This window comes from Desmodus rotundus, chromosome 10 (assembly GCF_022682495.2).
Source record: "Desmodus rotundus isolate HL8 chromosome 10, HLdesRot8A.1, whole genome shotgun sequence".
Lineage (NCBI taxonomy): Eukaryota > Metazoa > Chordata > Mammalia > Chiroptera > Phyllostomidae > Desmodus > Desmodus rotundus.
In genome coordinates this window covers 112,500,643-112,572,349 of record NC_071396.1, presented here as the reverse complement: position 1 = coordinate 112,572,349, position 71,707 = coordinate 112,500,643, and positions in this window count along the sequence as shown.

The window sequence follows — 71,707 nt, the reverse complement described above, 5'->3', positions numbered from 1 at the left end:
GACGCTGTCCAAAAGGGCTGGAGGCAAGATAATTAAGTTTCCTTTGCTAATTCAGTTCCGTGTGGCATCTCCCAGCAATCTCTTCTAAGTGCCTCCTGCCTGGACGCACCACCTTCGGGCTGTGCAGCCGGAGCAACTGCCGCCCCGCACCCTCACGGAGGGCCCACCCGGCCCCTTCCGGAAGGGGCTGCCCAGGCATCTGAAATGTGTTCCGTTTCACACACGTCCTACAAGCTACACTGAGTACATTGTGAATTCGGGACCGGTTCCAATAGGGATGTGATTTATGGGGAAGATGCTAGAGAAAGTCTATAGCAAATAATAGGAAGGAAAATTAATAAATCACAGCTCTGTTTGCAGAAAGAAAGAAAATTCTTTGTAAGGTGAGCACCTTAAAATACAATTAGCTCGTTCGGGCTGTGGCAGCACGAAATACTATCTCCAGGGCCGCGGTGAGTGTTCTGTCACTTAGATTTAAGGTGACATCGAGGGGGCATGCAGTCCCGATGGGGCTCCTCGGCCAACCTGGGCAGCCAGCTCCCCTTGGAGCTCAGGCCCCTAGGCCGTGGGGTGCCCCTGCGTGGAAGGAGAGACAGACGGTGTGACTCTCTGAGCTCCGCTCTGGACGCTGCCACTGAAGAATGCTGATCATCAACGGAGGCACAGGGCTCACGCTGGTCTCCCCAGGGCCATTTTGGAAATCAGCGCATCCAAGGTATTAAAGACGTCTTTGGGGAAAACACCTTGCAGGTAAGTGTTCTAGACTGAAATTGCTTCATCAGATGCCCCTGTCCTCTCCTGGCCTCGCACGCCACTGCTGCCCCGGTCTCTCCCTGGAGGCCCCCTCCCTGTCCTGCACCTTCTGAGCGGACAGTGCACCGAGGCTGCAGCTCTGGGCACACCTGCAGCCTGACCACCACACCGGCATCTCCATCCGGAGTGTGTCCCGACGGGGGAGTCACACGCCAGCAGTCAAGGGGCCGCCGAGAAGCAACGCTACGTCATCCTGCGGCTTTCCACATCAGCCTGGACACCCCTTCTCCGGCTCCCCCTCAGCCCACGGGGCATCGCCCGGGCCTGGCTCTGCTGCTCTGTGTGCCTGCATCTCAGCCACTTTTGGGCCTCCCAGGGCCTTGCTTTCACAGACTGGTGAAGGAGGGATAACGAGGACCATGAAGTGCAGATTCACTATCGCAGCCCGCTGGTCGGCCTCGGCCGGGCACTGTGCCCGCGCTCCGTATCCGCACCCTGAAGGTCGGTGCAAACCCACTGTAGTTTCTGCCAAACAAAACATCATGGACACGCCCATGCCCCCCCATAATGATGAAAATTATAAATAACTGAAAGTCTGTGAGAAGAAAGAATGGTTAAAACTTATGGCCAACCCATGTTGCGGGGTCCTACGGGGTTAGTCAGTAAACAGAGAACACTACCTCGCGTGACGGAAGGTCGCGGTGTGCCGGGTTATAATTCAGCGTGTGTAGCACATATATGTACGTCATTCTATCTATTTTACATGTAGGTTTAAATTTCTGCAAAGAAAATGTATTTCTACAACGTGCACTTACTCGGTCCCTTCTGGGCGGCAGGCGCTGTGGCGAGCACAGTTCCTACACAGAAAACCGCACCTGTGACAGGTACGAAATAGTTCCTGCTGACGCTGTGGGGGCAGCCACTCACAGTCATTTTCCAAGGTCTCGTCTCTGCTTTCTTCTGTATTGTGAAGTGTGTGTTCATTGTATAATAAGAAACCAACAGGAAACTGAAACTCCGGGATCCCTCTCTCAAACGTGTTCCCTGTCCGTTCCTCTCCCTGCCTCTCCCTGGTTAACGACCTATCGATGGGAATCGTGGGTCACCCCGCCTTCTTCCCCCGACTCTGAAACCTGCCTCCAACTGGTCACCAAATTCTGTCACCTCTTCGAGGAAACATCTCTCGCTGTCAGATTACTCAGAGTCTCAGCTTTCTCCTCTGAAAAATGCCCACGTCTCTCCTTAAACCCATTCTGGCACATCGTTGCTGAGCCTCCTTCCGAAAGGAAGGGCCGTCTCTCTGCCCGGCCACCTCGGTCCTCTTCCTTGCAGAGGAAATGCAACCCCCGGGCGGCCAGCGGCTTGTGAGCCATGTCATGACCCACCCCTGTCAGTCACTCTCCAGCACCTCAGCCAGGGTGAGTCTCCTCTCGAGACCTCTGAGGGAGCCCACCCGTCTCCTCTTCTGTCCACAGCGGCACTCTGGCCACCACATCACCGGCTGTCTCTCCCAGGAAAACACCTTGTCCCAACCCCACCCCGTGGCCGCCTCACCACCGCAGTCCAGTCTTGTGCACACGGGGCAACCTCCTGCATGTCGCCGAATCCTCCTACCTCTCGGGATGCTGCCCTGCTTCGTCTCGGGCCACTCCAGAAATGTCATCACTAGTCCTCACTAACAGGGTGCCTCTCAGCTCCTCCCCATCTCCTCTGTACCCAGACAGGCTGCCCAGGTGGGCTTCAGGAGGAGACTCACTGTCCTCCAGTGGGATCCAGCAGATGGGGGCCCCAGGAGTGGGGTTGACATCGGGGTCCTCTGGGAAACAAGGCAGCTGCTCCCCTCCCCTGGGACCACAGCCGCGTAGGCGGGCCCTCTCCCCATCACTCTCAGCGCAGGTCCCAGAGTTCCTCCTTCCTGGGGCCTGGCATCCTGGAAGTGCCGACCACACCCGCTCCTGCCAGCCTGGCGTGAGCTGGCCTTGCTGCGCTCCACAGCACCCACTCCTGTGGGGGCCGTCCCTTGTGAACCCCCTCAAAGCGCCGCAGTTGGATGAGCCGTGAGTTTCTAGCAGGAGCCGTGACTGAGGAGTTCCAGCGTGTTCTGAGCGGGGTCCCCTCTGTCGGTGGGGGAGGAGCGGCGAGACGAGGGCGATGACTCCGGATGCGGAAGCCACACTGTGCTCACAGGTGCCCGAAGGCGGGTATGGCAGGTGTCATCCTCACTTTGCTTCAAAGATGCTGGGTTTCCAGGGTGTCATGTATATCGACACTCAAATATAAAGGCAAGAATGCCAGCCTTTGCTGGATCAATAGTAATTATTTTAGAATAGTCAGATACATCGATTGATCCGCATCCCTGACCCCTTCCACTCACATAGACGAGCTGGCGCGGCCCCTCGGTGCACTCACACTGCCCCTCCCCAGCGGGCGCTGGGGGTGCCCGTCCAGCTCTGTCGCTGGCACTGTGCCCCTGACCCCGAGGGGCAGCGGCGGGGCCCTGCTGTCCCTCAAAGCTATTCTGGCGGACACGTGGGGAGAAAGCCGGTACACGGATTGTTCCGTGGCCTGGAGGTTGCAGCCAGGGCGGGCAGCAGACCCTCCACTCCATTACCTTGTCCTGACAGGACCTGTCACCTCCTGCAAGAAACCAGGAAAGAGCGCTGTGTGGACACGTGGACGGGGGCACGGGGCCTCCGGGTGTGGCGTCGCCCTGGAAGACCAGAGACCGTGCAGCCTGAAGGAGGAAGCGGTTGCTCAGGCGGAGCTGAACGAGTTGAGCACCAGTTTCTTGTGCTGTGGGCGCAGCCAGGAGAGACATAACAAGTGTTTCTCTGCTGCTGCGCCACAGCGGAGAGACACAACGAAACCTCCTTTGCCCAAGGTCTCGAAAGATCAGATAAACTCTTGTTTCCCTAAAATGGCTTAGCTTGTAATCACTTAGAGGAAAACATCGAGCCTTTCAGGGCTACGAGATGATGGATTCTGAGACGGCACCGTTGGCACCTGGAGATCTGGGGGCAGCGCGGCTGTGGGGGCTGCTGCCCTGGAGACCCGCCCCTCGTGCGTTGAGGCAGCGACCAGAGCCACTGTCTCGGGGTGACAGGGGACATGCGGTGAAGCGGCTTATGGGGAACGCTGTGATAGTGTCTGCTTTACGTTTCGGGTTAGAAGAGATCGGTAAATGGGAACAAGTAACAAAATAAGGTTCCCTTCCCACTCGCCCTGCAGCGGAAAGAGGAGGCACCGTGGTGAATCGTACACGACCGTGCTCACAGCATTGCTGCCAACACAGCCTGGGCCGGAGGGAAGGTTCGGACCTCCTACTTCTGAAGGCTGTGGCCTGAGCTTTAATCACTAAGCACGTCCCAGTGACATAAATCCTTCAGGTCACACCTCCTTCCATCACACGTCTCGGGGGACAACAGTGTGAAGGACACGGAGAAATCAAGGAAACTGAAAGGAACCGCCCGAGAACCACACAAATACGCTCATGTGTGAGGTTTACGCTTTCAATTCCCCGAGGACGGGCCGCACCCAGGCGCCCCCAGCCCTCCTCACGCCAGAAAGGAAGCCCCGCAATCAGGGAGACGGACGCTCGCGCTTCCGAGGCGCTTTCCTCATTAGCTGAGTTCTGGCTCTTAAGTACAGTACGGCGCTCGGGCCGCGACTGTGCCCTGATTACAGGAGGTAATGAGGCCTTAAATTGGGGGAAATTTAAAGACTCTGGTATTTTATTGGTATAACTTTCCAAAACGATTGCTTAGGAAGCTATTAAATGGATCATTCATCAGAACCATAGAATATGGATACAACGGGATTAAAAATAGCCCTCATTCCTGAAATCACGGCCACCATTTTCTCGCCGGCTGGTGCCGCGCCACGTCCCTGCTCCGGGCACTCCGTCCCCAGACTGGCTGTCTTCCCCGGCCTGTGTCCTCTGTCCCCACCTCACCGTCCTTTTACAGGGAGTTGACGTACGGGGTCACCTGACTTGCTACCATATTGGTCTGATATCACAACCTCGTGTGGAAGTAGAGCTGACACACAAAACCGTGTTAATTAATGCAGCGCAGCGGTCACCAGGAGAAGCCCGGGGTGCCCCGTCCCAGGTTGCCACCATGGCCTGACCGTGCTTCCTGGGCCGTACCCGGCACCCCGTGACATCCTCATCCACGCGTTCCCCCTCTCCCTCCCTGGGGCCGCCACCAGCTCGAGTCTGTTTCTGTTTTGTTGTCTTTGTTGGGCTAATTTCACTCGGCAGGATGCCCGCTGGGTCCCCCATGCTGTCACAAATGGCAAGGTGCCGCTCTTTCTTCCGGCTGCCTGAGAGTCCCCTGTGTGTGTGCACCAGCTCCCCCTCGGCCAACCATCTGTGTGGGCGCCCAGGTCGCTTCCACGGCTTGGCTGTTGCGAGCAATGCAGCTGTGGACACAGGGGTGCTTATGTCTTTTCAAATTAATGGGAGTTATTTGTATTCTTTAGGTAAATACTCAGGAGTGAAACTGCTGGATCACAGAAAGGTTTTAATGTTTCGAGGAAATGCCACGTGGTTTCCTGTAGTGTTGGCACCAGCCTGCAGTCTTGCCAACAGCCAACAAAGGCGTTTGACATCACAGGTCATTGGGGCGCCCAGCTCACACCCGTCAGAGCGGCTGTCCCCCAAAAGACAGCGAACAACAAGTGAGTACAAGGCTTCACACATCTCGACTCAGGGCCTTTGCCTCTGGCGCCTGGTGAGCCCCTTTCTCAGGAGCCCAGCCTGGCCGGTGTGGCCGGCATTCAGTGCTGTCCACAGCGACACCACGCCCATGGGACCCGTGCCTTTCTCTGCCTCTGTGGACCGAGGTGGGCTTCACCCGCCAGCACATGCCCCCCGCACCCTGCGGGGAGCAGCTCCAGCACAGGGGCCTCAGCGTGTCTCTGTGGCCCAGGACTTCCCACCCCGCCCAACACGTGGGGACACCAAACTGTCCGTGGCGTCAGACTCTACCTGGCAGGCCAGTAACCAGACGCGGCAACGGTGCTGCCCTGGAACCACCTTCGGAGGGGGACACAGGCCGGGAGGCCCTGCCCCGGCTGCCATCCAGGCCGGCGGTCAGGCTCTGCGCAGGCTGTGTGGGTAGCGAGGAACCCACACAGCACAAGGTAGCGCCTGGGAGGAAAACTTCTGTTCCCAACGGAACGCAGGTGTAGCCCCGAGGACGGCGGGCATGGCCTCTGAACCCTGTACATGTGACCGGGGTGTAACAGCATGGCGGCGGGGCGGGGCGTTTTAGGGTGAGCACGGAAGGCAGTGGGGAGGGAAGTTGAGAGAGACCGGACGTGTTCTCCAGTAGGAAAGAGAGAAATACGATTAAGAAAAGGAGGAAGACAGCGCGGAGGGGCTTGGAGGAAGAGAAAACATGGGGAGTGGGGGTCCCTGCCCTGAGCTGGCCTGAGCAGGCTGAGGGTTGGGTGGGTGAGTCGAATGGACCTGCTGTTCACACTGACTTTGAGAAGACAAATCTTTTTAAAAAATCATGTAGATGAATCACACAGACGGAAATAGAAGCTTTGCACCATGAGCTCACCTGAAAAGGGAAAGTTTGGGGCCTCAGGATTACTTTTAGTAAATAATGATTAAAAGCGTGAAAAAATAAGGTAAAAAATCAGAAGACAGCGCCACACAGGAGGTCCCCGCCGAACCTGGCAGGAGGACCGCGGGCCCTAAGTCAGCTCCAAGGGTCTGGGTGGTGAATCTGTGGGCTGCGGGAGGGCCCCGATAACAGGCCCTCGTTTGTGGGGTCGGACTCACTTACTGTAGAGGCTGACCTTGGGGAGGAAATTACCTAATTTGCCTGCGGCCCCGGCACCCTGGGTCACCCCTGCTCCAGCTGCTCAACCAGGGAAGCACCCCTGTGGGCAGAGGGGTCAGCCAGGCGGTGGCTGGATGGGCATTTGCACCCCCCTGCAGCAGCTGCCCTGGGAGACGACCAGGAGGACCTGGGAGGGTCGCTTCTTGCAGACTCCACCTGGAGGCGACCTTCAGCTTCTGGCCCTTTAATGCTGTTCCCCAGGGCTCTGGCTCCTGTGGCCCAGAAGCCCCTCGGGCCCTGCCACTTGAAGGGATGCAGTAACACCCTGTTGGTATTATAATGACCAAAATCAACAATTTCTTATTCTCAGTGGCGCCTCCAATTTCTCTAGTGTTTGAGGGCTTCCTCGGTCTGCTCCTGTTGCTCTGAGATCCCGTAATGACTTCCTTCACAATGACCTGTTTTCGAAGAGTAAAACCCTCTTCAAACAAGCAGCCGTCAGTGTGATTTCCCTAGGAGGCCACTTGCGAATCTCCGCGCCCACACCCGGCGCTAGGGCTGAAATTCGGACGCTGCCGAAGTCTCACCGAGGATGTGCTGGAAACAGAGATCAAAAACAGGCCGGACTGTTTCTTTATGTGGTTACGTAACTGGCAATATTTTTTTTTTTTTTTTGAGAAGAGTGTCCCTGCAGCAGGAAGACAGAGAGGTGCCTCGGCAGCGAACAGAATGAATACTTGCTGTAAAAAAAAAACGTCAAAATGTGGATGTGCCTCCAATCATTTAAAAAATAGAAGGTGATAAGTTGAAAATATCAGGTAATTGGCAGACAGATAGAAAGTTAAACTGTGTCCTCAGTGAAGAAAATTAACCAGCAGCGGCCAGCAGGGACCCCGAGGTCGCGCGGATGCCAGAACCGCGCCTCACACAATCATTCAGACGGGCCACGGCGGGCGCTGCCCCCCCACCCCGGTCATTTCCAGCTCTCTCAGGAACTGCCCTGGACGACTGCCAACACGTGTTCATTCCTAAAAATTACATAGATTGTGATGTATTACCCATCACACGACAAAAACCCACTGCGAATTAAATCAGCCCTTTGTTTAAATTGCTCCTCGGCAATACGTATCAAATCATCATAAATGACATTGAAGTTATAATCTGCAGTCCCCGGCCTCGGCCACTGATAAGGCTCCACCGTGGGACGATCAATACTTACTATTCATTTTTGAAATTATCTTCACATTGATCCCTGAACAAGCGCCAGCGACACAGAAGCACGGTGCCTTTAATACAATAATTACATAAAGGGTTACAGCTCATCCTCCCAGCCAATAAAAGCTGTCAGCTGGCAGGGACAGTTACAATCCCATAATCCATCAAAACCCCCTTCCCTGACCTGTGGGCTTCTGGGCTTTCGGGCCCACGACAAACACGCCCGCGCAGAGCGGACGCGTGCGTGCCGGCCGAACAAAGGCTGCAGATGGATACCACTGATTACGGAAACCCCTCCGGCCGGCTGCGCTCCGTTTTGGTTTTGAATGGTAGGAACACGAAGAGATGCTCATCGACGTGCTGATAGTAATTCACAGAGACAGAACGCATCTAGCCACTTCCCTGCTTTTAGGTTTTGGTCTTTAATTTGTCAGGTTTGACTGTGTACCGGGTGATAAATAGTAATGAAGTCAGAACATAGAAATCATAGAGAGACAGGTACCCGAGGACAGGAAGGAGGGAGGACCTGGACTGGAGACGCAGACAGATCGATGGGCTTGGCAGGCAGGCTCAGCTCCCACACGCTCCCACGCGTGCACATGGAGACACACCCAGATGTGTGCACATGGAGACACACCCAGATGCACGCACTGACACACACACGGATGCACAGAGACACACACACAGACATACAGACACATGGTCAGGCACACACGGAGTTACGGTGAAAAGCTCTCAGGTCAAGCTTGAATGGATCTTGTACGCGTGTGAAAGAGATTCCGCGAGTTTTCTGGAACAGGTGCCCATGTTGCCATTCAGTACCACAAGGTCGTTCAGTGGCCTGCTTGCTATGCCGCTAAACTCAGCCTCGCTTAGGGAAGTAGACGGACAACAGGGAACTGAATACACCTTGAATTTCTGGTTAATTTTTAACTGTTTTTCATCGCGACTCCCACAGTGCGTTCGTGCTGCCAGAGGCCAGGGTGGGTGGCGGGGGCAGTGGGTTCTCCGCAGTGCAGCTGGGGTGGGTGGGTCCCTCTTGCCCGGAGATGGGGGCGTGCATTAGGGGCTCCCTGCAAGGTCCCACTGGGCACGGCCACCCTGGGAACAGCACACTCAGGCCACTCGGGGTCAAGTGAAGGGCGACGGCCGCCAGGACGGCCTGCGCAGGGTCGCAGGGGTCCCAGCCTCCACCATCCTCCACCAGCTGCTATGTCAGTCGGTCTGTTCCCTCCTTCCCCAGATGTTGCCAAGGTCATGTGGATTTCAGTTGCAACAAAAGTGACAAACAACAGGCTTTTAACAGAATTTTTGGAAAATTGGCTCATTATTTGAAATGGTCAACATCGAACCATGCAGGAGACGTGGCCGCCGGCCTGGAGTGGGTGTGTTTTCGGCTGGGTTGGCCACGGTGTTTAGCTAGGGTGACCCCCAGGCCCCCAGCCCGCTGAGTCTGTCGGCTGGGGGCCAAGCCACTCCCTGCAGGGCCGCACGTGGAGGGAGGAAGTCAAACCCTCAGCCACGCAGGAATGCCGGGGAAGTGACCACAATAATCAGGCTGGGGCAGTGGTCCAGCCTGGCCGGCCGGCCTCTGCACAGAGACAGGAGGGGGGCGGGGAGTGGAGGCTCGACAGTAGGAGGTCCCAGACGGGGGGTGGCGGGGGCTGCACCCTGAACCCTGAGCACCAGAACCTGTGTGGGGCCCTGGTGCCCCCTGCCCATGAAAAGCCGCATGTGGGCCAAAGACATTGGTGGGTGGGAAATACCAGTGAGGCAGGGGCTGTGCTTGCAAATGAGGTCCCAGGTAGAGGGGCTCAGGGACCCCTGATGTTGAAGCCACCGTGGGGCATCTGTCCAGCACTGGGGACCCAGACCCACCAGGGGGGCGCCGACCATCCTCCCATTCTCCATCCAGGACTCCCCACCAGCATCTTTGCCACGAAGCCGTTTTTGCTGCAAACATTTTTGCCAATGTGCAACTGACTGGCTGTGAGGCGCTTTTGCCATAAAAAAGATAAAAAATCACAAAAAATTAAAAGAGGGGCCTTCCAGAGGACATAATGAGGTGACAAAGGCTTTATCACAGAACACAGAATGTGCCAACACATTTAAAATGTAAAATATTAAAATGCTGAGAGAAAGCACTCAGCGTTTTCTCGGGTGGGTCGTCCCTGAGCACGCATCTGCGTCCGCCGGGAAGTGTGGGCTCGCCTCCACGCCCCCCTCGGAGCGTCTCTCGGCCCCCCAGGTGTAGCGGCGACCAGACCAGAAGCCAGCTCTCGGGTGAGCGGTCTCATCTGGAAGGGACGCCGAGCACTTTACAGCCCCGCCACGTCTCCTCGTCACTGCGCGGACGGACTGTCGTGGGCGCTCGCTGCGTTTTACGTGTGACATGGAAACGGGACCAATGGCCAGAACTTCATCCAAGGATGAGTGAAACCAAAAAACACAAAAAACCCCAACCTGTCAACCAGTTACTTTATCTTTTTGTAAAAAATGCCCTTATAACCCGCCAGACCACTTCCGAACCTCACGGGGCGGGAAGACCGGGCAGGAAGACAGGCGAGGGCTCTCTGCTGTCTCCCCGGAGACAGGCACCAATGCTGCTCCTGGGGGCTCCACCCTCACGTCACAGCCACCTCCCGAAGACCCCACCCTCCTGACAGCATCACACTGGGGGTGGCATTCCAGCAGGTAAATTTGGGGGGATGCCAATGATCAGTCCCTTGTGAGAACCTGAGATAGTTTCCCAGTTGCTTAGGATGCAAACCAACGTGCCCGACAAGGGAAGACCTTCGGCGAGCAGGCCCTTCCTGGCCCTGCAGGTCACCCTGAGGCACGTTCCACTTCAGCCAGAGATGCCAGACTCACCCCCACACCCAGCACCCCGTGTCCCCGGTGCCACCCCACTCCACACACGCAGGCCCCTCCGTCTGGGACCTCCCAGCCTCGGGCCTCCCCTCCCCGCTCCCCTCCTGCCGGCCCTGTCGGAAGGCCGCCAGCCCTGAGTGCTGCCCCTCCTGAAGGCCTCCTGTCCTCAGTCCCTGGCCCTCAGCAGCACTTACCACCATTCAAAGTAGACTCGTGGGTGACGATGATAGTAACGTCTTCCCGTTTCGGGCTGTCAGCTCCCACAGACTGAAGGAGCCTGGTGGCACTGACAGTGACACCCAGCGTCACCTCACAGACACCTGTCGAATGAATGAGTGCACAGCCAGCCCCAGGTCCCTTGTTTTATTGTCCTAAGGAACATAGCGTGACCTTGCCGTGCTGCTCAGTGGTGGTGAGTACGTTCGTGGTTGGGGCCACAGAGGCTGGGATAGGGTCAGGGGCTCTGGGCCTGGAAGCCGAGCTGCAGACGGTCACACAAGGAATCAGAGGGCAGTGTCTGCACCCTGAACCCTGGGCTATTCCGAGTCTCCCTGGGGCAGGGGTGGGGGTGATCCCCTGAAGGGAGCAGCCCAGAGTGGCTGGGAGGGCTTTGCAGAAGACGGGATTCTAGGTCACCCAAGGAGAACCTGGGTCCCTTAGGGGCTGTTCTTTGTTCTCAGCTGGAAGCTAGAAAAGGGACGGTGGCCACTGGGAGGGAACGTGGGGAAGGGGAGGAATTTCTTGGCTCAACAGAACTGGGACACTACGCATAGAGGCACCTGCCACTTTCTCTGATTTACACACCTGCCTCAATGCAACGTTAAAACCCACCCCTAGATGCCAACCGTTAGAGAAACCCCTCCCACCGGAGAAGCCATGGGAAGGCGGGGCAGCGCAGAGCTAGTCCACTGTTGTGTCTCTCGGAAAGGCCCCCCGAATATTAATTAAGCGTGTGTGAGACAGGGAAGGCAGGACTTTGAACAAACCGGACACAGAGCCCACCGGCATCCTCGCGGAGCCTGCGCACGGCCTGTTTCCCGAGGCCACGTTTCCGAGGTTCCTCCCCCACATCTTCTCCCACATTTCATGTCGCCCACACCTTGCTTCTCACGTGCATTCCTGGTTCTGCTCGTCGCTCTGGATCACAGCGCACACCCGCGGTGACCTGCGTCCACGTGCGGGAACACACGCAACCTTCAGGACACTCGGGATGCCTTATCTTGTATTTTTATTTAATTGCTTTCGACTTATAACAATGGGGATGTGGCGAGGTGTGCAGGAAGAGCGGCGGCCTGCGCAGCAGACGGTGTAGCTATTATCTCGCCTGCATGAAGGTCACCGACCTATGACAGGCGGAGGGGCAGGAACAGTACAAATCATGTGCAATTTAATCTTTACACAAATAGCGGAGAAGGACCACAATGCCCGAATAATGAAGCCTCTGCCCGAGAGAAAGAGGAGCCTGTCCCCGAGGACGGGCTTCATTTTCTCCCTGCGCCGTGCCGCTGCGCACGCCCCGAGAGGCGCTCGCGGCTGACACGCGCGTTAATAGAATCTTGGCTGGAAGAGTCGATGTTTCGGTGGCTGCCCCGCGCAGCTGTGACTCAGTTCTCCCGCACTCGCTCATCCCTGCCCCGTGCTGACGCCGGTGACCATTGTTCCCTGGAAAACCGCGGTGGGGACTGAAATTAACCGCTTGGCCCCCGGTTCCGAGAGAGAAGGTTGCAACGTTCCTCAGGCGCAGAGTCTGCCTGTCACATCTTCAACTTCTCGGACGTTCACAGAGAGGAGAGGCCAGTTCTGCGCCACCGTAATCTGAAATTCAAACGCAGCTCTGAAGAGTCACGGCCGGGTTTCAGAGGCAGAGAGGTGGCGCCTGGGAGTCACCGTTAAGGCAGGAGGCGACCACTGCGTTTGCAAACAGCCTGTGAAGGTCTGCTGTGACTCCGACGGCCCAGCTACGTCCCCAAGTTCCCCTCTGCTCTCCACCCATGGGCCTGTGCCCCCAGCGGGTGGGTGCTCCCCGGGCACCGCCCTTTCCGCGGGAGACACAGGAATCCATCAGGAAAGGCACGACTTTCCCTCACCTTTCCTCCTCAGGGTGCAGGGCCTGGGAGGAGGAAGCCACCCCACACCACACAGGCTTCCCCGGTGTCTCCGGGAGACCACGGACACCCGCCAAGCAGGAGAGCAGGGCAGGTGGGAAAAGCAGGGATGGGGGCCAGTGGCCAAATGAAGGAAGAGGCCCGAGCTCAGAGGACAGATGGCTCCTGTCCAGCTCCGCGCCCTTACAGGGAGGGGCACATTTTCTCGTAGGACAGCTCTGGACGTGCGAGAGTCAGATCTCGGGGAGAGCCTCTGCATGGGCGTCCCCGGCTCTCACCGTTGACACCCGCTGGTCAAGGGCCCGTCGGTCACAGCAGTGGAACCTCATCGATAGACACCGGGTGTCACGGGCCTTTCCCTCCTGGCAGTCCTCTGTCCAGGGTCCCTCCCAGGATGGCACTGGACACTCAGGCCTCGTGTCCCCTGGGGCTCCTCTCCGCTGCCCCCTCCGCAGGCCTCGGTGCTGAGGGCCTTGGCTGTGGAGGACAGGTCACCTGGGGTTCAGGCGCCCCTCCAGGGGAGCGCAGGCAACTGTCACCATGTGGAGGCGCGTCCCACCCAGGCGGCGTCCCTGACCCTGTGGGCCTCCACCACCTGCCTGTGGCGTGCCGGTCTGCACCCCTCCCTCGTCCACACTGCGCTTTTTGGGAATAGCTTACAACGTGTAAGGGGAATAGCTGGTAAAAAGTCTGATGCTAAAGACTTTTTGCTGCTAAAAGAGAAGGAAACCTGGCCAAATTTGGGGCAGAGCTGGAAGGGGGAAGATTTCAGTCCCTGACCTCAAGGAGATTCTAATTCACGGCTCCTTGAAGGCCCAGCCGGCTCGCCCGCACACAAGACCTACCCCCTTGTGCTCTCAAAGTCGCCTACACTATGGAACACAATTAATTGCTCATTCGGTTTTTCATTATTTTTCTAATTAGCTGCCTGTTTCGTTTGATTAATTTCACCTCCTGATTTAACTGTAAATTGTATTTATATTTTACATGTCTCTTCTCCCTGCAATTGAAGCTGGCGCCCACCCTCAATTAGCCACGTTGTACACTTCTAATGAATTTCAAATGTCGATTTATGATGAGCGACTAAGGCTCGGCACTAGGCGAACCTCTCATAATCCTGTTCTTGGTTTGTTTTCTGCAAGTGCTTCTAACATGTACGAAGGAGGGAAAGTCGTCCTCTCAAACATAAAGGCGGCGGGATTGGTCCCTCAGGTTTCTGCGCTGGCCTGACAGCCCCCACCCCGCTCGCACGCGGAATTTCCACTCATCAGGCTCATCCGTCTCTTCCAGCCTGGGTTCTGCAATGCGTCACCAAGAGATTCTTCTAATCTTTCGAGATGAAACTTCACATTTAATTGTGCTTGTTTTAGTACAAAACCTCTGTAGAAAAACACAGAGAGCGCTACATTCCAAGTAAAATCCCTGGGCCCTGGGACCTAGTTCAAGGTTCCCCGCTCTGCTGGCGGGGATGGGACCCCGCATGCCAGCTCGCGGCGGGCTGGCTTTTGTTTTGTTTTCGCTTTTCGCCTCCCGTGTTTGGCAGGACGTCTCTTATCTTTGCTCCCCTCACGTGAACGTCTCTTTTGTTTCCATAAATGCAATGGCTGTTAGGCCGAGCCAAGGACAGGGAGGGCGGCGGCGAATGCACGTCGGGACGCCGTGAACGGCTACCCAGTAACGTCCTTGGCATCCCAAGCAGAGATTTCCAAGGGCCAATAACTACGAATGCTCTAAAATCCATCATTCTGTACTCTGCATTCCCACACGGCATTCCTTCTCCTCGACACCTCTCAAGCCTCCAATCAACGCTCAGAGACATGGGCCTGCAGCTCCCAATGGCCTCACTGCACACGACAGCACTCACCGCCCCAAGTGCTCTCTCTGTGTAAAACATCACACTGGCTTGGTTAGGCACGCCCTGAGCTTGCCCGGCTGCTGCCCTGATAACGGGTTAGCCAGTTCGCAGTCCTTCAACCCTTGGGAGGACCTCCCACTTGACATTTAGGGGCCCGGTCTCGGGAAAGCAGCAGCATAACCACTGTGACCCCAGCTCACAGATGTTTTTAAAGCAAAGCGTATGCCCGTGTTCCAGCCAAGAGCTGGGTGTTTGTGCAGGAAGGAGGTGGAGAAGGGTGCTGGTCCGATAGTGGACTGAACCGGCCTCCAAGGCTCTGAGCTCTGGTCCAGCTGCCCACCCAGGGTCCCGGTCCCCGCCCACAGCACACACTCTGGCCCCGCCTCCGCCTCCGCGTCAGAACACCCAGAGTCCACGCTGTAAGCAAACAACTGGAAAGCTCAGCGCTGGGTCACATGTGTTTCGCATCCGCCCGCCCTGTTAGAACCATTCATCGCGCCCATAAATGAACATGTTGAGCTTGTCGTCAGCAAGCCGTGAGTGGAAGGGATGGAACTCGTATCGGAGCACGTACATACGAAGGGGAAGGACCAAAGCCCTGGCGCAGGACTTCTGCAATCGCTCGGGCGCTGACCGCATTTCTCGCTCACGGACACGCTGTTACTGGACCGGGTTGGTTGTGAAAGACAGGCACCGCATGTAAACCTGAGAGCCGCCACTGAAGACAGCTTCTGGACCAACTGTGACACAGATTCACCGGCAACTCCGATTTCTTGGTCCTCGTGGGTCAACCCTGCAGACCGCCTTCGGCAGCAGCCCTACCAGGAGCGGGAGGAGGAACGTTGGGGTGTTGGGTGTGTGGGTTTCAGGTGAATGGCCCCCCACTCTCGCCCTCCTCACATGTTCCCCTCCTCTTCTCCTCCTCTGGGGGCTTCTCCTGGGCCCATTCCAGGGAGCGTGGGCCCAGAGATGGGTGGCTAAGGTGGGGCCAGGCATCTCAGCCTGACCATCTCTGGACAGCAAGCCCAGTCCCCACCCAGCTCCTCCACCCAGGAGTGTTCGTTTCTATGACACTTTGTGCCACCTCCCTCCTCCCCCCACCCCTCTTCCTCTCTCTGTCTCCCGTGAGCAGAAGGGTTTTAAGAGGAGGAGATTATGTCTGTCTTACTCCCTGATTTTTTGACTCTCAAATCCTGTATGAAGAGCGTGGCATGCGGAAGCGAGATGCGGCTCCTTTATCTTCTTAAGGAGATCATTTTAATAAATTATCCTCAGCAAGTGTGTTGTTAACAGTCTCGGTGTTCTCGTGATGTCAGTCGAGCCTACTTATTTCTGAAGCCTGAGAACATCTGCAGGCCTTTGTCTGTGCATCACAAACGAGACGGTTTCAGTTCACAGAATAAGCCCTGGCACCTGCGCGCCCAGGCTTCGTCCTGACCCAATCAGATCGTCCTGTTTAAGGGAGGCTGGTCTTCGCCAGCGTTCATCCAGGTTTTAATGGAGGGGAGAGGATGTTCTGAAAAGTGAGTGCTAATCCTCTATCGGCTTTCATACAGACTCGTTTCGAAAAACTATTTGAATACGGAGTTAAATTTTGCGGTAGTTTTGGAGGTCCTCGCCCGTGTGTGATGTCATTTCCTGATTTCCCACCATCCCGCAGTGCTGCTCTGCGTGCAGACCTAGCGTGCACGGCAGCCACCTGGTCCCTGCTCCGCACTGGGCGAGGCAGCCACGTGGACAATAGCCCCGGTTGTTCCTCACTCGGTCCACGCCCCGCTGCCCCTTTACCCCTGAGGTCAGAGGCTGGAATTATAGACTGCGGATCCTTGAACTCTGCTAATGGGCTTTTCGATGGCAGGACCAGACATGGTGGCCCGAGACTGTCCCCGCATCGACAGTTCATTCTCACTTTCACGTGACTCCAGAGCCCGGTCCGGGGCCATTACCCGTCCTTGACGAGACACTCACTTCCGAGCCTGCTTCCTCCAGGAGTTCTTAACGACACACTGTGGCCACGGCAACAGACACGCTGCCCCCGGTAGCTGGCACACCACCTCAGCCAAGACCCTGTGAGATGGGGCCCGGCCCCCTGGCCCGTCTCCCGCCCGCTGGGCCGACCTGCACGGAGCACCCCCGTCGCCCCCGCGCTGACAGTCACAGAAAACAGGCGACGGCCTCTTGGTCTGAGCTCCTTTCACTCCGGCCTCGGAGACGCTCTTTCCATCACAAGTTGAAGGTCAAGTTGTTTCTTTTATTTTCCACTTAACATCACGTCATGAATATTTTATGTGTACTTAGTCCTCTTTTTAAAAAGATGTGCCTGTACATCGAACCGGTCTGTGGAAATAGCATTAATATTTCATTCAGGTGCTTCCATTTTTTTATTCCCACCCAAGGACATTTTTTCATTGCTCTCAGGGAGAGAGACCGGGAGACCGGGAGACCGGGAGGAACTCTGGTGGGAGAGAGAAACATCGACCGCTTGACTTCTCATATGCGCCCCGACGGGGGATCGGACTGGGGGCCCTGTGGTCCACAGGACACCACTCCACCAACGGAGCCACACCGGCCGTGACCAGGTTGTTCCACCTTGTTAAATTCAGGGCCCCGAGGACCCTGAGGTGGGAGTCACTGCAGACAAACTTGCACAGTGCTTTCCAGTGGGACTGCTGGGTAAAGAGTGGACGCACTTCTAAGGGGAGACAGACATTTAGTCACTGACGCCCGCTGCAGACCCTGCCTCCGTTCCTGATGCAGCGCCACTGAGGGCGGCTGTGTCTGCACGCCTTCGACAAGACTGCGTATTTCCTGTGCAATAGCTTCACTGGAAATGCAAGCCCTGAAAATTCACCTTGCTCACACTGGTTTCTTTTATTCCAGCAGAGGCTGAACACTTACACAACACCTGGGGCCCCTCTCGCACAGTGCCTGTGTGTCACCTGTGCCACCTCCAGGTGGGGCGGCATCACCCAGGGGCCTCACGGGCTCCCCTTTGGAGAATGTGCTGGAGTCAGACCCACCCAAGGGAGCCCCCTGTGGGTGACACAGGGGTCACACGCCCCCACAAGCTCCGTGTCCTCTCATCTCAGATGGTTCACATTTTAATGCTTCTTCTGGGGGCTTGACGATGCCCTTGGGACCAGACTCACCATCTGACATCGATTAATTGATCTGCTGAAAGCGTCCCATGTGTCTTTGTCCTTGCCCGCCACACTGGGCACGGGGTGTGCACCGGGAAGGGGGACGGAGCCCACCAGGCGAACCGCGGTCTCCCCCCGGGAACCGTCCCAGGCTCTGTTTTACTGTATCTTTCCAGCATGGCCTTACCCGACCTGCTGTGCTTATTTCTCAGATTACCTCGTCTCCCTGCGTCTCATGACCTACTCAGGGGGCAGCTGGGAGAAAAGCACAGGCCTTGAGCTCACCGGGGCTTGGTCTCCCCGTGTCCCTCCCCCCACCTGCTTGGAGAGTGGAGGCGTCACCCCTGGAAGGCCGTGTCCTGCCATGTGGGGGACCGCTGTCCCAGTCTCTGCCCTCCCTCCAGGCTCCTCTGTGCTCGGCAGTGGGTCTTCAGCCCTGTCCATGTTGGGGGTCACACAATGGCCTCCAGGTCCCGAGGTCGAGTCCTGCTCTTGTTTGTCCAAGTGCGTTGGCTGGAGCTCCTGTCTGGGCCCCCTGCTGGGCCCTTGGGCTGTGACCCCCGAGGGGCACTGCAGGGAGGAGAAATGCCTTTTTCCTGGGACTCTTCCAAGGTCTCGGGCAGGGCTCCTGCTACCAAAGGCAGATTACCGAGAGGCGAGCACAGCAGTTTGCTCGACGGCAGCTCTGCATGAGGCAGGCGTCCACGCGTGAAGCTCTAGGGCTGGTGGGGAGTGGGAATGGTGGGGAGATGCGAGAGGGGGCAGGTGCGTGTGCTCCGTGCCACCAAGTAGGGAAGCTTAGCACGGCCCTTCCCTCCCCATCCTGTCTCCGAAAGAAGGGCACATGCTCCTGCCCCAGGGCAGAGAGAGGGCACCTCTCACGGGAGGGCCTTCCGACCTGCCTCCAGAGGGTCACAGTGCCCCCCTGCGCCTGTGCCCTCTCACATCCCTCCAGCTTAGGGAGTCGACGTGTTGGGCTGCTGTGTCTCGTTCCGGCAGCCTGTGCTGGGCTCATCAAACCGTGCCCACATCTCCCAGGAATCGCCTGAGTCACAGTTCCTTCCTTCACTCTCTTCCCTGGCCACCACCAGGTCGCCCTCAGCAACCATGTTCTTACCCTCAGCAAGGCATCGATGGCCTGGGCGTCGGAGCTGGAAAGGCACCGCTGCTGCCTCGCGCCCCTGAAGCTCGCTGCACGCACCCCCACCCAGCACGCCCCCCTGCCTGCACGCGCAGTGTCCGTGGTCTCCCCAGCACGCCTGGACCCTCCCCACATCTGCGCACTCCGCCGGTCCAACCTGGGAGGCAGGCCACGGACTGTCTGTGCGAGCCCACCTGCACACGACCGTGGCGCTGACGGGCTGCACGCAAACAGCAAGTGTGCGCGGCCCAGCAGAGCTGCGGGCAGGTCTCTGAACGTGGACACCACATGGTCAAGGCCGGCATCCAGCCACAGCAGATGCACAGCATACGGGGGAGGGACATTGAGACGCACAGAATATCCCGGGTTCTGACACCTGGATGGCGCCGTGGAGCTGGATCAGCTCTGCAGACCCCTCCGTGGGCGCCAGGCAGCCCCGGGCACAGCGGGGCTCGTTTCCTGAGGGACACACATACGCTTGGCGTGTGCCATACACCACGCACACTCTCAGCAAAGGTGAGGCAGAGTCTCCACGTTCTTCGCACAGGCAGCGTGTATTTGGAAGCTGGGTTTGGGTTTGGGGGTCGTCAGAAATCCTCACCTGAGAATCTAGGCAAATGGGCCACCAGGGTGCTGGTGTGCGAGCCCATGCCGAGGTCAGGAAGTCACGCTGTCACGACAGATGTGGACCCCACCTGCCGGGGTGGGGTCCCTGGGGAGGGGAACCACGTTTCAGTTTTTTCTTTTTGCTGTGTTTATTCTGTGTTCACACAGCTGTAAAGCTGTTAGGCTGTAAATACGGATGATGTTGTTTATATCTTACTACATTAAACTGCTAACCTTTTTTTTTTTTGGCACACGGGGGCCCTGAGGACTTGGCTGAGACAGCAGGAGTGTCGCGGACCACAGAAGTGTGAGGACACCTGGAAACACTCGCGTCCCGTGGGTCTCACCCGGCGGTTTGCTCCCAGCAGACGCTGGCAGCGGACCGGAGGCGATTATGGGATGCGTTCGCCCATGAAACTTCAGCCGGCAGTTTGCACACTGTACGTCCTCAGCGGTTGTTGACACCTTTTATTTGTTTGTGATCTGTGAGCATTTTCTATGCACAGAAACATTAGTGAGCAGGACAGTAGGAGCCAGGCCCTTGCACGCAGTTGGGGAAAACCCTCCGAGACACCCGGGCAGCCGTTTGCTCACAGCCCCCGGGCCGCGCACATGCTAAGCGTGTGGAATCTGTAGCAAGTCATCTCAAGTACAAATAATAAAGGACCGTGTTCCTGGCTCCGAGTCGGCTTGTTTCTGATGAAGGTGCTGATAGGCAGCGAGCTTCCCCGGTGGGCTTCCCTGAGGTATAATGTCTGTGTTTGTAACAAAGAATGATTTAACCCAACATGCTTCACATGATCCCGTTCAGGGCCTCGGGCTGATAAGAAAAGCATTAATCATAAATATGAGAAACTAATACTTTAAGTCCTTCCTCTGAGGGTCCCATTAGCCGGCCGGCCCAGGACTAATTACATGCAGTCGAGGGCTCACTCACACAAATACGTGTGTTGTCGGTAACGGGAAAGCCGATCCCGCTCTCGAAGCTTCCATTTACACACGCAACGTTTATGTGGGATCAAGGAGAAACAGCCATGCCTGGCATAATTAAAAGGCGGATGGCCCTCTGCTCAGCTCCCTGCTCTCTTAATTACAGCCGGAAAATTCCCCAAGTGGAACATGTTTGAGAGATTGTACAGATAATCGCTTCTTGCAAACCACAGAAAGTTAGCTATGAAAATAATTAAAAGAATAACCTTAAAGTAGCATCATAACAAAATGAGTATTCACCTCTGCGAAGAGAAGGCCTGTACGCCCACCTCCTGCCCATGCATGTGGATGGTGAATACGGCACTACCCCCTGAGCAGAACCAGAAGGGCTCATTTGCACTGTGAAGCTAAGAAGACGGGAACAGCGATGGGAAAAGGTGGAAGGGAAAAACCATCTTTAAAAGCTGTGCTGACATGTTGGAACAGTTGGTAGCCCCCCCCACCCGCGGAAGGAAGCCTAATCACATCACACAGACGTCTGTGAAGCTTTAGCTAACTCCCCACGTGTGTGGGTGGGAAACAGGGGGTGAGGTAGGGGTCGGAGTGGTGGAGATGGTAGCCGTATCGCAAGCCACCCGGAGCTTTCCCACTGGGATAAAAGTCACACGAAGTAAAAGTCACCACGTTAGCCATTTTAAAGTGTCTGGATCGGCAGCACTCGGGACAGACCCAGCACTCTGCGCCCGTCACCACCATCTGCTCCCAGAGTGTCCTCGTGCCCCTGAGGGAGAGAGGCGGCCGCTGACCCACTCAGTCTTGTCCAGAACCGTTCTTATGGTGAATGTGACTTCATTACGAAGCGCCCGAACCCACGGGATGTCAAGCTCGGTCGCAAATCGGTGCTGCTCTGCTCCTTCACGTGATGATTCCGGAGCTGAAAGTCGCACGGAGTCAGTTTCCATGTTGTGCTGAGAGGGAGGTCACTACCACGAGGCATTACTGACCTTGGCTTTTCGTGGGCGCACACAGTTGGGATGAGATGATCTCTAACCGGCCACACAGCTTAACCACGTCTGAGAAGCAAACGGCAGCACACGAGGCTTACGTGGCGATGTTCCTGGGTGCTTAGCTGCTAAGGAGGGTTTACACTGAGCATGTAATTTCTTTGAAAAAAATTATAAGCAAAAGGATTGAATTAAACCTAATATCAGCACCAAAGCCTGCCACAGTCTCAGGCAGCATTTGGGGCGGACCTAGGGCCAAGGAGATGATCCTGAATTAGCAGAGCACACAAATCGGCTTTTCAGTTTCCGACAGATGACCTGCGTTGCCGGCTCGCGCCGCGGTGCTCGGTGACACGCAGGGAGTGCTCTCAGGCATCATATTTCTGGCGTGTCACGTATCCTCCAAGCACAGCATAATTGTTTTAACAAGATAAAGTGTGCCGTTTTTGCATGAATAATATTATCAGTATTACATCAAATCTCTTCATTTATTATCGCTAATGCTACTTAAAAGAGATGTTAATAGAGTAATTCATTCTCATCCCGTGACCTTGGTCAGGAGCCCGTGATGGTTCATATTCATTATGCTGAGCTAAGAGAGGGCTTCTGTTACAGCATCACTTAATTCATATGCTGGAAAAGGCTCCAGGGACGCGTCGTCCCGATGCATTGCAGCTCCGTCTGAACCCCTGTGTTTGAAGACCAGCGGGCACGGCAGACCACGGCCAGGTCCTCTGTGTGCTCGCGGCTCATCCAGGCGCGCGGATGAAAGAGCCGCATCCCGGTGACCTCATCCAGACACACCATCTACCTGTGCAGATCCGGCAGGCGCTTACATACTGTGCGTGCGTCGGGGTTCACATCGGACTTGAAGTCCCGGCCCACTGCCGTCCAGACACCCCAGTGGGCCGCTCCCCTAACCAGGCCTAGCCAGCAGCCGCCTGTTCAAAGTCGGACACCTGTGATCGTGGGCTGGACCTGGCCTTTGTCGGAACACAAGGGGTATGTGTGTGTGTTTACACGAGTGAGCTGTAGGGAAGCTATGTGGTAAAACGTGTACACTAAGAACAAAAGAGTTCCCTTTCCTTTTACAAAAGTAACTCCAAATAAACCCCTAAGTCAGGGTGTCCCCAAAGTGGGCCTGCACGCACCACGGTGTGCATCTTTGAAGCGACAATATGCTCTGCACCAATCGATCGGATTGCTTCAGTGTGACGACGTTACGCAAAAGCACTTGAAAATATTTTTAAAGGGCCGGAACCACTGTGGCGCACTGCGTGATTCCATTTCTATCCTCACGGATACTGGTGGAGGCACGCGGAAAGTACAAATCTCGATTCCAGCACTAGGAGGGGGAAGGGAGGTCTCTTCGTTTTGCAGAGAAGTGAACCGAATCCAACAAATTCAGTCTCATAACAAAGACACTTAAAGGAAAGGCAGTTAGCGAAGTTCTACAGAACACGCACAATAAACGCACTTGCAACTCTTGAGCTTAGTGTGAGACGTGTGGAGAGTACGGCTGTGAGGGGAGCATCCCCGCCAGCGCAGAACACAGCTCTCGAGGAGGGCAGGCCCGCCCTCGACCCCTTAGACGGGGCAGTGCGGGTGATGGCAGCTTTGACGGTTCGGGCGGTGTTGAGGGTGGGGCTCTGGGGGCTTGGGGGTGGCGTTGATGGCATTGGTGGGGACGGTATTGGGAATGTGGGTGAACCGGCGTTGTAGATAACGCTGTTGGTTTTGTGGACGGTGTGCGGTTGGTGGTGGTGGTCGTCACGGTGTTTTTCAGTGGGGGTACTGCTGGAGTTGCGAATGGTGTAGCCGCCAACAGGGGTGCTGATGGCGGCCGTGGCCATGGGATCGTGGCCGTGGTGATGAGGTCGGTGGTTGCAGGGTGACACAACCGAGCAAGGTGAGAAGAAAAGGGGCTGTTTGGATGGTGGAAGAGAAATGTAAACAAAGCTTCGTGGGGCCGGTGATCTCTAGCAGCACCCGCCTCTGATTCACGACTACCCGTGTCCTCCTGCGAGACGGAGCAGCCCTGGAAGGGGAGGAGTGGGCATCTGTCCCTGACCGTGTGTCTGCCAGCCTCGGGGGTCTCGTGGATGGGAGAAAAGTCCCAGTGCTCTGACTGGCTGAATGCTGTGACTTTCACGGGTACAGGTGTCTGAAGAACAACAGTGAGAAAGGAAATGCTGCGTATTATAAGCATGAAATTGAAGAACAAATTGTCAAAATGCTGGCAGAAAATTCACTGCAATAATGGCTACTTCTAGAACATTAGGAGACAATGTGTTAAGGTCAATACATAATCAAGTCTTTCTGACCCTTTAAAACATGCGATTTTCTACTGAAGACACAATACCATGGTGAAACCTTCCGTCCTAAAATGACCACGCCCAGCAGCCCCTCCTTCATCTCGGCCACAGGTACGACATTCGAAACGTCGTTATTTTACTCTCTGGAACAAAACGTCCCACACCCCAATATCAGCCCTGAGACATACGAAGGAAAAATTCCCGCTATTAACCACATGGGGTCTCGATGTTCTCAAAAAGTGAGGGAAACTCTATTCCACTGGAAAGGGCGGTGCCAGAGCTCTTGCCAAACAGAACCGTGTATATCCGAGTTGTTTACAGCGGCACCTCAAACATCGCGGCTGGTCCGGGAGTGCTCCTTTCTGTCCCCTTCCTGATACAACACAATCCAAGGAACATCAATAAGCAAACAAGTTTTCCACAGTTATTCATCAAAGTAAAAACAATAAATAAAGGTGGGCCTGAGACAGCATTTTTCAGCCTGCCTGGGTTTTCAACATTGTTACTTTTGCTTCAATTAAAAATTATATAAACATAAGAATGTGTCAGTTGTTTACAGAACACGCTGCAACAAGAAGAAACTCATCTGCTTTGAGAAGTGGAGTTAACGCAACAGTCACCTGTGCCGTCATTTTAATTTCTATACCCTCACTTTAAATGTCGTTGTTCTTCCTGGTTTATAAAATACACTGATATTTTCTACTAGATTATGTTTATTTTAAAAAGGCCAATATTGACGCTCTACACTGAATAGAGCCTGCACCCCGCCCCACCCCATCTAGCTGAGGGCTCAGATCCCACGTCCACCAGGCACTCGGGCGTTCCACGCCAGGGACGGCCCAGCCATGGCCATGGGGGTGCTGGACAGCCCACCCCCTCCCACCCCCTGACCGGTCACTCAGCTCGGCGCCCCGTGGGGGTGAGACGCTCCTTCTGTCCCTCTGTCTCAGATCTTCAGTTTAAGCGCAGCTCCCCACTCCCCTCCTCTGGTCCCTGCATTGCCCTTCTCACCTCTCATCAGTCCCTCTCAAGTTCCTCCCACCCTCCCTCCCCCTTTCGGGAGCATTGGGCGACTTCCCACAGGCGCAGGGGAGCCCATCAGCAAGGGGGAGGCAGCAGCCTGCACCCCTCCCCGGGGTGCGGAAGAAAGACACTGAGCGCCCACAGGCTCTGGAAGCACCCAAGGGCTCCACATCCACCTCAGCCCCCACCGGCTTGGACCCTGCCTGCTGCCTCCCAGAAGTCCTAGAACATTTCACAATCATGTTGAAAATTGTAGAGTCTTCTAGTTCCCTCTTGCTTCACTGCCTGGTAACTGATTTAAATATTCCCAGTGAGCACTGTAAGGAAACAGGAAAGAGGGTAGTAGGTGTCGATGGGGAGTGAGCGCCCCCAGCGGCTCACCTGTAAGAGAGGAGTGAAGGTCTCAGGTGGGAAGCGCGCCGGGTAGGTGGGTGCCAGTGCGAGCACACAGGGACACGGCATCGGGAGCCCGCGGGCTTTGATATCAGCGTTCTGCTTCTGCGGAGACTCCTGCACTCAACACTGCGACTCCCTTGGGCTGTTTTGGGTGTTGGACGCCCGTGGGCGCTGGGGAGGAGCCGCCGGCCAGCAGGAAGGTGTGCAGCCCCTGGCCCTGGGCGACTGGCAGGTGCCTGAGACCACCAGCAAGGGGTTGACCCCCCCCGCCCCCCCAAGACGCGATCTGGCGCTCGCTGGTCATTGCTATTTACTCCTTTTGCGTTTTTAAGTAGTGAGTGAGTCCCTCCTGGTCGAATGATTAGTGGCACAACCATGCACAGTGGTGCCTCCCCTCCTACCTGTGCAGAGCCTGCCTGCGGAGAAGGCGGGTGGAACTGGCCGGCCGTACAAATGACAGCAAGGCCATCACAGCACTTCACTTGGGAGGGTCCGCTCCCCCACGAAAAGCCCCGTTTTCAGCGGCTTGAACCTAAGCTGGGAAAACGCATGTTCGGGGGCAGCTGGGGTGGCGGATGCCCACCAGGGAGCACTGCGGTGAAGGCAAATTTGAGAATTTACTTGGCCGTCGTTAAGACTACCAAGCAGGTGAGGTTAGCACTGTGCCTTTCTCAACTACTTCTATGAGGTCAAGTAAAAGTGAAAAAAGTTCCACACTTCTCTTAGTAGCTACGGATCTCAGGTAAACTCTGAATTGTAGGCATAGTTTATGTTTGCTTATTGTTTGTCTTTGGTGGACTTTGTTTCAGATTCACCAAGGGAGAAGAGAGAAGTTTCCACGTGTTCTGGCTGATGGCTTCCTCTGTCGTTAACACCCTACGTTAGTTGGTGTGGCCTATCTGTGACAATAAGTAATCCAATGTTGAAGCATCATCTTTAACTGAAGTCTTTACCTTTTTTTTTTAGGTTTTCTTAGTTTTTTCCTAAGTCCTTTCCCCGCTCCCAGATCCCCCCCCAGGACACCGGGCTATGGTCCTCAGGGGTCCTCATGTCCTCCCAGGCTCCGGCTGTGACAGCTTCTCAGACTTCCTCTGTCTGGATGACAACTCCTGACAGTTTGGGGCAGGACTGGGCAGCGTACCCGTCTCTTGGTGTCTCTCTGAAGCTTCCTCTCGAGATCGGGGGTGAAGGGTTTTGTGGAGGGGAGACCACGTCAGTAAAGCAGCGTGTGTCCCCGCGCACCACCATCAACCCGACTCGTCATCGCAGGTGTTGACCTTGCTCACCTGGCTGAGGTGGAATCTACCGGATGTCTCTGTAAAGCAACTGCTGTCTCTTCTTCATCTGCTGCTCTGTTTAGAAAGAAGTCGCTGCGCGTGGCCCACACCCATGCAACCAGGCTGAATTCCCGCCGCCTCTGGACAGAGTGTGGCAGAGACTGTTTATATCTCTTCCAAACGGCATGGGCTGGACTTGGGAACAACACAACCGCAGAGTCACCCTATCAGTGATAAACAGAGCCTTCAGTTTTCTGAGTGCTTTGTAGTCACCCTTCCGTTCCTTTGCTTCTTTGCCTTATTTCTACATTTTGGGATCATTCGTTTGGACCACTCCCACCCTCACCTCTACCTCTGTCACGTCCACCACCACCACCTCCACTTCCACCTCCACTTCCACCATCACCTCCACCATCACCACCTCCACCACCATCACCACCACCACCACCTCCACCCTCACCTCCACCCTCACCTCCACCATCACCTTCACCACCACCTCCACCACCACCACCTCCACCATCACCACCATAACCACCTCCACCCTCACCGCCACCATCACCTCCATCACCTCTACCTCTGTCACCTCCACCACCACTTCCACCATCATCTCCACCCTCACCTCAACCCTTACCTCCACCTCTGTCACCTCCACCATCACCACCATCACCACCAACACCACCTCCACCATCACCTCCACCATCACCACCATCACCACCTCCCCCATCACCAACATCACCACCTCCACCATCACCACCAACACCACCTCCACCCTCACCTCCACCTCCACCTCCACCATCACCTCCACCCTCACCTCCACCCTCACCTCCACCACCACCTCCACCTCTGTCACCTCCACCATCACCACCTCCATCTCCACCACGGGTCCCAGCACCAGCTCTCGTGTTCACAGTTTGATTTTCATTCTCTCTTTCGTCTAACAGCTGAAGAGTCTTATTTTTGTAAGATCGGCATTGTAATTAAAATAACATTATTTCATGTTTCTAGGGGTTTCTAGTAGGGACATATTTATGTTGTCTTTGTTCAGCAAGTTGTTGAAAACGTAAAGAGACATCCTTTGTGGGGTGAAAATTGTACCAGCTTGTAAACGCCAGCCACCACCAGGCCGCCGCAGTGCCTCATGGGTAGTTGGTGTGTGATAGATGTCGGAGGACAAGCAGTTAATTTTGCAAATATGCCATGTATAAATGACCTCATTTAACTTCATTCAAACCGTTGCCCTAGTAATTGCATCAGATTGGAAAAATTATGTCTCTTTTAATGTGCTTGGTGTTTCATGTCAGAGCCTCCCCACATGTGACGGCTCCTACCACCCATTCTCTCCTTTATGTCCCACCGAGTACACCCACTCGGTGGAAGCGCTCTCCCCTCAAGCTTTCGTAAGGACTCGGTCACTCGTTCTTATTCTGCTTTGCTTGGAACGGACCCTGGTGGAACTCCTAGCACTCGTGGAAATCTTCCTGAGAAAAGGGCGTGCCAACATCTTATTTCAGGGTGTGAGGGGATCCAAACCACTCCACTTCAGGTTTGGGCTGGAAGGTCATTCGATCAGGTTGGTATGTTCTTACAGGAACTGAAAGAAAGATAAAGATTGTATACCAGCAAGAAAAGAAACAGGCAGACATCGAAGCTAAAAAAGGAAATTAAGATTAAACATGTCTGGGAGAAAGAGAAAGAGGGAAAGAGATGGAGAGACACAGAGATGGAGAAAGAGACACAGACAGACAGAGAGACAGAAAGAGACACAGGGACAGAGAGAAGAAACACTCCTTTTAACACGAATAGCCACATTCATTTTGGGGGCTCAGTATTTAAATCCATCTTTTGTTACGTGTTTTGAAAGACAAAGAATCCTTTTCAAACTGATTAATCAGATATTGATTAACATAAGCATTTAAAGTTTTAAAAGATTTTATTTATTTATTTTTAGAGAGAGAGGAAGGGAGGGAGGGAGAAAGAGAGGGAGAGAAACAGACATGTGTGGTTGCCTCTCATGCACCCCCTACTGGGGACCTGGCCCGCCACCCAGGCATGTGCCCTGACTGGGAATCGAACCAGTGACCCTTTAATTCACAGGCTGGTGCTCAATCCACTGAGTCACACCAGCCAGGGCCTTAACTTTTATATTATATATTAGGGTTCCTTAAAGTAGGTATCAGTTACATTTTTATTCATGTTCTCTTTTATTTGCAGATATTTAGTCTATATTTTGTCTTTGAGTTCAACTGCTAGATGTAAAATTACATGATATAACATGTTGATACTTTCCCTGGATATTTCACACACTGTGTGTGTGTCTAGTGCATATACTCTGCGTATATGTGGAACTTTCTTTCAAAGAAAATAAATTTTTATTTTGCTTAAACACTTGGCCTTATTATCTTAATTTTTTTTTAAAATTGCATTTACTGTTGGCCCAGAGTCAACATCAGACTATTGCATCATCCAGATAATTAGTCAAAGAATAATAAGTTAAAATAAACAGCACGTGACCATTAAAACACAGAAAACTAGGAGGTTTGCGGATCAGGCCGGTCAGCGCTGACCAGAAATCAATGCGCAGACAGCGAGGACAGCCCGGGGGGAGGACCTGGGCGGGGCGCTACCACCCAGGGCGTGTTCAGGGGCTGGATGGGAAGAGGGGGCTGTCACTGTGAAGGAAGCCCAGCCACCAGCACAGGACCCAGCCACCAGCACAGGAGCAGCCCCGGGTCACACCGGCCTCCGCTGTCCACACACCAAGGCTATAGTCATCCCTCTGAACCTGCACAAAGTCATTCTCTAAAGCATGTGTCAGTCACAGAAACCAAGCATCATCCAAACCGGGAAACTGTGGCGGGAGCCCCACATCCAAGACAACCCCAGATGCCAAGCGCTCCATCGCCTGGTCTCAACACAGAGTGCATGTTTGTGAGCACGGGCACACGTGGGGAGACCCCCGCGTGGACGTGCCAGGTGGCTACAGCCGTGCTCTTGGGGCACTTTGTTTTCCTGAGAAACTTCTCACGCGAATGTGCAGGGAAGAAGCTGGACCCAGAGGTTCTGGAGGCCCCAGGGCCCAGTGCTCTGCTGTGCCAGGGGAGGACATTCGTCCCTGTGCCCTTCCTCGGCCTCCTCTCCTGTCTTCCTCATACACATACTTCCACCAGAGAGCTAGCTGCACGTTTGCACGCTCATGTCACGCTCGGAACAGGTCGGGCCCTATCAATGTTTGTCAAAACGCAGGAGCTTAAAAAAACCACTGCCCAGAGCAGGAGAGAGACAATGACCAGCCTGCAGCGCAGATGAGCCCGGTGCCCGCGATCAATACACACCAGGCAGAGGGAAGCTGTCTGATCGGCTCTTTGCTGAGCACGCGTGCGGGGCCACGCGGGTCGCAGCTCCTCCGGGCGCCCAGCGGGAGCGCGGCCCTCCGCGCGCTCGCCCCCCAGCCAGCTGGAGGCCGGGCAGACTGATCGCCCCGACCCGCCGGCCGCAGCACACGCGCAACGATTTTCACATCAACTGCCTGATGTACGGCTCCGCCGCCCGCCAATCCCTCCCCGAGATCGATCTGCTCCTAAATGAGCCTTCCCTGCTTTGTACCATGAGCAATAATTAAAAAAGCTGCCCATTGATTTTAACTAATATTATGAAGGGTCTGGATGCGCACATGCTGAGGGAAGAGCGGGCTTGCCCATCTTTCACTGGACAACAAAGGATCCTCGTTCACGCAGGGGCGCAGGCCAAGAGGGATGTGTCTGCAACTGGACGTGTCAAAACTCACACCTGTTCTGTGTTATTATAAATCTCGTCCCCATACCAATGGAGCTTCCCCCTGAGTTTTCAGTAAAATGTGTAAGAACATTCCTAAGCCAGCTGCAGTGGGAGAAAATGGGGCAGGGGTGTTTCTTAAAGATGCTTCATGCTGCCATCCAGGCTTCCCGCTTTCAAAGTAAAGCTGCTTTCACATGAGGTAACTCATGGGAAAGCAAGTGAGTCACGACTGTCTGTCCAACGTATGTTTGGTTACAGAAAGCGAGACCACGCTTTCTGCCATGAAACGGGTTCTGCCGGCCCCGTGTGCAGCCAGGTCTGGCTTCCTGCGAAGCGAAGCGGCCGTGGGAACAGAGAAATGGGTAGCGTTTGCCCATTGCCAACCACCAGAGGCCAGTCTGGGCGAGCAGGCGGGCAGAAATCTTGTCCACTGGCACCTGCGGAAGCTAGACTTTTCTCGATGCTCACGGAAGAAAGACATTGGCTGGTGCAAGAGCCCCTGGGTTGCTCTCCATCCTCCCGCCTTCTGTCCCAGTGCAGAGACTCACCATCTCTCTGAGCGACAAGCAGGTGGCGTCCTCTGTGCCCTTCAAGGCAGCTGGGCACCCTGCCGCCTTCTTCTCTTTTGTGTTCCTGTTTATTCTGTTACAGGTGTTCCAATTTTCCTCCTTTGCCCTCCTCCACCCAGACCAGCCCCGCTCCCACAGTCCATCCCCACCCTGTTGTCTATGGCCATGGGTCATTCATCCATGAACTTTGACTAGTCCTCCCCTTCTTTCCACCATTCTCATGCACCCCCATGTTCATAGCAGTGTTATTTCCAGTAGCCAAGTGCTGGAAGCAGCCTCAGTGCCCATCAGTAGGTGAGGGGTGCAAAAAACTATGGTACATTTACACATGGAATACTACACAGCAGAAAGAAAGAAGGAGCCCCTACCCTTCTCGACAGCATGGATGGAACTGGAGAGCATTATGCTAAGTGAAGTAAGCCAGGCGGTGAGGGACAAATACCATATGACCTCACTTATAAGAGGAACTTAATGAACAAAACTAACAATCAAAACAGAACCAGAGACATGGAAACAGAGAACAGACTGACAGCGGCTGGAGGAGAGGGGGGAGGAACATACTCTAAGAACCCCAAAACGCCAGTTCCAAAGGACTTACCTTCTCCATGAAGCCTCCCTCTTACCTCGTCTGAGAGAACTGAAGGACATCAGCATGCAGGTCCGACAGGTAACTGTAGCTCAGGCAAAAATTTATTGAAAGACCCAATAATTTAAAAATATATATTGTTGGTAAAATAAGTAGTGTTTTATTTAAAAACATCCCAAAATCTCTAGATGTGCCCGAGAATGTATAAGAATGAAGTACAGTAAGCTTCCAAGATACTTCCTACCCCGGAGACATCGTAAAATCCAGCGTAATACATGTTTCTCACAAGGCAGGAAAATTAATTGTTTTTAATGGGGGTGGCTTGGGGTAGGTATATTAAGAAATAATAAGTTTGTGACTCTTTAGAATTTTCTTGTTTGTACTATGGCTCTGTACCTCTCTCTCTTCAGCATAATATTTCACTGTACTTTTCTGCCTTTTTTGTTAGTACAGACTGGAAATTACCGATTTTCATTGACTTCACAATAACACACCCCTGAAGTTTCTACGACTGAAGTATTTTTACCCCATTTGCTCCTGTGGGATTTTCCTTTACACCACACAGGGAACATTTAAAACTAGCTCTGGATTCATTGTTTTGAGGAGGAAAAACAAGATTGGGCCTTTTGTCATATCATACAGGGAAATTAACTCCAAGTAAGTCAACACGTTAAATGTACCCCATGTGCGTAAGTGTGCCTCCCCACAGAAACTGTGAGTGTCTCCTCAATCTTGGGACAAAGACGTTTAAAATCACGTGGAAAACAAAACATGCGTTCAGCCCACGTAGACGGTCTTCTACTTCGGAAGCGTGTGTTAGGTCCCCACCGTCAACTGTGAACTCGGAGTCAGCAGGGAGGCGGAGGGTGGACGGAAGGTAGGCTCCTGGGCCATGCCCTGCAGCCACGTCCCCTCAGCCCACGGAGGGGTCTCAAGCCCCTGGGTGGGGAGCGTATGCTGCTGCTGATTTCAGGGATGGCAGCAAAAGGCTGTGAGCCTAACATGCTCCGTGGGCTGGGCGCCGAGATTCGCCGCAGTGGAGACCAAGGCGCTTCCCAGGCAGGAGGCACCGGGGTTCGAATTTGAGCAGGTGGGGGTTGGAAACGCCTCTGAACGTGTGCGCTCAGGTGCATCAGGAGCCAACAGCAGGTGACTTCCAAAGCGGGCTCTGAGACGAGATGACCTGTTTTCTAGGTACCTGCTTTTTGCTATACTAAAAAAAAAGAAAAGAAAAAATCCCCAAACCATAAGTTCTTGGCAAATGAGCTGTGGATGCCTTAGGTAAGTTGCAAACACTTTGCTATTCCTGCACTAACCCAGCATGACCTGAACCCAAGGTTCAAACCGCCTGCCTTAGGGCAAGGAGGGTCTTTTCCTGGTCAGATTCTCATTCAAGGTCAGCCTTGGGCACAGGGCACTTTTCCGTACTGTCACTGGGAAAGGCCCTCAATTTGTGAGCCCGAGACGCAAGCCCCGCTGCAGGTGCTAAGTGCACCCGAAACCACTTCCTCTCTCCTAGTAGGTACTCTGTCTGACGCCATATTATACTAAGTGCCCCGTTTCCCCTACGCATCCAAGGAGCTTAAAGATTCTCACTGTCATCCCGGAGAGTTTTATGAATTTAAAAATCTACACAACTGAGAGGCTCCTGTTTCACCATGTGGGTTATTTAAAAACAAACATATCTAGAAATTACTGGAGGTTCTCTAAAAGCCAAATTTTTTTAAAAGTACCCTGACGGCCAATACAACCATAATTGCCAACCTGAAATCAGACTATAGCAAAAATGCCACAGCATATAAACCAGCTGGTTTTGTTTTTTCACTGAGATCTGTGAAAACCAACCAATTAATTCCACTCTCTAGTTCCAGCTGCCCGATAGAGACGCAAGTGCCAGAAATTAGAACCTTTCATCTCTCGTCCAGTGTCAAGGTCACCGCACAGAACTGCGGCAGGCGTCCTGTGCGGTCTGGTCTCTGCAGTCCGCCACGTCCGAGTGCCGATGACCAGCATGCCCTGCAAGTCACCCAGGCCGCCGGCACGTGGTGAAGGGCCTGAGATGTCTTCAGACCCCACCCTGGACTCTCAGATTTAGAAGGAGAGATGAGAAATTCAGATGTGTGTATGCAAAACCCAACGTTAATCAACAATGACCGAAGGAGGATGCGAGAGTTCATTTAACACCAATTACTTGTAGGGGGAGTGCGGGAGTGCTGTCCTTGCAACGAACTGTGCATTTCATCAGCATTCTGCCATTCTGTCTGTAGGGCCTCAAAGGAAGAACTCGGCCAGGGAGAGCCTGGGGGCTAGAATTACGTTGTGAGGAGGAAACGTGGGTTTTGATGGTGTGTTAAATGGCGGTATTGGGACTTCCTAATGGAGTGAGACCCGGGGGCTGGGCTGTGTCGGGAAAATCCAGCAGCCCTGAGTCTGGTCAGACTCTGGCCCACTTTCCAAAACATGCTATCTCTTCGCTTTGCAACGGCCTCGAGAGTGGCCGCTGGAGCCTCTGAGTCACTGCAGGGGCGGGGAGGAACTGAAGGCCCCTGGGGCCTGGCGTGGGAGACACGGGCTCAACCTTCCACCAGGAAGCCCGCGGGGCAAGCTCAGCACCCGTCCCTCGCAGTGGGACCTCCAGCAAGTTCCTCGCCCTGTCAGACAGGGGAGCGGGCCCGCCGACTGGTGTGGGATCTTAAAGTCCTGACACCTGAAGAGAATCAAACAGCGTCAACCCACAGCCCCGCTCTTACAGGTGAGCTACTGGGGGATTTGGAAGGGGCTCCCCCCGTGCCCTGCCAGGTGGCGGCAGAGGCAGCTGACCCAGACACTGTCTGTGCTGATCTAGGCTCCTGCGTCTCCAAGTCCACCCTTCTGTTGTTTTTCTCTCAAAAATATGTGTCTAAAAATCTCACTTCCTTTAAAATCGGGTGACGGGCCCAATGTACGCCACGGGACGGGAGAACCGGTGAGCGAGTGAGCGGCAGCAGGGGGTGAGGTCCGATTCCGTCCCTAACACGGGCTCCAAACTCAGTCCAGGGACGGACCACGGGCCTGGATTCCAGCATTGAAGGAACGTGCGGCTTCGTTTCACAAGATCAATATTTGGAAGTTTGTCAAAAAGATGGAAAAACGAACACGCCCACGGTGCAGAAAGGGGGTAATATGCACAATGGAGGAGAATGTTACGGAGAGTAAATTAATTAACGGGAGTGCCGGGTATCAAGCGGCTACTCGTAACAGCGCGATGGGTGACAAATAACGTTTGCGTCAAAACTGGAGGAGGCTCACCGGCACTTTAATCACGTTTCCGCAGAACCCGCTGAGGAGAAATAGACTGCGTCCTGTGGGGGGGTGAGGGGGGCGGGGGGACTTCGGAAAATGATGGGATTATCTCAGTCATGTTCAAACTGTTTGGACTTTTCCCTCTCTGCGTCTATCACAATTCAGTTACTGTTTTTAATTACCCAAGAATTAGAAATCGGTCGGAGAGCATACTAATGCAGCAGTATTTCTGAATTAGCACATTCTTAAGGGCATTCGTGAAAGACCCACAATAAACTGTGTGGCTCGACACCTACTAATACTTAGAGAAAGTGGGTGCACACAGTTCATTTCTACAGAGAACTCAGTGTTCGGTGTGAAAACGCTGCATTTGTCGGATGGCTCAGCTTTAACCTAGAACAGGTTCCACTTGCTGGAAGGGGTGACGGTCATCTCCCAGCCCTAACATCTGCTTCCTTAGGAGTTTGCTCGAGACGTTATTCAGCTGAGTAGAAGTATGTGACACTGGCAATACCCTATTGTTCTTTACCTACACAAATGTCAGTGGTCCGTGTTTCAGTCTGTTAAACCACACATCACTGAGACAAGTCCGTCCCATGTTACCCAGGGTCCTGGAGCGGGAAGCAGCTGTTTCCGCTTCTGTCTGGTCCTCCCTCGCTCCGATGTTCCTGGTTCCGTTCTGCTGGAGGTCTTCCTGCCCCTAAACAACACGCTTCTCCTACACCTTTCCGTGTATTTAATGTAGACGTGGCCTCCTGCATTACTGCGACAAACAGGGATTAACCATTACAGCTTTTATGTTACATCACAGATGATAGGCCGCATATACATAACGTCGTATGTGCGTAACACAATGTTTGCGTTACAATGTATTATGTGTAAAGTATAATTCACACACACACGTGTATGTGGCCTCTGCCATGTCCTCTGCTGCTGCCTTTGAATGGTGCGAGTCTTAAACCCGTGGGCACTTTCTCCCAACCTCACACCCTGCAAGGTGAGGACCCTGAGGCCAGCCCTTCCCGGCCTCCTTCCTCTCCTCACTCGGTCATCCCTGCTCTGCACTTCTGGTACATTTCAACTTTAGAAGAGTCTTAGATTTATGGAAAAATGGAGGCTCTTTAGACAAGTTCTCACAGATTCTGGAACGTTCTCTAGCCACTCCTCCACTGACTGACGAAACCCAAACAGCCCAGGCGGGGGCGGGGGGTGGGGGCTGGGGTCACGCTCAGACTCCAAACCCTGGTTTAGGGTTTCAGAACTCAGTAGCCTTGGTCCTGACCCCTTCTCTTTAACATGGGGACAATAAGCTCACAAATCTCATAGGATTGTTACGTGATGAATGTTACAAACATTATAGGACAATTAAATGAGGTGGAACATGTGTAACAGTCACAGCAAAGCCTTAAATGTGAATAGACGGTAACCGTCGTTACTCACTAACATCATCGTCGCCTGACTTTCGTCTCTGCTGACGGCCTGGGTCACTGCTGTCGACCCGGCTGCCCCATCTTTCCCGCCTCGATTCCCCTTCATTCCGCCCTTAGTGTCAGCCTGTCTCTCATATGGGTGACGTCTGTTCTGCTCCATCTTCCGGTTTAGAGATTTACTTCTGGTTGCATTATATCTGCTGCTAAAAAACAAAATCCTTTTTTATTTTCTTTCTTTCTTTTCTTTCTTTTCCCTCCCTGCTGCCCTCCCTCTCTCCCTTGCTTCCTTCCTTCTACATGCCACAAATGTACTTTTTAAGTTCTAGAACAAATTAACTCTAGTTCCAAATAAGGTTCTTTTTAAAGTCTACCTAACAACTTTTTGTGACTTCTTAAACTGACCGAATGCTGGAGTCCCGTGGTCTCGCCGAGTTCACACGAACACTGGACCATCACGGGCCCATTGCTTCCACAGCCAAACCAGCACTTTTCGGTGCCAAGTGGTGGACATGCTGCTGGGCAGCAGCCGGCAGTGTGTGCCCATCGGCCCTCGCCCGCAGGGCAGACTGTGCCGCGGCTCAAACAGAGGAGCAGGCGATGTTCAGCCTCCTGTCCCCTGACACCGGATCATTGGCAGAAAGGGATGCACTGGGACACGCAGGGACCAGAGCAGCCTGGACCCCTCCTCTCAAACGACTTGTGTACTGAAGTCCGACATCCTGCAAACGGAAAATCACCTGGGTGCTGTCCTGGGCGGTGGGGATCCAAACGGTGCCTCTGTCTCCCCAAATTTTCCCTGCGAGGCGCTGGGCCTTCGGGGTGCGTGTGGGCTGTGCAAGTCCAGCTCCCCCTGCCATGGTCAGATTCCAGGGGACGGCCTTCATCCTCAGGGACGGGGGTGCTGTCCCAAGCGTGAAATCATGCAGATGTGCGTGTGTGCAGGTCCCCGACACTGGGCCACGGTGTCCTCCCCGGCTGCAGCGGCCAGTGGGAAGGCCCATCCCCTGAAGGGCAAGGTCATGTCACAGAGGAATGACAGCCAGACTCAGGGGCCACATCGGGGTTCTGAGGAGGGGTATTTGGTAATTAGTCATGGGGATGGATGACCAATCACTCTTGTCGCCGGATGTTTCCCATATCCATTCGGGAAGTGTTGCGGGGTGAAGGGACACCGAGGATTATGACACATGAGCCTGGGAACCCGTTTCATCGCTGACATGACATATAGGCCATTACCATGGAATGCAATCGCAGCCCCAAGGCCCTGGCTTGGAAGCCACCAACTCAGAAAACAGGTGCCATGTCATTATGCCAAGGTGCCCTTCTCTGGCTTGCTAATGAATAATATTTGACAAGCCGATTAGAATTTTTAATATATGCCAACTAGTTCCATCCAGCACCGTAGCTGACATTTTGATATGTGACTATATGCAATATATAGATAGAAAGATAGATAAATAGATAGACAGGAATTCCCCCAAAAGACAAAAGACAGTAAAAACCAACTGTTGCCAAACATGCTGATTATTTATTTGCAAAAATGTCATATAAAATGAGATCATTGATCACATTCTAGTAAATGTAATTCTTTAATGTAAAGCAATATCCAGAGAAATAATAAATAAAATACCCTATGCTGCGTTATGTGTATTCTAAATGCTAATGGAATTTTATTTTTAATGATTTTTAGTCCGTGTAGCTAGTATACAATATTGCGTTAGCATCGGCTGTGCAGCCTGGCGACTCAACATCCATGTCCCTGACAGTGTGGTCACCCCACTAAGCCTGACAATCAGTCGCCTGTCACCGTGCAAACTCACCACGGTATTGACTGGACGCCCCTCCGCCTTCTCCTCGCAGCTCCCACTGCCTTCCCCTCTGGCAGCCACACGTGTGACCTGTCCCTACGAGCCTGCTGTTGGTCCGCCTTGTTTGTTCGCTGCAGCACTGTTTGCGGTAGCCCAGCGTGGAAGCAGCTGGGTGTCTGCGGTTAGGGGAGCGGGTGCAGGAGGGGGTGCGGGGAGCAGTGGAACATTGCCCAGCATGAAAGAAGAAGGAGGTCGTGCTGTTTGCCACGATATGGGTGGGCTGAGAGGCTACTATGCTCAGTGACGGAGTCTCACGGAGAAAGACGAATCCCACCCATGTGGCTGCACCATCTTTGGAATCTAAAAAAATATACCACAACATCCTTTTAACTAAATATCATTATATTCAATGTGTTGTTTCATTTTATTTTTGGTTTAGAATGTGCTCCTCAAGCAACGTCCCAAGGAGGGTGGGAAATCAGTCTGCACACGGGCGTGAGGTGTCCACAGACACACGCCATGTCCAGCCCCCACGGTCCCAGGTCCCCAGCGGGGTTCACGACCCTGTCCACCACACAGACCGCTGGGAGTACCTGTCACGACTGCTCTTTGCAAAGTACATGGGGGTACCGAGCAGCCCCAGGTACCTCCCGGGCAGGGCAGGTGCCTCGCAGGGAGCACACAGCCTTCTCTGCCTGGAGCCGCGGGCCACCCCATGCCCGCCCGCCATCGGCGCCCACCCTGCTGGGCCATCCCTGACCGGAGCCTCTGCTCCTGTGTGGATGGGCATGAAGTTGCACCAGGGCCATTTCTAATAACTCTCAATAGCTTGAGAGCAGCAGCCAGCTTCATTGACGCCGTCGCGGAGAAGCTGGGGGAGCTCAGAGGCGCCCGCCCGCCGCCCAGGCCGCCCGGTCCCCTGGGAAGCAGATGATTATTGATATCGGTAAATGAGTATTGACAGCAGTTTGATGAGCAGTGTGCACCCACCACATGCTCCCCCGTGAACGTCCCAGAGAGGCGGCCTCAGAGGCGCAAGCAGCCGTGGGTGTTGTGCACGCCCATTTCTCTGCCATTTCTTTCACTTTTCCCTAGAGAAAGTGTGAGACGCAAGCCTTTGTCTTAAACAGATATCGCTAACCCCTCCCCCTCGGGACACCCCAAACCAGGAACTCAGCGTCGTCATTTTCCTCTGTTAGGAGAAGGGATATTCCTTCCCTTGCCGTTTCGTATTCCGCCAGGCTCCGAAATTTTCATGTGTCTGCAGAGAGCGCGCCCGCAGGGACCTGTCCTCAGAGGTGAGTCATCTCTGTGACAGTCGAGTGCTCTTCTGCAGAAGCTGGGGTCAGCCTCGCAAAGAAGGCCCCCAGTTCCCACAGCCCCTGCAGGCCGCGTGAGGCCGGCACCTGGCCCACACCCAGCACAGCTGCTTTGCAGAGGGGAAGGTGCTAGAGGCTGATGCTCCGTTTGTCAGACGAAACCACTGACGTGGGATGAGCTCTCGAGAACAGCAGCCCTGGAGAAACCCCACCTGAGAGGACGTGACTGGCTTCTGAGCCGGAAAAGGTGAAGAGCCAGGGAAAGAAAAGAAAAAACACAACAGTCATGTGGAAAATCGAACTGGATATTCAGGGAAAACAGAGCAACAACAGGAATGGCCGAAAAGCCATCCAGGGTTGCATTTGCGCTGAGTGTCTGTAACGGGCAGATGGAGGGGGACTGGAGGTGATCGGGGGAAGCAGGAGGCCGACCTGGGGTCGGGGAAATGGTTTGGAATCCGACTCGGTGGTGTTTGCGCAGCTCCGTGAATGCACGGAAAACACGCCGTGTAGGTGTTACACGGTAACGTCCGTGGGCTGAGATCTACATCACAACACAAAGTGACGGTACAAATATATCAACCCGGCGCGCCATTGCTGCCCGTGAAATGAGAGTTAGGACCCAAACTGTTTATTTAGATGTTAGTCTACAGATTTCGTAAATCAGGGAATTAGTGCTGTGGCCATTACGCCTGTGTTTGTAATTCTGTAAATTCGGAGCAAGATAAGATAACCCGGTGAAAAACGCTGGCCGGGCACTGTCGCCGAGCGGCACAGGAGCAAAGGGCCGCGCTTGCCCGGGGCCTGCGGGGCCGGCGGGCAGCATCGCTCCTGTGTCGTCCCCGCGCATTTGTGGCCCCCGTGAACTGCACCGCGGAACCCACAGTGACGTTCTGAGTTCTGAACGTTTATTTACACCGATGCCCAGCCGCGTGGGTCGGCTTCGTCTGCACCCCACAACTTCAGCACTATCGTGGTTCACTGTTACAACACAGAGCTTTAAAAAGATGTGGTGAAATAAAGGAAAAAAACCACTGGTGACCATGTATCTAACACCAAGTTTTTTAAGTGGCTTAAATCACACGGAATATGAACAATTTGTGATGGCATGTAGCACATTTCTTGTTAAAAAGAGAATACCTCCAATAATAAACTTCCAATTATTTCTTGTACGCGTCCGTACGCGTCATAAACGGCATTTCAGTTCCTATCTACTTATCTAGATGGGTGGAGAATTTAAAAAATGCCTCGTCTGCTCAACCCGGCGAGGTGCGCACACTTGGGGCTGGGGGCCATCAGCCAGGGGCTTCCCGGGGTGACCCTCGGGGGCCAGACACAGGAGACCTCAGGGGTCAATGGTGTGTTTGAGATGGTGACAAAGAGGGGGTGTTGAGCGGGGTCTGCAGGAGGAGGAGGAGCCCACCCTCCCCACCGTGGGGCTCAGCGGGGCAGGCGCCCCCATACCCAGTGCCCTCAGGCCGAGGGGCGCCTGGCAGACATCACCCTGAGGGAGGATGCAGGCAGGAGTCGCAAAGCTGAGGGGAGGGCCACAGGCTGCTTGCATTTGGGGTACGCATGTTCCTTTACAGAGGATCAGCTCCAAGCACCACCAGCGGGGGGCGGGGTCTTCCCCCTGCGGGTCAGTACCATCCCTGCAGGTGGTGCCCCCCCCTCCCCCCCCCCCCCCCCCCCCCCCCCGGCCACCACAGGCTGCAGAGACGGGGTAGCCAGGCCACAGTGCCTTCTCTTAGGTGCCGATTCAATCCGTGCCTGGTGACCTAGAAAGTCACCAAACGACTTAGAAAGAAGCCAGCTGACGAACCGTCCTCATGCGAATTGCAGTGACTGGGGCCTGCAGACCCCCACGGCAGCCCCCTGCCCCGCCGCCCACGGCTGCCTTCGGGTTCCTGACCTTCACCAGCTTCCCTGACACGTAGTGTTTGCTGTAGAGGAGCTTCCGACCCGCAACAAGGCCTCTCCCCCGACCCCCACCCCATGCTGACGTGTTCAGTCAGTGACCACTGTCTTCTGGGGGCAATGTCCTCCCCGTCACAGGTCACAGAGTGACTGAGAAGCCCAAACTGTTACTTCAATAAACTGTCTTTACATGTTTTCCCCCAAACTTGAACGTGACCTGCAGGGAAACGCTAAGAGACGCAATTAGGGAACGCGGCCTCGCTGTACAGCTGCCGTCTCTCCTGCTGCTGCTGCCGCTCACAGGTGATGCAGGGGGCCGAGCCTCCTGCTCTGCCCTCAGAAGGACTGTCCCCACCCCAGGTGTCCCCTGCTCCCAGCAGGGGCTCCCAGGTCTGCACAGCCTGTGGGGGAGACCCGGGCTGACCCCAGGACTACTTCTCATCTTGGTTGACTAGTTCTCGTTTTCTCAAACACTGGGCGTTGAGAGAGTGGTGCTACGGCCTCAAATTAAAACAGAGAGAGGTTAATGGGCATCATGCATGTACCTTTAGGTGCAGACACTTCTGACGGGAAGAAGCGAGTGAGTGGCACGCGGTCCCCAGGCTGCTTCTTGCGGTGATAGGACTTGGAATCAGCAGAAACGGCTTGGAGACAGAGGGTTCTGGTCTGGGAGGGCCCCGAAACCCAGCCCAGCTTCACTCAAACACCTCGTGAAGCGAAGTGAGTTCGGGACAGCAGAAAGAGGCTGTTTCCACAAATGGGGGTACGAGGGTGTGGTGATGTAGGAGTTTGGGGGGCGGGTATCTGACCCCGGGGTTCGCCAAGACCAAGCAAAAAGGACGGGCTTGCCCCACGGGGGCTTGTGTTTTAAATGCCAGATGAAGGCATTCGAGTTCAGTGAAGAAGTGCCAGCCTGTGAGAGCTCAGTGCAATGTGGAGAAAACAGCCCCAGGAGACACCTGTGTGTGCGGAGAGCGAGCCCCTCTGCCGGCCACAGCCACCTGACACCAAGGGGCACCCACGGCCACGGGGGTCCTGCTGCTGGTGACGCCCAGAAAACATCAGCTGCCGATGTGTGCACGCGTGTTCATGCAGGGGTGCATGTGTGGGTGCACCCATGTGCACACATGGGTGTGGGTGTGCATATGTGTGTGCGCGGGTGCACGTGCCCATGTGCACATGCATGTGTGCTGTGTGCATATGTGTGTGCATGTGTGTGGTGACCGCTCTAATGTTATGGGTGCTAACAACTTGGGTGACATTTGTGTGTCCACTGAAGATTAGCATTACTGAGTCATACCCGTATTACATATAAAAATCTTCTCTGAATCATGTGTTGTACATACACATACAACTGCAAACTTCATGCGAGTTTGATGCTCATACACTTATTTAACACACAGCCAAGATATTTTCTTCCTCGGTGTTCCCCAACAACGTGCACCGATACCTGTGTCTGCACCGCCGGCGGTGTCAGAAACCACACTTGCACCAGGCGCCAACCAGCAGTGGTGATGCCGAGAACAGGGGGCACGGGCAGACCTCAGGCTCGTGCCGAGGCTGGAAGAGATGACCAGCTAGTGGGTGGGACTTGGGCAGGTAGCGCTTCTGGTGTGCGTCGTTGGCAAGGCAAGCGCCATCGGGGGCAGGTGGCCCACGTCTCCCGTGTGCCAGGCATTCCCCATGTGTACACGGCAGACCGCCAGTGACCAGAGAGGCGAGCACACTTAAACACATGTATTCTACTCATCCCCTCGTCATTCCAGGGCGATGAGTCCTCAGAACAAAGAGAAGTACAGTCTTCGTCAGTGTGGCTCATTTTCCATGTGAGTCCTCACCGCGCCCGGGAGGGTGGGTGTGGGCTGTAGAACCCCGCAACCAGCAGTTCTGGGGGACGACCTGCCCCGGGCCCGAGTGCACGGCCCCCTCCGGCCTGGCACCATCTTCGGTGGTCTCAGCCTCAGGGCCACGGACCTCACTGGCTAGTGGCTCATAGGACGGCCTATGATGCCAGAATCCCGGTCTTGCGGCCCCTGGTACAGGACAGACTGTCCAGCTGCTCGGAGGGACCACATCAGCTGAGCGAAGGTGCTTGGTGATAGTCACCGTGACCCAGGGCAATGCCAGCAAAGGCACACCCTCTGTGTCCTTGTCCTCACCAGCTGCAAACCTGAGGCGGCAAGTGTGGCAGAGGCCCCCACAGGCTGCCGGCCGAGGTGGGGCACCTCCCAGGAGGGCCGCAGCTTGGATCCCATGCTGGTTTGTGGACCGAGGGCCTGGACTGGTCACTTGTACGTGTGACATAGGACACTTCCTATTGGAAGGTTAAAGACTACCCTGTAAGTCAGAGAAGAGTCATACTGGCAGTAGCCCTAAAAATCCTTCCAAATCTGACCCTCAGAAGCATGAGCAGAAGAAGTGCTCCAAAGTTAAGGAAGGCACTGAGCCCATCCTGACAAAGGTTTGGATGAAAACATTGTTTTTGAAAAGACAAAATGCGAAAGTAAAAATTGTGTTGTTTTCTATTTGGGCAGAAGACTTCGAGGAGCTGCTTCCCCAGACGTGAGCAAGTCCTGGCTGGAGGTCCCCAGCCTGCCTGCAGGACCAAGGGGGTCCCTTTTGTATTCGGGGACCGTGGGCACAGACAGAGCTCTCCCAGCTCTGAGAGCCGCCAACAAGGGAGCCTTCCCATGAGCTGCGTCCTGGCCCATGATCGTTCGCCATGCATTTTTCACGGCTCTGAAAAATAAGACCGATGAGGCTACCTTGTATTTTTAAATAATTGAAGATAACAAATATAACACACACTTTATGTGTCTGAGGCTGAGGGAGGGTGCCAGCCGATGCGGTGGCTCAGATCAGAGCCTGCAATAGGGCCAATTAGTCTGCTGGCAATTCGATCGATGGCTTGTGTGTGTCAAAAGCATTTTGTGAAGCCTGGATAGCATGAAGCATGAAAACGTGTGACGTTTAACAGACTCTGTTCAAAACGACAGTGTTTTAGGGGTTGGGATCGGGTCCCTGGTAAACGGCAGCTTTCTATTTGCGTACGTTAAAATGGCATGTGGTATTACACTGTTTTACTAGGTACCCTGTTTATCATTTTACTGGATGATTAAGAGTCGGGCACAGCTGGGAAGTTGCTGAGTCTCTTCATGACACTGGCGTGTGTTGGGGCTGTGAGCGCGACATATCTTTATGTAATTATGAGCACTAATAGTCACAAACTAAGGAGGCCATTGATATTTTAGCAATTTTCTTTAAAAAGTCATCAAAAGGTAAATATAATGTGGAACACTGAGAGTGTCTTAGGTTGCTAAATTTCTAAGGTAGTGTTGAAGTAAAACTATTTAACACATTTCAAAAATATAATATATACACACTTCAAACAGCTTTTAAAATGAATCTAACGATTTTTATTATGCTGCCAAGAAATATTGGTAAATTTCTTTTTAAGTTATATAGTTATATATTTCACCAATTCATTTAACCCTATGGTTTAGGAGAAAAAAAAACAGTACAAAATATGGTACAGGTTTCTCAAGTCATTTTAAATAATTTTTTATCTGCATTTTTCAGAAATAAGGGGATCAACAGCCAAAGGCTCCCAATAAAGATTCAAGTATGACTGCACATGCAGGTAAAACCACTGACCACTCGCACCCCCGTAGGGAGACGCGTGGCGGCAGGAAGCAGAAATCGGGGCCTTGGCGGGGAGCAGAGCAGGGCGCGGCTTGGATGAGACCCCGATATTGCATCCTAATCCGCATTAGGGGATCGCAATAAACGCTTCAACCATTTGGAATCTGGAAATCAAACCAAAATCCAGTGGCTTCTGCTGTGCCTCCTGGGCGTGAAACGTGCCCGAGAAAAGCGGACCCCGGATACACGGGGTTCTCAGAGCCCCGCACCCCGTTTGGCCGGGCCCCTCCGCCCCGGGGCAGGCGGGGCGGGCCTCCTCTGCACCCGGGGCCCGGCTGCATCCCGGGGGCTGCACTGCCATCTAGCGGCCGCCCGCGTTCCACCTCGGCGCCTGAACCTGACCCTCAGCTTCCCCGTGGGACCCAGGGTGCCTTCCTCTGAGAGAAGCGCTACCTCCAGCCACTGCCCATCGGCCAGGAAGGTCTGTGGTCAGTTCCCAGCGTGTGGGGACGTGACAGTCTTTGCGCACACCCTCTCCACTCGGGGTCCGGGTGCCAAGGCGCTCGGAACAAGGCACCTGGCCTGCTGGAAATCGCAGGCAGGTCGGCTGCTGCTGCCTCTCCCACCTGCAAGGGCCATGGGGATGCCGAGTCACACCAGGCACCTGGCCCGCTCAGCACCAGCCCAGTGCTTTTTGGACCTGACAACGGCAGAGCAAAGAGACATTTTTTTGGATCTAAAAAAATGGCAGGGAGAAAATGGCAGAGCAAAACGCTTGAAGGTGCACTATTGAAAAAACAATTAAGAAGACATTAGCCATTCAGAGATTGCTTGGAAAACGGTCATCCAAGTGTGCCAGCGCCTGTAAAAATGACTCAGAAACGAACCAGGTAGCAGAACCCCCAGATTTAAACGTTTATTTCTACCGGCATGAGTCCCTTTCGTGCCAGGGCCCCGTGAAGGGAACGCCTTCTTATCCATGGAGATTAAAAAGTGATATTTTACAGGTTTCCCTCGGCTGTTTAGAACACATAGCCACAAAAAGCTGAAACAGACTTGCCAAAAACAATAAAAATAACCAAACAATCATGAAATTATGTATCTTACAAATGATAGGAAAAGTAAAACCAATATTAGAATTGATGTTTCCAATTTCAAATACATGAATTATTTTAGCATCATCCAAGATTGATGAGAAGGTTACCAATACAATGGTCCTTTTTTTCAACATTTTTTAAAAGTCTCAAAAATAACCTTTACCAGACTAAGCATTAACTATAGGTATATTGCTTAGCATATCTCTCCATAAACAAAGAATATAAATATTCCTAAGTATTTACATCAATATACACATATTGCGAAGGAACCACCATTTTTATATGTGACAATAGTTCTTGAAGCGGTAATGGAGAGGACACACTGTTTGTCTCACTAATTCTATAGTAACGGTTCCATCAAGGGCTTTTTGAAAAACAGGAGCAGCCGGTTGTTTTCCACAGCTGTCAGCAGTGTCTTATTTGCTCCCCATCAGAGGCACAGTGTGCGGACTCCTTGGTGACATGGAAGTGTCTTTCTGTGTGCTCGATGGCGGGAGGTGACATGTAGTCTCACACGCACATGCGTGTCCTTTCTCCGTTTCCTGCAAGTATTTTCACCAGGAGGAGCCGCGGACCTCTCCGCCAAGCACAGGGGTGCCCGCGGTTGGGCTGACGGTGCTCCGCGGGGACTCCCAGGCAGCAGGGCGGTGCAGCCCAAGCCCAGAGAAGTTCCCCAGTGGCTCTGCCCCAGACAGGCTGGAAGGGCGGGAAGAGCCCCTCGGAGTCGGCAAGGGGATGCAAATTCGAGCAAACACACCACCCAGGGGAACAACCACTCACTCCCGACCTTCCTGGTGGGGTTTCATTACGGCTGAGCCCACTTAGCAAAGTATGAGACGCGTTCCAAACAGTGATCAGTCTTTTCCCGGGAAAACTGGAAATGCACGCTCGCATTAACTGACACGGAAAAACCAAACATGCGTGTGCCTCTAAAGCAGTGAAAGGCGTGTGCGCCTCCGAAAAAGCTGCCTTGTGCCCCAGGAACACAGTCGGGACACGTGTCCAACTTACCTACTGTTATTTTTCCAAATTTGTCATATTTTCTTATTGCCCCTATTTTAATTAATTTTTGGGTGACACTGGTTAATAAAATGCAAAAGAATGGCACTACACTGCTCTTGGTACCCATACACACAAACAAACTCAGGATGGATCAAATGCCCAATTATTACTTCTCTCTAAAAGATAAGACCATTGGGCGGCCGGGGGTGGAATGGGCAAGGTCTGTAATAGGGTGAACAATAAAATAATAGAATAAAACTAATAAAAATCAAAAGGCCGGGCCACCCATGTTTGCAATGACTAACGGAAGCGTGGGCACTGCAGCTGAGGTCACACGTGTCTGGAGCAGAATCGTCACAGCTCCTAACAGCCAGTGATGAGCAGAAAGCTCTCCAAAGAGGGGGTTGCTGACTGGTGTTGGTGACCCAGAAGTGCGTTTCCCGACAGATAGGAAGTGTGTCCAGTTTCCTAGCTCTGCCGACCTAAGACCGATTCCCGTTTCACTTGGGTGTGGAGGGGACAGTCTGGAGGGACAGGCCGCTGGCCACGTTTTGGTTCCACGAGTGCCAACAGTGTCTGCCTGGCCTGGGCAATGGCACCAAAGGGCTTTCGTCAGAAAACTGGAAGAAGCAGCAACATTGACGGGAGCAGCGTCGGCTTCGCTACCCATGAAAGATGGGATCAGGAAGGGGCTTCCCGGCTAAGGTGAAACTCTGTGCTGGTGTCATGCGCGGCCCGGCCCCCGCAGGGGTGGCGCGCAGCCCTGGGCCCTTCTTTCCATCACTGGCCCGGCTGCTGCAAACCATGCCCTCCAGGAACGACGGCGAGGCCCCGGGCGCCATCAGATCACTGCGCTGTGGAGAGCGGCGTGAATTCAAAAACCTCGGCCCACACCCCGCTCAGTCACCAGCGATGGACAAACCAAGCCAGACAAGCCATTGAGAACACATACATGTAATGATTTGGGCACCTCTCTCGCACGCTTAGTTAAGAGGAAAACTTCAGCAGACCTCTCAGCTGCACACACTGGCAGCCACCTGTTTGGACGGCGGAGTGAGTCCGTCTCAGCCTGCGAGGGCCCAAGAAGAAGACCGTGAAAGCCCTAACTTCCCTCCCATCAGATCTGGATTGTATGGCCTCTCCAGGGCTGAGGGCTTGTTCTCCTTCCTATCTCAAAGGGCGTCAGAGCAAACAGAGACCACGCTTGGCCCAGCCTGCTTTCAGCGGGCTGGGGACCATCCGGGGGCCCCGTGTCCATGTTTAAGTGCTGTCCCCGAGGTTGGCCCTCGTCCAGGGTCTGCAGTGACACTGGGCCAGGAGCACGGTGGTAAAGGACTTGGTGGCATCGCACCTTCCAGGCAGGCTCTTTGTCCCTGGCCTCTGGGTTGGGCTTTGACCTTGTCCTGTGAGGGGAAGGTGTGTGTCCCCGGGCCTCTCATGACACCCCACACCCACAACAGGAACCGGCCAGTTTCTCCTGCCAAGGGCCAGATACGGAATCTTTCAGGCTTCACAGCTCATGTGGTCTCTGTCCCAACCACTCAGTTCTGCTGCTGCGGCGTGAAAATAGCCACACACCCCGTGCCAGCCAGTGATCCAGCTCAAGGACGGTAGCGTCCACGAGGCTCAGAGGCACTGCCCCCATCTGCCTGTGACACCAAGTGTCGTGGCTGCTGCCTTGGGAACAATGGCCAGAGGGACTCCAGGGCAAATGAACTCCTGGCCATCCTCCCCTACTGCATGGTCCCCGTGACGCAAAGCTTCAACATTGTATGTGCTCTTGGGGGCGAGGAAAACAGTTGGCACACATTTGAGTAAAGAACTGGAAAGTCTTATTTTTAAAGACGTTTCCGCGTGTGCGGTGTTTTTCCTGTTCACATTCTATTTTCACCCGGAGTGGGTTGAAAATGACCCGCAGGAGGGTGAGAGGCCCAGCAGCGGTGTGCCAGCCCTTCCCTCCAGGCCGCACCGGGCGCCTGCGGCTTGGGGCTCCTGCTGCGGGGAGGCTGATTTGGTTTGGCCGACGTGCCGAGGCCCCGGAACGCAGCGAGAGGGTTCTGGAAGCAGTCACACGTTTGTCTCTGACAACAAGGCTGTTTCTCCATCGTCCCCTGCATGTGAGGAATCTGGCTGAACCGCTCAGGGTGCAGACACGGTGTCAGTGGCAGCCCAGGGCCGCATGCCACCAGCAGGGACAGAGGTCTCAGAACTGCCCACAGCGATTCCTCTGAACGGTAGTGCCCTCTCCTTCCTCCTGCCTTGCCCACCTCCCCTAGGCCCTGTCTCCCTGGACGTTTGATAGTGGGTGGTCAGCTTGGACTGCAGAGCAGGGAACGCTGGTTCCCACGGAAAATCATCAGTTAGTAGGGATGGTCTGAAAATCGTGCCGAAGGGAGGGAGTAAAGAAAAAATCCGTAACATCCTGTGCAAAGACCATCTTCCCCTTTAGTGCCTGCAGGCTATCCTAGGCATTTGCGAGATGAATGATCGAAAGGTAGCTCGACAGCTGGACAGATGGTCGATAATAGGGAGGGAGGTATAGACACACATATACCTGTGTGCACATGTAATGTGCATATATGTGCGTGTATGTATGTGTGCACACGTGATTGTTTTATGTACAGATATTTTTTAAGACAAAGGTATCTGCCATCCTTATCTGCATCTTAGTTTATCTCTTAGTTGGAGGCTGTCTTAATAGTTTCCTAAACATAAAGAAGTAAACAATAAAAAAGCCAATAAATACGATGTTTTTCAGGGTCAGCTATTTTTCTCATTTTGGTAGAAACAGTACTGTACATTTGGTAGTACTTATTTAATGCTTCTAATTAAGTGAAATGCTTTTGCTAATTCTGAATCTTCATTTACTGTAATTGTGGGCCTAAACACTCCCAGTAGGGTTTCCTTTAAGATGGCTTTAAATTCACTGAGACTGCGCGCACGGTGGCTGTAGGAATAACCTGCTTACTCCCTCAGCCATGCAGGCGCCTCGCTGACGCCGATCCATTTCCGCCAGCGCTGCCTGCCTCTCTCCGGAGGCGTCCCGGGCACCTCAAATGAACCGTCCTCCCACACAAGAAATCGTCGATAACTGCCCGTCGACCCCTCCTGCTACAGACCCGCGCAGACAGGCCTGCGGGTTTCCCAGGCGGCTGCCTTGCTGTCCCTTCATCACCCCCAACTCGAGGGCGAGGAGCCCCCAACCTTTCTGGAGTGCCGCCCCCGCCGTCCACAGAGGGGCTTGTGCATCGGGAGCCACTCAGCTCCCCCCCAGCCCTGCCAGTCCGCCAGCTCTCCAAGGCTCATGCCCTGGCCCTTGAGGACACTTTGTGTCGTGGAGACTAATTTGCAGGGAAGTCTGATGCCCCATTTCCCAGTTCTTCCCTAGCTTGCAGGTGTGAACGGTCTAGGAGCCACCTCGTAGGGGCCAGACGTCCTAGGTGAGACTGATCAGCCCCAGACCTCCCCTCGTGGAAAACCCTGCTCAGCCGAAGCAGGAGGTAAGGCAGCAGCACAACCGGGACAGAACGCCTGTGAGTGGAGCTCAAGGAATGACTGTCAGCGATTTCTGCAAACCAGGAAGCCGTGTCACGGGAGACCCAACCCCCCCAGGGGGCCCGCCAGCAGCCGGGAGGGCTCCGGGGAAACGGGAGGGAGAGGCGGTCCAGGGAGGCCGTCTCAGAGTGCCAGTCAGGGGCAGGTGCCGCCACGAGCGGGCTGACCTGATTTAAAGGAAGTTCATGTATAAGGGGATGAATGCCGGGTGGACAGCAAAGTGCCAGGAAGGCCACAAACAGACATCACAGACATGACCCTCTCCGAGGTCAAGTGGATACGTGGGTCTATTTCTTTTCATTTGCCTCTGCACGTCCCACTTTCCCGGCAGCCAGTGCGTTTGCTTCGTCACATTCATAAGAAAAGGTGATCAAGTGAAATTTTAATATCGAAGCCCCAAAATGCAAGCCAGCAGACAGCAGACAATCCCCATGTGGTGTCATGTTAGGCAAACATTGTGCACATAACATAAAGTGTCGCAAACCGGGGGAAAGGAAGGTGGGAGAACCGCTACCTGGTTACCTTTGTGAAAAAGCCAACTTGAATCCTTGTTGCACATTCGACTCTAAAATAATGTCCTTGCAGATTACAGATTGAGGGGGACAAACAATAATATGCAGAACAAGAAGGAAGCATGTGATGTCCAGGTAAGCAGGGGACATGACTAAAATGTGCAATGCAGAAGTGAGGAAAAAGAGCAAATACGCTCAGGCAGCTAGAGACTATTTACAATCCTTGTCACGGCTCCCATAAACAAAATGTAAAGTGTGCGAAAAAAATTGGGCACAGATTTTGATGTATATGATAGACGAAGGGTTGCTAGTCGCACGTTTTTTTTTAAGTGACTATGGGTCTTTATGAGAAGAATAGACAGAGCAGTGGGTGAGAGACATCAGCAGACACCGCCAGTCAGCATGCGGAACACGGAGCACCCGCCCTCAGCCCCTTCCCTTCCCGCCGCCTCGTCCACCCCTGTCGCTCAGGAAGCCTGGTGCTCCTTCAGGGTTTTCCAGGTCCACACACAGCAGCTGGGTGGGCGAGCCCGTCCCCACCAACGGCCGAGGAGGGCATGGGTGGGTGCCAGCCCGGTTTCCCACATTTAAAACTGCTTTTCTGTAGACTTTATCTTGGAACGGCAACTTGGCTGTTGACAAAATTCTTGATTCGCTCTTTCTTCTTCCTTGGTTCTCCTGAAAATATTGCTCTATTGTTATTAGTAGTAGCCACGTGAGTATTATTTTGCTTGCTCGTTGCCTTTGAGAAGTCGGACGCCGATTTAGTTCTCTTGCTCTTGGAAGGTGCCTGATTTTTCTGCTTTGAAGCCTGGGGACATGTTATCTTCACGATTGTGATGGGTTTGCAGGTGTCCGTGGGGACCATCCCGGGTCAATCACCAGGTAGCCGGAGCTCCGGTCCGGGTACAGATCGGTCTCCCACGGCTTCCCGGGCGGTCTCTGGTCGGCCTTGTGGGGACTGCTCCACGCCTGGCTCTTCTTGCAGCCCCAACGGTTGTCGGTTCCAACCACCTTCCCTCCACCCCCCCACACCCCCCCCCCTCTCGCCCTCAGCTCACATCCCTGCTGTTCCTCTGTCTCTCTCCAATACTCCTTGTGGTGCTTTGATTGGAATCCATTCTCCCTGTGACGCACACCTTAGTCTGCCCTTCTGAGATGCATTTATATTTTTTGTTTCTGTGCTCAGTGACTTTTCCTTCCTTCCTTCTGCTTATCCATGTTTATTTCTGAGGTTTAACATTTTAATTCATCTTTCAGTATCATAACACGGGTTTTTCTGAGGATATTTAATTGAGTTTGGAGTCATTGCATCGTACCTTTTCCTTGCAGGGAGGATGTTGGGTTAGGGAAGTCGAACCACCTAAAACGTTTGGATTTGTGGGCTGTGTCCTTCTAACAGGTGTGCGTGGAAGAGGCGGGCTGTGAACGCCTGCCTGTGGGGGTCCACGGACAAGCTTTCCGCTCACTGTGGTTTACATCCAGCTCAGGAAGCGCTTCCTTTCAGCACGGCAAAGGGCAGGCGTGGTGACAAGAGTGGGTTTGTCCTTCACTTTGTTTCCAGGGTCCTGCCAGGTCTCAGAGCTCTCCCGACACCCCCCCTTCTTTCACCACCAACTCCCCAAAGGGTCTCTCCTCATCTTCGACCCTCTTCTTCCCAGTGGCACAAATGTGCCCCGTGCGTGTTCCTCACTCCCTCTGCACAGTGCTCGGACCTTCTAGGCCTTGTTCTGCTCATTTTTTAATCTACAGTCTTGGGTGGTTTTAGTTCCATCCAAGTCGCTTTTCTCACACCTGGGAGCTTTCCTGCACGGCTGACTCTGCAAAGGCTGAGGGACCTCAAGAAAAAACCTGTTTTTAGGCATTTTTTTTCTTCTAACTGTGCTGTGTGGCTCTGTTTTTGTTTTTGTTTTTTTCCTGGTCTGTACAGGTTTTTGGTAGGAAGGGTAAGGTAGCCACCCCAGTTTCCTCATCATTGTCACCTCCACACCTGGTCTGATGTCTCTTACCAGCTCTTGGAAACTGATCCTGATGAGTAATCTAATCTCTCTGGCATCCCGTCTCCATCTGATGTAAGACAGGCAAAAAACTGTGCCGCCGTCATAACGATATTTCGAGATCAGCCCACGTAGGCCGTTCAGAGCGACTCTCGGAGGTCAGGCACATTAAACGTGATCAGAGTCTATCATTGCCCCTTCGGTCTGAGCTCCTGTCTTCACTCCACCTACGCTGTGCCCACCTTCATCCGAGACGGGAAGGTGCAGGGAACGTCAGCCACGAAAGCCAGGGTGCACGTGGGTCGGGTCCAGCTTAGCTAGAGCCCCGAATCAGTATCTGCAGTGTGACTCTAGGGGTCCACGTTGTTCTCTGAGCACTGGTCCCCCAAACCAGGAAATGCCCACGCTGCCAGCAGGCCTGGCCTCCCCGTCCCCACACTGAGGGTCTCTGCCGTGGCCCCTGTCTGGGGCTCGGCTCCCTCGCCGCTCCCCAGAGCAGGGACACACCGCTGCTTCTGTCTGTGCCCTGTGCTGCCCTGGTGGTGGCCATGGGTCCGTCTGCCCCCTGCCCAGTTGCTGTGCCCACTCTGCTGGTGAGGACTGGGCCCCTGTTGCCAAGGATGAGTTTAACTTCTGGACGAGGCAGCCCCTGGACGACCCTCAGGCAGCTGATGGTTCGACCCCTGGCCTCACCTGTGTCTGAGGAGATTTGCTGGACCTTTCTAGGCCCCCCCACGCCCCAGGCTCTCAGGGCTCACTGTGCAGGGGACCCATCTCTCCCTGCTTGTTTTTGAGACATTTGTCACCTTCCACTTTCTGTCTTGCTGAATTGGGTCACTCAACTGTGCAGCATTTCAATTGTCAAGCTTCAGCCATTTGTCACTTTATAACAGGAAAAAATGGCTTCATCCTTGAAAGTTTGTGTTCTTCATGTGTCATTAGAATAACCATTTTGTGGCATTTGTTGCTGTTATTGCTAAATAGCCTAAGACCCTGCCTGCTTACAGGATAATTATATTACATTAATATGGTATGAATAAGCGAAGGCAGTAATTACGCTTCATCCTCTGCCATTTTGCAATTTACAGTTTGCCTGTTTTGAGGATTAAAGGAAATTGCCACGTTGGAAACAATATTATTTTGTTTCTAAACAAGGAGAACACAGGAAGCCCCCACCCCAGGGTGGCAGGTCGAAGTAGATTTCCCGCCTCCCAGCCCTCCTGTAGAAGAAGACTCCCTTCGCCAGCAAACACGCAGGCAGACGCTAGGGATACTTTCAAACAGTGAAGAAGAAAAGGCCTCTCCCCATCAGAATTTGCCTCTGGCTCTATGATTGTGGCGACGGCAAAGGGCTGAGACAGTTCACAGGGACGCACCATGGCACCGGCTTTCATATCCGACGTGCCTGGCCACCCCGTCGAGAGCGGCCCTCCCTATGTCCTTTCCCGGAGACGCACACTGTCTCCCAGGGTGAGTGACTGAGATGCTCGGTGGCGCCCCCTCTGGGGAGGGTAGATGTGGTTATGAATGAGCTGGGAGCCAACTTCTACCCGTGTTTTACACACACAGAAGGGGTTCCGTTAACACTCATGGAGTGGATCAACAGGCATGCGTGGATTTTGACTGGAAATGTTTCCATTTTTCTGCGTGCGGCCCTCACCAGGGTTAACATTCCTGAGTTTGAAAACACATTACGAAATTTAATCAAAGCTATTGTGTGTTTGGCTGTGTTTTAAATCAAAACACATTTTAAAAATTAAAAAAAACAGGACAATAAAATATGATTTGTTTGAATTACCTTACTCCTTTCTCAGAAGCAGTATTAATCACTTTATAAGTAGTTTATTCACGAAGAGAATCAGCGAGATACATATTAACACATAAATAAGTGCCCCACTGAGGCCACAGTAAAAAAAACGACTCTCGTCCCATCCTCCGTGACATCTGTGAACCCTCATACAGGACAGGTTGCGCAGGTCACACGCTAGGTAGCCCTTGGTGGCCACCCCGAACCCACTCGCGCAGGGCTCACCACCGCTATCAGAGAACAGGGACCCGGCGCGTGGCGGCTCCCTGCGGTGAATGGGGCGCTCGGGGCTCTTCAGGCACTCTCACCGGTGGAAAGCGTGTGCGCTGAGCGCAGGAGCAACCCAGCTGCCAGCTGCAGGTAACAAACCCCTGGAGAAAGGGGGCCCGTTGAGTCCCGAGCATGAAATGTAACCGAGCAGCCAGAGGGGGCGCTGGTTCTGCAGGCGGGAGTGTGGCAGCAGCAGAAGTCACCTCTGCGGTTCTCCGCTCCGGCTCCCTGCGTGCTCGCGGGAGGATGCGCACCAGGTCAAGCCCAGGCCGCCACCACACTCCTTCAGTTCGCCGCTCTGGCCAGTCAGGTGACCTGCAGGTGACTCTACCTGGGAGCCATGTGGTGGTCAGGTGGTTCCCACCAGCGTCTCAGATGGCAAGCTCCCATTCTCCGAACTTAAAATGATAAACTTGGGATTTGTCAGGAAAGGATCTAGACCATATGCTGAGAAGGATACAACAAATAAGTTTGGGATTTTAAAAAATTTGTCATGGGAAACCAGTAATTATAAGAAAGTGTGTGGGACGTGTTGTCCAAACCCGGGAGTGACTGCTATAATCCTCCTGCTACCGTGTTCCCGGGCTTTCTGTCACTGTCATTGTTTATCGTCATCGTCATCACTGTTACTATGTCATTTGCTGTTGGGGCGAGGGGACAGTAGTCGGTGGACGCGTCCCCGTGATGCAGAGAGGCTTCCCCACTAACTCGGCTGTGTCTTCCGTCGGGGACACTCCCTGCCCTCGGTGCCGAGCCGCTGGAACTGCCCGTGCCACCCTCCACAGCGGCGACACACCAGGACTTAAGGCGCTGAAAGGGATGCAGTGGAGAGCAGCAGAAATGATTAAAGACTCGGAAAATAGCACCTAGGAAGGGAGATTAAAGGATCTGTGATTATTTAGCCTGCAGGAGAGAAGCAGACTTAATAACCATCTTCAGGGCGGTGAAGGGTTATTACAGAGAGGGTGGTGACCAGCTGTCCCTCTCCACGCTGAGGACAGGAAGAGAGGAAATGGGCTTAGGCTTCAATAGGGAGGATTTCGATGGGATAGAAGAGCTTCCTTCCAGGGCGGCCCTTGACCGCTGGCCGGGCCGTGAGGGGGGCTCCGTCTTGGGGGAGGGGCAGCTTGGGCTCTGGAGACCTGTCCGTTCCATTGGGTGATGTGGGGAGGCCCCAGGCAGAGGGCTGGCCACGGAACCTTCTGCTTTTGTGGGGTGCTATACCATCGTGTAAAAGCAGGGCTGCATGAATATCCCCAGTGTGATACGTCCGTTCCTGCAGCCCATGGGCTCAGGTCTTTGAAAGCTGCTGCGAAAGCTGGTCTGTGTAAAGGTCAAGTATTTTAAAGGACAGTTCAATGGCGAGGTCACACTTGCCAGACATGACAAGAAGCAGCCAGCTGCTGTGTACTCTCTGTTTTCATGGATTATTAGAACAGCATCATCAAAAGAACGGCAAAGCTGTTTCGAAGAAAAGGAAAATGAGAATTAACTCCAGCCTTGAGTTCAAATTCTTTTCAATGGAAATAATCTTTGATGATTTTTTTAAAGATGTGCTCAGCGGGTGTTTTTGTTTGTTCACTGGGGGAAAGGAGGGGAAGAGGACAAAGAGGGAGGTGATTCTACTTCCTAAGCAGTGTTATTTCTACGCTCAGGAGCGTTGCTAATCTGTGGCGCTCACTTGGGTCAACCCCAGACACACATAGTTCGAGATTTCTTTGTGATTCCCATGGAAACTTGCTTCTTTTAAACCGCCACCCCCCACCCCCCATTAAGTGAATTACTGGACCATTTTCAATGAGATGTGCACTCACTTTCTTAGGACGTATTTTTGGGGGGTGGGAGGTTAGTGGGTATCAGTTTTATTGGTCTGCCCACAATTTCTCAGGCTTCCCCTTAGTGCCCCCATTAACAATGACAGTGTTGGTAATAAATTGGTTGTGGCCACAGAGTGAAAATATTCTTCTGATCCCCCAGTGGGATCTATACAGTAGAGAAAAAGGGAGGCTACTGGACTACGTCAATTGTTATTATTTTGGAGGGGAGGCAGGCTCTAATTAAACACCATCAGCCTCACGATTTCACTTCAAAATCTGAATTTCTTTTATAACGTGTATTTTCATCTGTCTCCTGCTTGCCTTTTTAGGGTTATTTCTCACACCCTCCCTTTTCAAATGAAGTGTCTCAGCCATAACAAAATATTTAGCGTCCCTCGGCTACTCCAGCGCCTTCCCATTCTGTGACCTCCCCCTCGCCCTCTGCAGGGGCTCGCCCCTCCTTCTGCCTGCCCTTTGATGCTCTTCGACACCGGTCTGCCGTTTTAGTGCTAAGTATGTGCATTTGAATGTCCTGTATACTTACTTGTTTCTCCCATGGGACCACAATCTTTTTTAGAGCACACCTTAAAAATAACATTCCTGTTGCTCAAAACTGTGCACAGCACTTGGTAGACACTCAGATGTGGGGGGAGGGGTTGTGAACGTGTGGTTAGATGATGGAAGGTTTAGTGTCGGGGTGAGGTTTTGAAGGAGGGGTGGAGGGGCAGTTGTAAGGGTGGAAGAAGGAAGGGAGAGATGGATGGATGGGGGGATGGATGGATGGATGGATGGGTGGATGGAGGGGTAGGGGCATGGGTTGATGGATGGATGAATGGGTGGGTAGATGGATTGACGGATGGATGAGTGGGTGGATCCGTGGATGTGTGGGTGGGTGAGGTGAAGGAGGGGTGGAGGACGACGGAGGGGTGACAGAAGAACAGAGCTATATTCTGTGTGGGGGACTCTGTTCAGGTCAGATATTGCGTCCTTGCACCTTGATCTTATTAGCACCAAGATGAAGTCACTTATTAAACGACATTCGACTATTTTACAAGAATTAAGTGTATGACCTTATCATTCTTGAACTTCCTTGATTTTGAAATCCTGTTCCACTTCTATTCAGGTAAAATGTATTTTCAAAGCAATTACATGTTTCCATCTGCCAGGCCAGGTCTGACACCCAGTTTTGTGAGTTCTTCTTGGGCCTCATGTGCCACAGCGCCACGGCGCAGGGAAGGGAAGCGCTGCCGCCTGCCGGGCTGCCGAGAGCGGAGCCCAGACCACACGCGTGGCTGCTTCCCCCGAGCCCCTGCGTTTACATCCCACAGCAGCTGTACATCTTCCTCGGGCTTGGGAGAGGGATCTTAGAATGTCTCTTCTTTTTTCCATCATAAGGAGAAGCCAAAGTGTTTTGACAAATCATAATGAAAAAGACTATGTACTTATGGTTCTTAAAACTAGGCACAAAATAGGACTATTTTGTCCTCGAATTCAAATTTTAGAAAGAAATCTACGTTAGCCCTGGCTGGTGTGGCTCTGAGGATTGAGCACCAGCCTGTGAACCAAAGGGTCGCCAGGTCCATTCCCACTCGGGACACATGCCTGGGTTGCAGGCCAGGTCCCTAGTTAGGGGGTGTGTGAGAGGCAACCACACACTGATGTTTCTCTCCCTCTCTTTCTCCCTCCCTTCCCCTAGGTCTAAAAATAAATAAATAAAATCTTTAAAAAAAAAGAAAGAAATCTACTTTACACATTTAAAGACAGGAGTCAGAACCAGTTTCGTCCTTCGGAATTTAACGCTGATGCTCTTCCTACACAGTGAGGTTCCTCCTGTCAGAATTGAATAAACAGTCCTTTGTCCGCTTCTCTCTCCACCACCTCAGTAGCTCCAGACAGTGAGTCAATTTTTCATTTTCGCAGAGACCACTTTTAAGTAAACACATTGCTCTGAAACGAGAGGTTCGTGGGCGACTCTGGCCGCTAGCGTGGTTAAGGAAAGGCTGTCCGATGTTACGTAAGTGGTCTCCCATGAAAACAGTTCTGCTGAGTGACACCACAGAAGTTATTTCCTTTCACACGGCTCAGCAGTGCCAGTGTTTTCAAGGCAGGTGTGCAACTCCAGAACGCAAAGAGTGTGCACCTCTGAAGAAATGCACGCTGCACACTGGTTCCAGCAGAGTCTTGACACACTGCATTTTCCCATAGTCCTCATTGCCTGACGGCCACAAACTGAAATTAAATGTCCTGCAATGTTCACATAGTTTTGATGACAATACAGTAACACGCCCAGACCCTGACAAGAACTCAGCAAAGGTGGAAACAGCAGCCAGCAGCAACGCTGAGAGTCTCCGGGGCGAGCACGTGGCTGGCTCACGGAGATGGCGTCACCACACGAAAACTGCAGACAGGGCCACGCAGGACAGTGGGTCCCGGCAGGTGGGCATTCCGGGTTCTCGGCCAGAGGCGAGATCGAGGAGGTTTGGAATCGGGGTCGCTGCAGACAATTGTGGGAGATTTCCTGATGGTTTTGAGAGCAGCAGACATGCCCCCGTCGAGTCCGACGGCAGGAAGAACGACGTGTCCGTGCCACACAACTGAGAGCGTCGTCCCCGGTGACTCCAAACGGTCTCGCAGAAGAAGAGAAGCGCTCTGTGGCCCAGGCTGCGCCTGCCACGCACTCCCTGTGGTGACAGCTTCCCGCCTGCCTGGAAGCAGGGCCAAGGCCACGGGGCTGCTTCCCGCTGCTGCGGGAACCACCCTGAGGACGGTGGCTGGATGAGAGGCACTGGGACCCCAGATGGTGGCTGCTCGGCCAGGCGAGGCGGCCGCGCTTCCCCTGCTCAGTGAGGGATGAAGCTGTTGTCCCGCTGTGCTTTGGCAAAAGTGAGACCCCATCTGGGGTGTTTGTCTTAAGAGAAGGTCTTTCATTTAAAGTGCAGTCACACAAAACGCAGGGCGTTCAGGGGCACGTGGTACAGCAGGGGTGGACGGGACTGCGGGCCCACGGACGGTGCTGTCCACCGCTGACCTCCGCAGCAGTGCAGAGGGGCCCCTGAGGCTCAGCCGTGAGACCACAGCGAGAGCCACGCTGAGCCCCCTGCCCCCACGCCCGGGGGAGCCCTACTCAGACCGCCTCCCCCACCCGCGCAGGGGCTGCCCAGGGACACTGCACTCCGGGGGGACTCTGTGGCACACGACATGTCGTCTGCTGCCGTGCGGGGTCCTGGCAAGGAACGGTACTTCTGTGAAACACCCTGTTTGGTGACAGTGCCACTCGTTCTCCACACGCTCTCTGTGTGCTCATTCTTCAGTGCGTCCCCGTCTCTCCCCAACGGGGTTCCTCTTATTATTGCTCCCCCGTGATTACCTTCTGTTCCGCCGCCGCTACCTTCTGCTCTGCCGCCGCTTTGCCATTTCATCGTGTGATGAGCACCTTCCTTCTTGATCCCTAGGTAAAGCTTCAATTATCATTTATATGCTGATGACGCTGAGCTGGTATCTACGGCCCAGACCTCCTCTCTTGCCCCAGATGGATTTACACAAGCGTCTGCGTCCCAGAGCCAGCCTGCGCACGTCTCATCGAAGACCCTCTGGCTCCCTGTCGTCTCCTGCCTCCACACTCTGTGCCGCCTGAGTGTGGCAAAGCACCCCCTGCTCCCCACCAAACAGCGGACCACCGGGCTCTCTCAGGGCATCCCTGTCATCCCTCCGTAAACTCACCTGTGTTCATCCCGGCTCTGCAGCCACATCACCCTCTGCCCAGTGCCACCTGCTCTCCAGGTGACCGGTCCTGCCGCCAGGCCCCATGGTCATGTCCCCATCACTGCCCCTCCTCTAAATCACGGGTTTCGTTATGACATCCCCTTGCTTAAGTTCTGAAAGCCTTTCAAGGGTGTGCCTGTTGGCTTCCCGTTGCTACGGTAATAAATTGCCACAAATTAGCGGCTTAAAAATGTGAGCACATCATAGCTTGGGAGCTCGGAAGTCCAAGTGGGCCCCGGGGAACTGTGATCATGGTGCTAGGAGAACCGCCTCCCTCCCAGGAGGCTCCCGGGACAGCCGGGCTCCTGCCCTTCCGCCGCTGCTTTCCCTGCAGCCCCTTCCGCATCCTCAACGCCAGCCGCCCCTGGTCAGCCCTTCTCTGGTCACAGTGCCCTGGCTCCGCCCCTTCTGCCTCCTCTTCCCAATTTTAAGGACCTGTGATTCTGCTGAGCCGGCCTGGTCATCAGCACAAGCTCCTCACTGCAGGTCAGCTGGGGAGCAGCCTGAATTGTCGCTGCCTTAACCCTCAAAGGTCACATAGTCACAGTCCCAGGGACAGCAATGGGGACCTCTGAGGGGGTCCATTGCCTCTCACCACTCACTGCTGCTTTGGGGCTGACACAGACCCCTCCACCTGGCTGCCCCACGCCGATCCCCGCCCTGTCTGTTCTCAAGTGGCCTCCCAGGCCACCCACCCTTGCTCTTGCTAACAGAGACGCCCCTCTTCCTGAAGCACAGCCCCCCACCCTGCTCTCTAAAGGTTAACTCATGCTCAGCTCCCCGTGTTTGGGGCTGGGACCACCTGGAGCCGGCGGGGCTGGTACGCTCTCAGGGGCTTGGCTCTAGTGACTGAGTCCCTCAGCTGTCACTCCCATAGGGCCAGACAGGCCGAGCCGACCAACGCAACACCCTGACGGCCGGGACAATCCCATTACCCCCTTAACCACAAAAGCAGGTCTGGGGCTGCATGCTAAAATGTGTCTTAAATAGGACTCACAGCCCTGCAACAGAACGGACGAAACTTCCAGGACACAACTGAAAACCACTGCTCGTTCTGAGAACCAGGACAGACACGGCAAGAAGCGGTGCCAAGGTGACCCAGCTGGCAGCATCGTCTGGCAAAGCCGGACAGGAGCCATCATAAAACTAATCCCACAGCCAGTGACAGACGATCCCGAAACATGGGGAAAGCAGAAATATCAGCAAAGAAAAACAGTTTTTAAAGAACAAAATAGAAATGTATACAAGTGTGAGCCCTGGAAGTAAAATCTCACTGGAGGGCTCGCGGTGAGTGGAGGTGACAGACGACAGCGTTGGTGGACTCGAGGTGGATCAGCGGGATTTGCCCACCTGAACAGCAGAGAGAAGACGGGTCAGACACAGGATGAGCAGGGCCTTTGGGACCTGTGGACTGTCCCGGGAGATTCAACGGTCGTAGCCTGAGAGGCCCACACAGGGAGGCCAGGGGGAGGCTGAAGGGGTGCTTGAGGAAATGATGATAGCAACACCCCCAACCTGGCAAAAGACCTAAACCCACAGAGTCAAAGAGCTCAGTGAACCCCGTTGCAGAAACACCGGTAAATCCAGGGGCCGGTCCTTGGCCAGAGCTGCGGAAACGGCGTCTGGCCCTCAGCGCAGTGTTAACCGGTGGGGACAGCAAGGGCGCTGAACTGCAAGGTCCCCAAGAGCCACTTGACGGGGTAAGACAGGGTCGCACAACACCTAGAGCCACCACGAGGACAGCCGTGCAATGAAAACCCCACAAATCAGTACATTGGGATCCCTAATAATGCAAAAGTAGCACATGGGAGAACAATAAAAGAGAAACGGAGGAGGACGAAGAAACAGGCCAAAACAAAACCCAACAGAACTCCAGACTTCAGGCACCGACCGTCAGCGCACTACGTGTTAAATTTAGAACGCTGAAGAGCAACCCAACAGACGCCATCCGGAGAAACCGAGGTCAACCTGAATGGTAAAGAGGACAGGGAGGTGGTAAGGACGTGTACTGTGCGTGCGCACACGGAAGACGTGGCATTATCAACACACCGTAAAGCCGACTCGAGAGCAAAGAGAACCTCTGGAAACTAAGGGGACGCAAGGGCACAGAGATCAGCTCCACAGGAAGCCAGCACGACCTTGGGTGCGCACGGACAGAAAAGATAGATCCCAGTCACGCGCCAGAAGCCTCCGAGAGGTCACGCGGTTTCAGCGGTGTTGTGGCCACCAGGTGAGTGCACAAACATCAGTCACGCTTGTCCACCTAACAACGGGTGTGCCGTAACTAAGAGCAGTGACCTCGCACAACTCTCTAACAAAATGCAGCTCTTAGGTACAGACGATGCACAGGGTCCCAATGCCGAAAATGACTGAATGACGATAAAAAGTAAACACCACCTAAATCAACGGAGATGCACAGCGGGCCCGAAAGTGGAAAGAAAGACTCCGCGTAAACCAGGTCAGATGGGTCTGCAGTGCTGGTGAGCTTCCCTCCGAAATCCCAGCAAGGCGTTCCTGGGACCTAGACAAGCCTATGGTAAAATCCCCACGGAAACGAACAGGAGCACCTCAGCCAAAACGAATTAAGAACAGGGTGGGCCACCCGTGCACCCCGAGACCGGCCTTGCTGCGCAGCGGCAGCAATGCGTGTGGGGGGGCATCTGCACCGCGAGGGTTCCTGCTTCAGTGCAACGGAAGTGACAGCCACACACGTGCTCGGCTGAGCTCTGACAAGGAGGCCACGTAAATCATGGGGGCGGGCGGTGCAGCCTGGGCAACGAGTGGGCTGAGTGGGTGCTCACAAGCAAAGAATCAAAACGGAGAAACAGCAGAATAAATCCGCAAGACCACAAAACCTCATGCAAACCAGTAAACAAAACAAAGCAAAATCTTCCCTTTCCCCTCAACCAAACCTCATGCCTTATACGAAATAACTCAAAATGGGTCATGTGCTTACAGATAAAATATAAAAACATAAGACAGGACAGAAGCAGGGGAGACAATCTTCAGGACCTGAGATGAGTCCTCAGACTAGACACCAAAAGCTCAATTCATAAAAACGTGTGATAAATTGAAAAGCTGGACCTCATCGGAACTGCAGCCTCTGCTTGGTGAAGAGGAGGAGCAGACCAGCCAAGTCTGCAAACCACATATCTGGCAAACAGCTCTTTCTGAAACACAGACGGAGCCCTCAGTGCCCGTCAGTTAAAACACTAGCAGTCCAGCCAGAAAACGGACACAAGACAGGAACGGCCATGTCACTGAGGAGGGGACACAGATGTCAGTGAGCACGTGGAAAGGTGTCCGCGTCATCCTGCACTAGATAAAAGCACATTGAAACTACACGAGACACCACTACACACTTAGAGTGACGGGAAAAATAAAGGTTAAGACCACCAAGTTCTGTCAAGGACCATCACAAAATGGTATAGCCACTCTGGGGGAAAAAAAAGAAAGTTTGGCAATCTCTTAAGAAACTGCACTGGCAAGCACCACATGCCCCAGCGTTAAAATCGAGCCTTCTGCCGCTCACCCCGGAGAAAGGGGGGTGTGTTCATGCAAGAGTCTGGGTCTTCCAGGGCAACGCAGGGACCGAGACCCTCCAAAACCCTGACCGCATCAAGAGAACTACAGCTAAGTCATTTTAATCCATTCTTTATTTTTATGCTCTCAAATGTTCTGTGTTGATCATACCTTAGAATAAAGTGTAATTTTTTAAGGCACGGACAGTTCTGAAGTCAAGACATTCAATGCTCCCTGCAGGTGAAGGGAGCCATGGAATGGTGAGGTGAGGGCCCTCCACCCAGGCCGGGCGGCAGAAAGCAGAGGGGGTCCACCCAGGTCCGCAGGGCGTTTGTCACGCCCACCACTGGTCAGGCATTGTTTGTGCCCAGGGCAGTGGACACTTGCTCAGCGAATCTGCCCAGTGTGTTCTCAACATGTAGGTACGGCTGCGAACACCTAGCACCCAGCCAGTCCATCCTAGTCCTCTGGGCTTGTTTTGTCAGGGACGGCAAGTGTGTGTTCTTGTCCCTATGTGCCCCCTCCCTTTGGCTGTGGCCTTTGCTCTCCCTCTCCCTCCATCCCTGCGGATGGAGGCTAGCCAGCACCATGGACAGATCCCTACTCTGTGCGCAGTGTCTGAAGGGCTTCCCCAAACCAGCCTGCTGCTTCCTCCAGCCCTCCTGCCACCTCCAGAGCGTCTCTCCTCCTTCCCCGGTTGGAAACTCCTTCTGAGGGTCTTGTTCTGGTTGCCAGAGCCCGTGTGTCTGTGGCTGGCTTCCCTCCACGCCCTCCCAGCACCTATCTGTCCACTCCCTCGGTTCCTTTTCCTCAGAGCAGTTTCCAACTTTGCAATGATCCCTGTTTCTGGTTCCCTCCTATCTGCCTGTGCCGAAGGGCAGCTCACAGGCCAGGGAACTCGGCTGCCCTTGTGGCTCCCAGCTCAGACTCGGAAACAGCAGCAGCTCAGAGGGTGCGCGTGGAGAACATAAGATAAGCACTATCATTAGCCCCATTTCAGGGATGGGAACATGGAGCCCGGCAGAGCTTTAACCCTTTCCCCAGGTTCTACAGCTGGAAGGGGGAGAAAGGAACGTGAAGTCTAGTCATCTGACCCCAGCACCACACTTGGGACCATGACCTTCAGGATTTTCTAAGGATGCTTGTTGCCACGGCCAGGGCTGGGAGGCACCGCGCCCAGCCGATGCTCTGGGTCCTCCTGTCTCTCCTGCCTCCCCCTCTCATCACGTCTCTGTCCCCCATCTCCCTCTCTCCCTCTCTCGTACCCTCTTCCTCCTCCCTCTGATCACCGCCCCCCGTAAAGATGGAGGTGCTGGACAGGTATTTTTCCAGGCTCCTGTGACACCCACTCCTGAGGATGGCGCGCAGCCTCTACAAGGGGTGCCTGTATGATCAATAAGTACTGAGGAGTGTGGACACTGCTCAGCAGGGGAGAAGGGAGATGGTTGTGCCTGCACCCCCAGCTGAACCTGGCAGGAGAGGGGAGAGGGAGCCGCCCCTGATGGGGACAGACGCTGGTGAAGAGCCCTGTGAGCCTGGTGCTGGGCCGTCTCCCAGAGACCTAGCTCAGCGCCAGGCGGTGGGTTTGGGGAGGGTCCCCTGGGGAGCCCAGAAGGACCCTCCCTCCCATCTGAGTCACAGCGACCATTCAAGCTCTCTCCGCCCTGAAGGTAATTGCAAGGGTAGGAGCCCACCCCCGAGTTCTAGATCTCAAAGAGGGGCTGGACGGGAAGGGGCCCCGCTGTGAGGAGGACTCAGTTTCTTAATCCCCAGTCCCTAGTGGTTTCTGCTAAAGCAGGTCCCCTCCCTCTGCTTCTCCTGAAGGTCTGTCTGCCCAAGAGCCAGGGAGCTGAGCCTGGAGACCAGAACCAACCCAAACTTTCCAGGCGCTTCCGGTCCCTCCGCACGAGGGCGCCCGCTCGCGACACCCAGGGATCCCAGACTGTGAGCGCGGGAGGCGCTCCTTACCTAACGCCTGCCTCCCGTGGCTACTGTACTGCAACACGGCGGGTTCCGAGCGCTTGTTCCGAGCTAACAGCTGACGGGCTGACCTGGCTCCCATTAACGCACATCGCCACCTGCTAACAGCCTGCCGCCCACATGCCGCACTTCCCGGGATCAGTCATTCCCCCGGCCTGGAGCCGTCCCCAGGCAGCATGCTAACAGCCTCTTCTACAAGCCAATTTACAAGGATCTGGTCATGTTTACATTAGCCTTCCCCCAATGCATGAAAAGACAAGCGCTGGCTTCGGAATAGAAATGAGCAAATATGAATAATTCAATTTTCCTTGTGGCTATTAACACATTTTCCTTGAATAAAGTGATAATAGGTTATCATCTGTGAAATGGAGATTGCATAACAGAGAGTTTCTGGTTACACCAGAGGAAATTAATTTCACAGCGCATCTGCTGGGACCTCACTTGTGAATGCTAAGTATGAGAAAATGCAGCCGTTCAGGCTGGCTACCTTTCTAATTAGATTAGCGCCGCCTCCGCCCACGCAGGCGTCCCGCGAGCGCCCCAGCCGCCGCTCCACCCCACACTCACCTAACGCGAGCGATGACGACGCGACGGGAGCAATTAGGGGGAGTTTAAAATGAGTTAGGGAGACCATGTGATATTAGCCAGATGCCGCTATAAGGGGCCGAGGCCGTGTTCTCTGCCTAGTTAAACTTGGGGCGTGGACCGCCGCGGAGGCACCAGGCAGCAGCCTGGCTGCGGCATGTTGCATCAATTTAAAAGTGGGCCTGGGGTTGCCATGTCAACCAACAACCGGGGAATCCAGGGAGGACCCACGGGTGAGCCACAGAGCAGCCCCCGGGACTCCCCACCCCACCCCCAGAAGCAGGACGGAGCCGTCCAGTGACCTGGGCCTGGTGGCCGGGCCTAGCCTTGACTGCTGTTGATACATTACCACAGGACCTTGGACAAGTTATGTCCCTCTGGCTGTGCCTGACACCCTGGGCATGAGTATCCGTCTGGGAAATTTGGAGAGGGGGACTTTCAAAGTTACAGGGCGCTCTTTGTCCAAAACTGTGGGCACGGGGTGAGGTCTCGGACAACACGACCCCATACCCGTCCTCTGAAGCCTCGGCTTCCCCGCCGGTGGAGACCCAGCGGCCCTTTTTTTCCTTTGATTGTGATAAGAACAGGCCACGTGAGGCCTGCCCGTCTCAGATTTTCAGGTGCCTGGGACAGTGCAGGCCACTCCAGGCCACTCCAGGCTGCACGTGGCCCAGCAGACAGAGCCTGGAACGAACTCAGCTTACTCGGCTGGCTCTTTGCGCCCACACCATGCCTCCCCACTCCCTCCCTTCCCCCGGGGAGACACCTGAGTCCACAGGTGTGAACCTTTCCTTTACGAGCGTCAGGCCAGGCTCCCTTCTTCCATGACCGGCTTACTGCCCGAGGAAGGTCCTGCCGGTTTACCTACCGCATCACACGTGGGGGACTTCCTTGTTTTATAAGGCTCCATGGTGTGTAAACACCACATTTCTTTACCCATTCAGCTGTCTGCAACAGGGAGGCTGTTTCTATGACTTGGCTGCTGTGGACAAGGCTGCACGGAGCAGGGCGTGCAGACACCTGTGGGAGACCCTGATTCAGTCATTTTGGATCAACACCCAGAAGCAGAATTGCTGGGACGTCTGGTAGTTACAGGTTTCACATTCGCAGGCACCTCCACCCTGTTTCCCATGGTAACTGCGCCCATCTGCCTTCCTACCCGCCGGCCCGAGGCTCCACACCTACAGTGAAGCTCGCCTCTCTTCTCTCCCCTCCTTCCTGCTCTCCCTCGCTGCTTTCTCTCCCATTCGCTCCCTGAACAAGAACGATTTACACACCTATTAAGCTCAGTGAAATTTCTTCATAATTGGGCTTTAAATTCCCTCATTTTTAATGTCATTAAATTCACCTAATTTTTTTCTCAAAAAAGCTTCATGGGAACTGGCACAGTGCTTTGCTGTAGGTTTCACCCCTCCCGGTGGAGCGCCCCAGTGGGCACAGGGAGCCCCCTAGAACGGAAACTCTTCTGAGATGTTCCCAAGAGGCAGCCCCGGGGTGAAGTCCGGGACGGGGCCTCGCCCTCAGAAATGGGGACTTCCACGGGCCGTCCTCGCAGCGATGATGTCTACCTGCGAGGTCCCCTCTGGTCCTTTGACATCACGGCCTTAAAGAAGGTTCTGCCTCTGGGCACAATGAAACCGGTAAGCAGAGGAAAGGCCTGTTTCCTTGAATCCCCGATCACCATTCTGTAGGATCCACCTAAATAAAATTCAATCATTTTAACTTTGAGGAACTGTGCTGGGAGGCAACATGTTTTTTATTATTATCCTAAATTAGCCAAAATTCAATACTCTCTCTGGAAGGCTGCACAGGGAACACTTGTCAGGGGATGTGAGGGACGCTCCCCCGGTCAGAAACAGGCAGGGAAGGTTAACCGGCCTCGTTAGAAGGCCAGCCGTGAGAGAAGAGACTGCAGCTCCTCCTCGCCAGCTTTACGGTGGACAGTGAGCCGGCCGCCAGCGTCAAGCAGGGTGTGCTAACTCCAGGGTTCTGTGTGTTCACACCACAGCATGCTCGGTATCTGGGCATCGGGCTCCTCTTCCCACTGGTCTCCTATGGCTTCTAGTTCTTTCCTACTCACACTGTGAAAATCCATGGAGAGGGCACCACTCATCGGAGTGGGCAGGGGCTCCTTGCCCAATGAGTGATGGGATCCCTGTGTTCACGCCCAGGCATAAATGAACACGTCCACTGCTCATTCGCATTATTTCAAAACCAGGGGATGTTTTCAGTAATAAATCATAAAGCTTTCCTACTGCTGAACATTTTATGATAAGGGTGTCGGGCATGTGATCGAGGGAGACATCTACGAGCAGGCCCCGGTCTTCCCAACCGTAACCATGTCCTTGTCAGGTCCCCTCCACAGGAGCCCAATGAAAATGCATCTTGGGAAACCACGGGTGTCCCTCCCGGGGTCCTGTGACAACTGACTTCCCAGAAACAGCTGCAGCTGTATTCAGAGAGGGGGGCCGGTGGCACTTCCAAGCGGATGCAAGGCTGTTGCTCCCTTCACAACGCAGGTCCCGACACCAGGGCGCAGTGGGGGTCCTACAGGGAGGGCCAGGCAAGGTGCCAGCATGGCTTCCCAGCCCAGGGCCAGGCCAGCTGGGACGTGCCTGCCCGCCACATGCTCCTGGCCGGGAGTGCGTCATCCTGCCTCCCTGAGTCTTGAGGCCCCTCTGTCCACCACGTGTGTATCACCTGTCCCAGGGGCAGCGGGTGAATCCCAGCTCCCAGTGGGCACAGTCGCCGTGGCGGCGTGGATGGTCACTGGTGTGCAGTGGTGCTGATGCCCTGCAGGCAGGGACCTGGGTCAGTGCCTTCCAGCCCCATGTGGACCTCAAGGGTCAAAGGCACAGACAGAAATGACAGAATGTCGGCGCTTCCTCGTGTGCCTGGGGAGCGGGCCTTTGCGGGCAGAGCTGGGAATTGGACCATCGACACCTGTCCCCACCCGGCCTGCGCTGGTCCCGTCTGTCTGCCTGTTTGTAAACGCCTACGAGGAATAACCCAAGCGAGGCCAAGGTAAGAGTCCGCTGGGGCTCGGAAGCTTTGGGAAAGGTCTTGGGAAAGTGCTCCAGTCGTGGTTGATTTACTAGGCTGTGTGTGGAGGGGGCCCCTGCGGCGCCCACAGGGCACTGAGTGCCCGGGCCCCGCGCCACTGTGCGCTCACCTACTGGGGACTGGCCACACTAGGACACGGTGGGACCAGCCCGCAGAGCTACCACCCCATCAGCTTGGCTGAAAACACAAAGGAAAGAGAGGAAAGGACTCCTGCCCGTGCCGGTGGTCTGCGCCTGCGTGCTGGTTCGCAGTAACCGGGAGCAGCGCCGGGACCGGGCGGTTTCCTCACTGCGCCAAGGAAACGCGACGTTGACGGATGGCGGCCCGGCAACTCATTTGCAGGGAGCAGTGGCTCGGCAGATCACTCAGGGCTGACACCTTTCTTGCGGAGAGCTCCCTTCTAGAGTGCTTAATTGTAACATATTGCCGCTATTATTTTCAAGTAATAACTCATTATAGAATAGGATTTCTATACAAGCCCTAATAATTCTGTTATGTCTACCAGGATTTTTCAACATTAGCTAATGAAGTGCCCCATCATTTATCAGTAAATAGCATCTAATGTTGCACAGTAAATCTTTTGTCAGAATCATTTGTGCCAGTTCCCTGGATCAGGGACAATTAATATCATTGGAATTGGTGATTTGGGAACCCAGTCCTTGCCGTGCATTCTAATCTTGCAATGATATCATTTGACAATTCGATGCAACAGTCCCATTTTTCATTCCTGTGACCAGCTTCTGGTTGCGAAAGGCACCCATGTCTGTAAGAGGCTGTCACCTGAGAGCCAGGTATCCTCTGGGCCACACGGCTGGCGTAACTCCCTCCCCGCCCCCAGGCGGGTGCCACCCAGGACCTTCTACAGAAACCTCCAGAACTTCCCTGTGGGGCGACTACCCGTGACCCGACCAGACCTGCACTCTGCTTTCTCCTGATTTACGTCTAACATTTCATGCCACTGTGCTGTGTGACCCAGATGTAGAGAAGCCGTCTCAGATGTGTCCCTTGCTCCAGTCACAGAGGGCAGAGTCTAACACCCAGGCCGTTGTGCACGCTTTACAGAGAGCCGGGCCCTGGCTGCGGGGACCCAGGCACGCGTGTGGGGACAGGGCAGATGCGCCCGCATCTCTCTCTCTCCACATTTTGTATCCAGGCACACACTGTTTTGAACATTCGATTGATTGGTTCATAGTCTTGGGAACACAATTCAAAATTGCCACCTCCAACATCCCCCCAGATACCTTCGATGTATTGGCCAGTATTATGAAGAATTTCCTTGACAAGCATTGCCTCACTGCTAACTGAGCTGTTTTCACATAAAAGCATTTGAGACCCCACTCCCAAGGACCCCCATGAGGACCCGCTGCTGCCCCCTCAACGTCGGGAGGTGCAGAGTCCTCTCCCGCCCTGCCCATCGATCTGCGGAACCCTCCGGGGACCAGGTGGGCCTCGCGGAGCCTCTGGGCACTGCAGCAGCAGCCGCAGCCAGAGCAGTGCGGTTGCCATGCAACCTCGGGGATGCAGCTCCCAGGGATGTGGGCTTGGGCGGAGCCTGACTGGCCCCTTCCCACTCGCCTCGGAGAGGCTGGTCGCCCACACGGAGCTCTCCGCGGGCCCTCGGCGCCGGCTGATCCCAGCCGGCTGGGTCAATTGGTACTTATAGACGCAGCACCCGTCCGTCATCTTGAGAAATTGGCACCTTGGGAATCAATTCCGCCCAACAGTAATTGGTGGAGAATCAAATAAAGTGCTAAATGGGGGAGGTGAGCTGCAAGTTAAATGCCCTCACGGAGCACGGATAATTAGCTGACGTTCCACACCTGACTCCCCCGGTCCAGGCTCGCAAAGTTAAAATGGGCGGGGCGCCGGGGACACTCGCAGCAGGGGCCGCTGAGCTGGGAGGGAGCTGGTGTGCAAGGGCAGGTCAGGGTGTGACCTCCTGCAGCCCCAGGACTGAACGGCAGAGTTCGGGGAGGAGGGTGGTG